The sequence below is a fragment of the Xenopus tropicalis genome, chromosome 2, assembly GCF_000004195.4.
Source record: "Xenopus tropicalis strain Nigerian chromosome 2, UCB_Xtro_10.0, whole genome shotgun sequence".
Lineage (NCBI taxonomy): Eukaryota > Metazoa > Chordata > Amphibia > Anura > Pipidae > Xenopus > Xenopus tropicalis.
In genome coordinates, this window is record NC_030678.2 from 173989885 (window position 1) to 174061973 (window position 72089).

The following is a 72089-nucleotide window of genomic DNA, read 5'->3' on the forward strand; positions in this document are numbered from 1 at the left end:
CCTACTGTCTCCATCTTGTTCTACTGTCTCCATCTTGCCCTACTATCTCCATCTTGCCCTACTGTCTCCATCTTGCCCTACTGTCTCCATCTTGCCCTACTGTCTCCATCTTGCCCTACTGTCTCCATCTTGCCCTACTGTCTCCATCTTGTTCTACTGTCTCCATCTTGCCCTACTATCTCCATCTTGCCCTACTGTCTCCATCTTGCCCTACTGTCTCCATCTTGCCCTACTGTCTCCATCTTGCCCTACTGTCTCCATCTTGTCCTACTGTCTCCATCTTGCTCTACTTTTCCCATGTACAATTGCTGCTTGGCAGGGCCCAGGGCTGTATCAGCTGTCGTATCTCCTTTAGATGAATATCCTGGGTGCAAGTAACTTGCGTTCATAGGGGTAATTGTACCAGTGCCTTTCATTGAATAGTTTATCCATATGATGCTACAAAGGTATTCTGGGAGTTGTAGTTTAACAGCTGGAGGGTAGAACATCCTACATTAATCTAGTCCTCCTTATGTTTCTCCTTAATTCCCCTGACAAGGGCAGTTAGCAGCGCCCACCCAGCATTACTCACTGGGGCTCAGCGGCCTCTCTCCTAAATCCCCCGGCTCCTCTGTCACTGGAACCCGCAGCGTCGCTCCAACCCTCCCATCAACTCCCTGACCCAGAGGCACATCCAACATCCCCACTGAGTAAGGAACCCCTTCCTATACTGATGGGGAGATCCCCTTTCCTCCCCACCCCCAATGAATCACTCATTCCCCCTCTCTTGGTAGGGAACCCCATAACCTGACTGCCCTTACAGTAAGGAAACCCTTCCTATGCTGATGGTGAGATCACCTTTCCTCCCCCCCCCCCCCCCCCCAATGAATCACTCATTCCACCTCTCTTGGTAGGGAATCCCATAACCTGACTGCCCTTACAGTAAGGAACCCCTTCCTATGCTGATGGTGAGATCACCTTTCCTCCCCCCCCCCCCCCCCCCCCCCCCCCCCCCAATGAATCACTCATTCCACCTCTCTTGGTAGGGAATCCCATAACCTGACTGCCCTTACAGTAAGGAACCCCTTCCTATACTGATGGGGAGATCCCCTTTCCTCCCCACCCCCAATGGATCACTCATTCCCCCTCTCTTGGTAGGGAATCCCATAACCTGACTGCCCTTACAGTAAGGAACCCCTTCCTATGCTGATAGTGAGATCCCCTTTCCTCCCCACCCCTAATGTATCACTCATTCCCCCTCTCTTGGTAGGGAATCCCATAACCTGACTGCCCTTACAGTAAGGAACCCCTTCCTATGCTGATGGTGAGATCTCCTTTCCTCCCCGCCCCCAATGTATCACTCATTCCCCTCTCTTGGTAGGGAATCCCATAAATTGACTGCCCTTACAGTAAGGAACCCCTTCCTATGCTGATGGTGAGATCCACTTTCCTCCCCACCCCCAATGAATCACTCAATCCTCCTCTCTTGTTAGGGAACCCCATAACCTGACTGCCCTTACAGTAAGGAACCCCTTCCTATGCTGATGGTGAGATCCCCTTCCCTCCCCACCCCCAATGTATCACTCATTCCCCCTCTCTTGGTAGGGAATCCCATAACCTGACTGCCCTTACAGTAAGGAACCCCTTCCTATGCTGATGGTGAGATCCCCTTCCCTCCCCACCCCCAATGTATCACTCATTCCCCCTCTCTTGGTAGGGAATCCCATAACCTGACTGCCCTTACAGTAAGGAACCCCTTCCTATGCTGATGGTGAGATCCCCTTCCCTCCCCACCCCCAATGTATCACTCATTCCCCCTCTCTTGGTAGGGAATCCCATAACCTGACTGCCCTTACAGTAAGGAACCCCTTCCTATGCTGATGGTGAGATCCCCTTCCCTCCCCACCCCCAATGTATCACTCATTCCCCCTCTCTTGGTAGGGAATCCCATAACCTGACTGCCCTTACAGTAAGGAACCCCTTCCTATGCTGATGGTGAGATCCCCTTCCCTCCCCACCCCCAATGTATCACTCATTCCCCCTCTCTTGGTAGGGAATCCCATAACCTGACTGCCCTTACAGTAAGGAACCCCTTCCTATGCTGATGGTGAGATCCCCTTTCCTCCCCACCCCCAATGAATCACTCATTCCCCTTCTCTGGGTAGGGAATCCCATAACCTGACTGCCCTTACAATAAGGATCCCCTTTCCTCCCCACCCCCAATGAATCACTCATTCCCCCTCTCTTGGTAGGGAATCCCATAACCTGACTGCCCTTACAATAAGGATCCCCTTTCCTCCCCACCCCCAATGTATCACTCATTCCCCCTCTCTTGGTAGGGAATCCCATAACCTGACTGCCCTTACAGTAAGGAACCCCTTCCTATGCTGATGGTGAGATCCCCTTTCCTCCCCACCCCCAATGAATCACTCATTCCCCCTCTCTTGGTAGGGAACCCCATAACCTGACTGCCCTTACAGTAAGGAACCCCTTCCTATGCTGATGGTGAGATCCCCTTTCCTCCCCACCCCCAATGAATCACTCATTCCCCCTCTCTTGGTAGGGAACCCCATAACCTGACTGCCCTTACAGTAAGGAACCCCTTCCTATGCTGATGGTGAGATCTCCTTTCCTCCCCACCCCCAATGAATCACTCATTCCCCCTCTCTTGGTAGGGAATCCCATAACCTGACTGCCCTTACAGTAAGGAACCCCTTCCTATGCTGATGGTGAGATCCCCTTTCCTCCCCACCCCCAATGTATCACTCATTCCCTCTCTCTTGGTAGGGAATCCCATAACCTGACTGCCCTTACAGTAAGGAACCCCTTCCTATGCTGATGGTGAGATCCCCTTCCCTCCCCACTCCCAATGTATCACTCATTCCCCCTCTCTTGGTAGGGAATCCCATAACCTGACTGCCCTTACAGTAAGGAACCCCTTCCTATGCTGATGGTGAGATCCCCTTCCCTCCCCACTCCCAATGTATCACTCATTCCCCCTCTCTTGGTAGGGAATCCCATAACCTGACTGCCCTTACAGTAAAGAAAATAAATGGTACTGGTTAGTGGACCTGGGGGAGACAGTTCTTATCTTATTATAGTTTTCTATATTACACACACCTACACACACCCAGGTTACAAACCTACACACACCCCGGCTGCTGCAAATCTCCTTTCTGGAAAAACCCGTAAGCTCCCGCTGCATTCTGGGATATGTAGGAAGGTCTCTGGACACTGAGCAAATGCGAGCCGTTACACACTACATCTCCCATAATGCACCGGGAGATCCCTAATCCCACCTGTTGCATCCTGGTAGTGTTTAAATGCCCAGGTCCCAGCACAGCAGGGAACACAAGAGGCAGGTGCAGATCCCAGGTAAGGACTGACTCTGGGCTGGGGCCCTCCGGCATCTTCCCCAGGGACTGGGGGGCAATAATTGGGTTAATGATGGGTGGGCGGAGGGTATTGACCCCTTCTGTACCAAGAGGCAGTGAAGAAGCTTGTGTTATATCGCATAGGAGGAGAAATACCCACAATGCAGTGTACAGTTGTGTTTTAGATGCGCGTATAGTGATACATTAAAGGGGAAGTACACCTATAAATTCACTTTTAGGTTATTACTGACCAGGCTGTTGGATTGGCTCTCTCCTGGGCGAGCATTGACATCCCTGATCTGTTCTAGGCAGAAGAAATGTCTCTGTTAGAAACCTAGAGCTTTATTATTTTGTATTTGTTAAGTATTTACTTTTCTACTTTGCCTCCCAACAAGATTTCTTAATGAAATGTACATTCTGTGTTTTTGTGAGTCACTTTATTCTTAGACTCAAACCTTTGTATGGCTGTTATATAACTTCATGTAGTTCTTATTAGTGCCGGGCACTCTCCTCTCACTAACTATATATATATAGTAATAAAATGGACCAGTTACCAACAGTTCAATTACTTTATATGCCTTCTATTATCTGACTCACTGTAATACTTAATCCTGTTATGGAGTTTTATCTTGTAGTTATGTAAACAGTCCAGTGCCTAGAATTACAGCCATTCTGTGACAGGGTGCTCTGTTATACAGATAGCTAGAATCTCAGCCATAAAGCAGGGCAGGACTGCTGCTTACAATGGGGGGGATCAGATAGGATCTGTGCCACTGTGACAGAATGCTCTGTTATACAGATAGCTAGAATCTCAGCCATAAAGCAGGGCAGGACTGCTGCTTACAATGGGGGGGATCAGATAGGATCTGTGCCACTGTGACAGAATGCTCTGTTATACAGATAGCTAGAATCTCAGCCATAAAGCAGGGCAGGACTGCTGCTTACAATGGGGGGATCAGATAGGATCTGTGCCACTGTGCCAGAATGCTCTGTTATACAGATAGCTAGAATCTCAGCCATAAAGCAGGGCAGGACTGCTGCTTACAATGGGGGGATCAGATAGGATCTGTGCCACTGTGACAGAATGCTCAGTTATACAGATAGCTAGAATCTCAGCCATAAAGCAGGGCAGGACTGCTGCTTACAATGGGGGGATCAGATAGGATCTGTGCCACTGTGACAGAATGCTCTGTTATACAGATAGCTAGAATCTCAGCCATAAAGCAGGGCAGGACTGCTGCTTACAATGGGGGGATCAGATAGGATCTGTGCCACTGTGACAGAATGCTCTGTTATACAGATAGCTAGAATCTCAGCCATAAAGCAGGGCAGGACTGCTGCTTACAATGGGGGGGATCAGATAGGATCTGTGCCACTGTGACAGAATGCTCTGTTATACAGATAGCTAGAATCTCAGCCATAAAGCAGGGCAGGACTGCTGCTTACAATGGGGGGGATCAGATAGGATCTGTGCCACTGTGACAGAATGCTCTGTTATACAGATAGCTAGAATCTCAGCCATAAAGCAGGGCAGGACTGCTGCTTACAATGGGGGGATCAGATAGGATCTGTGCCACTCTGACAGAATGCTCTGTTATACAGATAGCTAGAATCTCAGCCATAAAGCAGGGCAGGACTGCTGCTTACACTGAGTATCAGATAAAACTACATACAGTGCTAATAAGGGGAGATGTGCCAGACATATAATATTTAATCTTGGGGTTGGGGGCAGTCTGAGCTCATCGCATATACTGGGCCCCGCTGTACAGGTTAGGGGCGGGGCATACAGCAGTGGGTGATACCATATACAAAGGGTGTGGGGAGGGCAGGGCCGGGCCTTCACTAATTAGAGAAAACAAACAATTTCCCATCACTGCTGCAGTTTATGGTGAGCCCCACGTACAGCCACTGGCCATCTGGGCAACTATACTCACTGGGTAACTGTTCTGTTTCTTTCCAGCAGGGGGAGCTCTCGGTAACATGGCCCTGGTGAAGAGCGGCTGGTTATGGAGGCAAAGTAAGTTCTCTGCTCGCTGGGTTTGCACTAAGAAGGTTGTATCATGGGGCACAGGTTAAAGTGTAAGCTCTTAAGATCTTTACAAATTAGGAATTAATAGAACCACCACCCCCTGCCATGAGAAGCAACAGCTTCTACATCTGAGTTTAGAACTTTTAAGGGCAAGTTCTGCCTAAGTTTCTGCCAAAGCAGTTTCTTCCACCAAAAACTCTGCCCCCAGGTATGTCCCTCTACTAAGTACCATTCAGCGGGAACAGCCTGTACCCCAGGGCACCATACAGCTATTCCAGCATAGGGCTCCCTATTGGCTGAGGCAAAACAACCAAAGTCACAGAATATGCCTGTCCTGAGATATAACTGCACAGCATGGAGTTATACAGGGAACTCTGAGTATCACTCATGTATTATAAGGGATAATGTACCCCCTACTGTAAATGATAAGGATATTAGCAGTCACTGAGGGGTTCTGTGCCCCCCATATAAAGGCACAAGGCTGCAGGCTGAGTTATACAGGGAACTCTGAGTATCACTCATGTATTATAAGGGATAATGTACCCCCTACTGTAAATGATAAGGATATTAGCAGTCACTGAGGGGTTCTGTGCCCATATAAAGGCACAAGGCTGCAGGCTGAGTTATACAGGGAACTCTGAGTATCACTCATGTATTATAAGGGATAATGTACCCCCTACTGTAAATGATAAGGATATTAGCAGTCACTGAGGGGTTCTGTGCCCCCCATATAAAGGCACAAGGCTGCAGGCTGAGTTATACAGGGAACTCTGAGTATCACTCATGTATTATAAGGGATAATGTACCCCCTACTGTAAATGATAAGGATATTAGCAGTCACTGAGGGGTTCTGTGCCCATATAAAGGCACAAGGCTGCAGGCTGAGTTATACAGGGAACTCTGAGTATCACTCATGTATTATAAGGGATAATGTACCCCCTACTGTAAATGATAAGGATATTAGCAGTCACTGAGGGGTTCTGTGCCCCCCATATAAAGGCACAAGGCTACAGGCTGAGTTATACAGGGAACTCTGAGTATCACTCATGTATTATAAGGGATAATGTACCCCCTACTGTAAATGATAAGGATATTAGCAGTCACTGAGGGGTTCTGTGCCCCCCATATAAAGGCACAAGGCTGCAGGCTGAGTTATACAGGGAACTCTGAGTATCACTCATGTATTATAAGGGATAATGTACCCCCTACTGTAAATGATAAGGATATTAGCAGTCACTGAGGGGTTCTGTGCCCATATAAAGACACAAGGCTGCAGGCTGAGTTATACAGGGAACTCTGAGTATCACTCATGTATTATAAGGGATAATGTACCCCCTACTGTAAATGATAAGGATATTAGCAGTCACTGAGGGGTTCTGTGCCCATACAGTTATACAGGTCAGGGATACATCACTCATTACTCCCCGCAGGCTGGGTACTGAAGCGCTGGAAGAAGCACTGGTTTGACCTGTGGTTGGACGGGAACCTTCTCTATTACCCTGATGAAAACCGCCGGACGGTAGAAGATCGAATCCCCATGAAGTCCAACTGTGTGAATGTGAGAGCCGGGCAGGAGTGCGGAGGTGAGGGGCGCGGGGGGGCAAATCCCTGGGGCCCGGGGGGATATTTGGGATCATTACCTAAAGAGCTGGGGTCAGATGGGGGCCCTAGAATATCCGGGTGCTGTATCCTATAGGCAGGTAATCTCCGCTTAACCCTTTCCTCTCCAGATATTCTGCCTCCGGACGGGAGCACCCAGGATTCCCTGGTGACGGTGGAATTAAGAGACCGCTCCAAGTTGCTGCTGTGCGCAGAGAGTGATGACGATGCAGTGTAAGTACAGGCCTGATTATATGTTTAGAGCAAGCAGAATGGCAGCTCCCACAACTATTAATGTAGATCTAAAAGGCTCCGTGTAGCAATAATGGCCACATGACTTATTGCTATTTCTCTGTTTGTAGGGCATGGAAGATGGCGTTAATGGACACACAGTTCTACCCGGTAAGTGATCTGTGCCAGTCTATATGTGACAATTACACCCATCACTCACAGCTGGCGGATTTCCCCATACCAATAATAGAACCCACAGCAGGACAAATACAGCGCCAATTCCATGTATAATACCCCAGAACCCACAGCGGGATAAATACAGTGCCAATTCCATGTATAATACCCCAGAACCCACAGCGGGATAAATACAGTGCCAATTCCATGTATAATACCCCAGAACCCACAGCGGGATAAATACAGTGCCAATTCCATGTATAATACCCCAGAACCCACAGCGGGATAAATACAGTGCCAATTCCATGTATAATACCCCAGAACCCACAGCGGGATAAATACAGTGCCAATTCCATGTATAATACCCCAGAACCCACAGCAGGATAAATACAGCGCCAATTCCATGTATAATACCCCAGAACCCACAGCAGGATAAATACAGTGCCAATTCCATGTATAATACCCCAGAACCCACAGCAGGATAAATACAGTGCCAATTCCATGTATAATACCCCAGAACCCACAGCAGATAAATACAGTGCCAATTCCATGTATAATACCCCAGAACCCACAGCAGATAAATACAGTGCCAATTCCATGTATAATACCCCAGAACCCACAGCGGGATAAATACAGTGCCAATTCCATGTATAATACCCCAGAACCCACAGCAGGATAAATACAGTGCCAATTCCATGTATAATACCCCAGAACCCACAGCAGGATAAATACAGTGCCAATTCCATGTATAATACCCCAGAACCCACAGCGGGATAAATACAGTGCCAATTCCATGTATAATACCCCAGAACCCACAGCGGGATAAATACAGTGCCAATTCCATGTATAATACCCCAGAACCCACAGCGGGATAAATACAGTGCCATTTCCATGTATAATACCCCAGAACCCACAGCGGGATAAATACAGTGCCAATTCCATGTATAATACCCCAGAACCCACAGCGGGATAAATACAGTGCCAATTCCATGTATAATACCCCAGAACCCACAGCAGATAAATACAGTGCCAATTCCATGTATAATACCCCAGAACCCACAGCAGATAAATACAGTGCCAATTCCATGTATAATACCCCAGAACCCACAGCAGATAAATACAGTGCCAATTCCATGTATAATACCCCAGAACCCACAGCGGGATAAATACAGTGCCAATTCCATGTATAATACCCCAGAACCCACAGCAGGATAAATACAGTGCCAATTCCATGTATAATACCCCAGAACCCACAGCAGGATAAATACAGTGCCAATTCCATGTATAATACCCCAGAACCCACAGCAGGATAAATACAGTGCCAATTCCATGTATAATACCCCAGAACCCACAGCGGGATAAATACAGTGCCAATTCCATGTATAATACCCCAGAACCCACAGCGGGATAAATACAGTGCCAATTCCATGTATAATACCCCAGAACCCACAGCGGGATAAATACAGTGCCATTTCCATGTATAATACCCCAGAACCCACAGCGGGATAAATACAGTGCCAATTCCATGTATAATACCCCAGAACCCACAGCGGGATAAATACAGTGCCAATTCCATGTATAATACCCCAGAACCCACAGCGGGATAAATACAGTGCCATTTCCATGTATAATACCCCAGAACCCACAGCGGGATAAATACAGTGCCAATTCCATGTATAATACCCCAGAACCCACAGCGGGATAAATACAGTGCCAATTCCATGTATGATACCCCAGAACCCACAGCGGGATAAATACAGTGCCAATTCCATGTATAATACCCCAGAACCCACAGCGGGATAAATACAGTGCCAATTCCATGTATAATACCCCAGAACCCACAGCAGATAAATACAGTGCCAATTCCATGTATAATACCCCAGAACCCACAGCAGATAAATACAGTGCCAATTCCATGTATAATACCCCAGAACCCACAGCGGGATAAATACAGTGCCAATTCCATGTATAATACCCCAGAACCCACAGCAGATAAATACAGTGCCAATTCCATGTATAATACCCCAGAACCCACAGCGGGATAAATACAGTGCCAATTCCATGTATAATACCCCAGAACCCACAGCGGGATAAATACAGTGCCAATTCCGTGTATAATACCCCAGAACCCACAGCGGGATAAATACAGTGCCAATTCCGTGTATAATACCCCAGAACCCACAGCAGGATAAATACAGCGCCAATTCCATGTATAATACCCCAGAACCCACAGCAGGATAAATACAGCGCCAATTCCATGTATAATACCCCAGAACACACAGCAGGATAAATACAGTGCCAATTCCATGTATAATACCCCAGAACCCACAGCAGGATAAATACAGTGCCAATTCCATGTATAATACCCCAGAACCCACAGCGGGATAAATACAGTGCCAATTCCATGTATAATACCCCAGAACCCACAGCAGGATAAATACAGTGCCAATTCCATGTATAATACCCCAGAACCCACAGCGGGATAAATACAGTGCCAATTCCATGTATAATACCCCAGAACCCACAGCAGGATAAATACAGTGCCAATTCCATGTATAATACCCCAGAACCCACAGCAGATAAATACAGTGCCAATTCCATGTATAATACCCCAGAACCCACAGCAGGATAAATACAGTGCCAATTCCATGTATAATACCCCAGAACCCACAGCGGGATAAATACAGTGCCAATTCCATGTATAATACCCCAGAACCCACAGCAGATAAATACAGTGCCAATTCCATGTATAATACCCCAGAACCCACAGCAGGATAAATACAGTGCCAATTCCATGTATAATACCCCAGAACCCACAGCAGGATAAATACAGTGCCAGTTCCATGTATAATACCCCAGAACCCACAGCAGGATAAATACAGCGCCAATTCCATGTATAATACCCCAGAACCCACAGCGGGATAAATACAGTGCCAATTCCATGTATAATACCCCAGAACCCACAGCAGGATAAATACAGTGCCAATTCCATGTATAATACCCCGGAACCCACAGCAGGATAAATACAGTGCTAGTATTATGTATGTACATATAAAACCCCCATCCTGTGTGTTGTAGGGAAAGTGTTGGTTTGGGGGGGCTCAGCCTGACGAAGCTTTCGTTACATTGAGCCAATGAATGTGGGTCGATTTGATTGATGTTCGGTGCTATTAGCTGGGAAGGACACAGTAAGAAAGCGAAGGAGAGGGGCTGTTCCTGCAGGAATAAATCAATTCAATCTCCTGGGCCAGTTTTTCAGTAGAGAAAGTCCAGAAATAACTTGAATTAAATGACTGCATTAACCCCTTGTGGGGAGGGGCTCAGTGTGTGCTTGGGATTGGGTGTGACTAGAGCCTGACCCCCCCCGACTGGAGAGAATCAGTTGCTTGAAATGACTCCAAGGTTTCTATTAAGAACTTTCCCAGAATCCCCTGTGCCTAAATCTCGTTCTTGCCCCCGCAGGTCTGTGTCTATGACCCGTATGATGATCATTACCAGGCGGTTCCGTTCGATGCCCACAATGCAGCGTATGTCAGTCAGGGTTACTATGGGCGCGGTTACGGTACGTGTAACTGATTAATCATTATTGGTATTGGTTTAATCAATAAAGCCTGTGGGCACTGCTATATATACATAGTAAATATGCCCTCTAGTGGCAGCTCACTGAAGTACATAAAGTCTGTATCTTATTGTGCATCTTGCAGTTAATTGGTTTCCTCCCTGTAACTTGGCTGTTTATTGGTTTCTGGATTATTTTGTGCTTGAGGGGGCGCTCCAGAGCTATAGCCCCCCTACTACCCAACTAGGAACTCATATACCCCCCTGATTCTCTTTCCCCTACAGCTCCCAGACTGGCCCATCTCATTGGCAGAGAGGACTCTTACGGCTATTCCTATGGAGAACAGATGGCGCTGGGAATGCTTGCAGGGGCGGTAACAGGCTCCGCCCTCAGCTCCCTTGTCTGGCTGCCATGTTGGTTCTGAGGGCATAAGAGGAGCGGCCAATGGTTGCCCAGAACCAACACCAGCAGGATCTGCTTGTCTGTGACTAATCCGGCTGGGAAAATAAACCTGTTTAGTAAAATGACTGTAGTGACTTAATATTATTAACCTTGTTAGGATAAAGCACCTGTCGCTAAACTATAGCTCCCAGCAATGCTTGGCGCCCAAGGAGGGGAGGGGCTATTAGGTTGGATATCTATGGGAGGAGCAGCACTAGGGCGGAGCTTCCCGGCCATTACATCTTGTTTATTATCCAATAAATGATATATGTGCTAAGCTGTTCCATAGTATTGTGGATTTATTGCCCCCCTGATATTATATTGCCCCCCCAGACATTATATTGCCCCCCAGACATTATATTGCCCAACAAGTTGAATGGGCTCTGCTTCCAGTGTTTATGAAGCCCTTTCTGGGCGGATTGATGTAAATTTACACAAAGAATATGAAATAAACATTATGGTTCTACCCGACACCGTGAAGGAAATCTCTGTCGGGCGGGTTGGCTAAACGACCAATCCGCATTCGACCCTAACGCACCCACACCCCTAAGGCACTTGTATTTACAGACCCGCCCATCTGTGACATCACAAAGGAGGTGGAGCAGGCACACACCTATAAATATTGGCTGCTGGAGGCAGAATCCAGGCTGATTATGGTTGTGGGCAGAGAAGGCGGAAGGGAGAGATTAACCCAAACCCCCAAGTACTGGGCCAGGTTGGCCCCAATATCACTAGTCTGTGGCACAAGAAACACCATACTAATATATTCTAGAAGCTTGGGAGGGTCTAACTTTATGGATGTGGGTCTTTTTTCAACCTCAGCTACTGGGCACTTGCTTTCTGCCCAGAGAGGGTCACAGGGAGCCTTAGATGCCCCTTTAAATAAGATACAGACCAAGTGAAAGCCCCCATTACTTTGCTAGTTAGAGGCCTATACCCTAAACATAAGAGCCCCACAAGGGTATCAGGGGCCCCACAGGGGTGGGAGGAGCATTGGCTACAAGCAGGTACAGTATCAGCCAATGGGTGAGTGACAGCTTTAATTACACCACGGGATGATTAGACTGAAGGTAAATGGGATGGGGCTGCCTGTCGTTACACTGTAATTAATGGGGCAGGTGAGACCCAGGCTGATGTATGAAACAAGTGGGAAATCAGGTTGGCAGATATCTGCACAATAGGGTGACTGTGCCAGGCACGTGGGGCAAATACCAGCTGCTGCCTGAGCCCCGTCAGGATGGGTTCTTAGGTCACTGGGCCATGTATGCTTGGAATATCTTATTGAGCAAGTACTGCATTGGCCCCCTGATATAGCCATCACCCACTGGCTCTGCATAGTCCCCCCCAACTATGACCCCACTTTTGACCCATAGCTTATATGGAGGCCTATTCATCCACCCTGAACCCCTTGTGAATATTCTGACAAATGTTAAATAGGCTGTTGTAAGTTGTTCTGGGGTATTGTATTATACGTGGAATTGGCGCTGTATTTATCCCGCCGTGGGTTCTGGGGTATTATACGTGGAATTGGCGCTGTATTTATCCCGCCGTGGGTTCTGGGGTATTATACGTGGAATTGGCGCTGTATTTATCCCGCCGTGGGTTCTGGGGTATTATACGTGGAATTGGCGCTGTATTTATCCCGCCGTGGGTTCTGGGGTATTATACGCGGAATTGGCCCTGTATTTATCCCGCCGTGGGTTCTGGGGTATTATACGCGGAATTGGCCCTGTATTTATCCCGCCGTGGGTTCTGGGGTATTATACGCGGATTGGCCCTGTATTATCCCGCCGTGGGTTTCTGGGGTATTATACGCGGGAATTGGCCCTGTATTTATCCCGCCGTGGGTTCTGGGGTATTATACGCGGAATTGGCCCTGTATTTATCCCGCCGTGGTTCTGGGGTATTATACGCGGAATTGGCCCTGTATTTATCCCGCCGTGGGTTCTGGGGTATTATACGCGGAATTGGCCCTGTATTTATCCCGCCGTGGGTTCTGGGGTATTATACGCGGAATTGGCCCTGTATTTATCCCGCCGTGGGTTCTGGGGTATTATACGCGGAATTGGCCCCTGTATTTATCCCGCCGTGGGTTCTGGGGTATTATACGCGGAATTGGCCCTGTATTTATCCCGCCGTGGGTTCTGGGTATATACGCGGAATTGGCCCTGTATTTATCCGCCGTGGGTTCTGGGGTATTATACGCGGAATTGGCCCTGTATTTATCCCGCCGTGGGTTTCTGGGGTATTATACGCGGAATTGGCCCTGTATTTATCCCGCCGTGGGTTCTGGGGTATTATACGCGGAATTGGCCCTGTATTTATCCCCGCCGTGGGTTCTGGGGTATTATACGCGGAATTGGCCCTGTATTTATCCCGCCGTGGGTTCTGGGGTATTATACGCGGAATTGGCCCTGTATTTATTCCCGCCGTGGGTTCTGGGTATTATACGCGGAATTGGCCCTGTATTTATCCCGCCGTGGGTTCTGGGGTATTATACGCGGAATTGGCCCTGTATTTATCCCGCCGTGGGTTCTGGGGTATTATACATGGAATCGGCACTGTATTTATCCTGCTGTGGGTTCTGGGGTATTATACATGGAATCGGCACTGTATTTATCTGCTGTGGGTTCTGGGGTATTATACATGGAATTGGCACTGTATTTATCCTGCTGTGGTTCTGGGGTATCATACATGGAATTGGCACTGTATTTATCCTGCTGTGGGTTCTGGGGTATTATACATGGAATCGGCCACTGTATTTATCCTGCTGTGGGTTCTGGGGTATTATACATGGAATCGGCACTGTATTTATCTGCTGTGGTTCTGGGGTATTATACATGGAAATTGGCACTGTATTTATCCTGCTGTGGGTTCTGGGGTATCATACATGGAATTGGCACTGTATTTATCCTGCTGTGGGTTCTGGGGTATCATACATGGAATTGGCACTGTATTTATCCCGCTGTGGGTTCTGGGGTATTATACATGGAATTGGCACTGTATTTATCCCGCTGTGGGTTCTGGGGTATTATACATGGAATTGGCACTGTATTTATCCCGCTGTGTGTTCTGAGGTATTATACATGGAATTGGCACTGTATTTATCCCGCTGTGGGTTCTGGGGTATTATACATGGAATTGGCACTGTATATATCCTGCTGTGGGTTCTGGGGTATTATACATGGAATTGGCACTGTATTTATCCTGCTGTGGGTTCTGGGGTATTATACATGGAATTAGCACTGTATTTATCCTGCTGTGGGTTCTGGGGTATTATACATGGAATTGGCACTGTATTTATCTGCTGTGGGTTCTGGGGTATTATACATGGAATTGGCACTGTATTTATCCCGCTGTGGGTTCTGGGGTATTATACATGGAATTGGCACTGTATTTATCCCGCTGTGGGTTCTGGGGTATTATACATGGAATTGGCACTGTATTTATCTGCTGTGTGTTCTGGGGTATTATACATGGAATTGGCACTGTATTTATCTGCTGTGTGTTCTGGGGTATTATACATGGAATTGGCACTGTATTTATCTGCTGTGTGTTCTGGGGTATTATACATGGAATTGGCACTGTATTTATCTGCTGTGTGTTCTGGGGTATTATACATGGAATTGGCACTGTATTTATCCCGCTGTGGGTTCTGGGGTATTATACATGGAATTGGCACTGTATTTATCCCGCTGTGGGTTCTGGGGTATTATACATGGAATTGGCACTGTATTTATCCTGCTGTGGGTTCTGGGGTATTATACATGGAATTGGCACTGTATTTATCCTGCTGTGGGTTCTGGGGTATTATACATGGAATTGGCACTGTATTTATCCTGCTGTGGGTTCTGGGGTATTATACGCGGAATCGGCACTGTATTTATCTGCATAAACTCTAGGGGCTCAGTACCTTGGTTGACCAACCCATCCCAACATGTTCTCTTCACTCATTCAGACACCTTGGGGCACAAACTAAATATCCTTCCTGTGCCGACAGTTTATCAGGGATAAATACAGAGTTCTAGATGTTGAACAGGGAACTCATGGACACAACAAGTTCTGCGCTTTATCCATGACACGTTTAAGAATATTTTATTGCTTTCTTTAAACAAGTTTCCTCTACAAACAGCAGAGTTTTATCTCCATATAAAAATACAAACAGGAATTTTGTACATCTTTAATGAGTTGTGGGAAAATCACAACTAGTTCATCTCCTTTAACAATGAAAGAAGAGCCTTCTGGTTCATCTGCACTTACCCTCTGGCCAATCAGAGCTTCCAGTAAAGCGCTACTCACTTTCTCATGGCGTCCACTCTAAATATCCATAAAATACCCAGTAACCCCATGTACGTATATACACGGCTGCACGTATTTTACAAAAATTGAAGAAAAAATAAATCCTAACGTAACTGTCAGCCTGAAACGGTCAACTGAAAGTACTGCAATATCAAGCGGACGAAGGTCACATGTTCAAAACTCATCAATGACCTTTCATTAAGAGAAACATCCTCCATTTCATTAACAAAAAGACACAAAACAAGTAGCTTTGGGTTTCCGACGGCAATTTTTCTATTTTTGTTACTTTCGAAATAACGGAATAGGAAAAGCGACTGATAAATACCCCTTCGATAAATATCAAACCCCTTCCGACATTTCTGAAATGGCCGCCGCTCTGTTTTCCTCGTACATTGTAATGTAAGTGTCGACCATTAAATCTAAATCTTGTTTGGAATCGTAGTTTATGTTCAGCATCGCCAGTTGGCACGACCGGTGCTCTACGGCGGTGTTTCCCAGATACGCCTTCAGGCGCTTCCGCCCCACTTCGAACTTCTCATTGTCCACTTTGATGACAGGGAGGATGCAGAGAACCTTCAGCAGAGCAAACACGTTGGGGAAGAACTTTATGTCGGACAAGTGGAGAGACTCGTAGATGTTCGACGGAAGCTCCACATCTTTCCCTCTGTGTTTCCACTTAACCCTCCAGCAGTGAAGCTCCGCCGAGAGAGTGTCGGGGTTGGGAAGGTCGCACTTGTACATGTCCGTGTTGTGCTCCTCGCTGGTGCTGAATTTCAATTGGCCCATCACAGAGGGGACTAACGATAAGCATTTCAGTGCTTTCAAATGCTGTTCTGAAAATATATCCTTCAGTCCTTGTATGATATGGTGAATAGTTGGGACGCTGAGTGCATCTTTGTAGAAGCTTTCCACCGTTAAATCCGGCTGGAGATTGGTGAGCTGCAACGTATGGAATCTGCTCGGCAGTTTAACTTGGACGCTGAGCTTCTCTGCGAGGTTTGTGGCCTCCTCAAACCAAAACTCATGATACACCTCGATGTTATCTTTCACCTCATTCAACGAGTGAAGCACGGCTGTCAGACTGTTGGCTGCGGAGAATATGTCCGACGTCAGTCCTTGTAAGTTCTTCCCAAACGCCCGCGTGAAGGACAGGGCATTCTTTAATATCACGTTCGTCACAATAAAGTCAAAGTCGCTCAGGGCGCTTGAGAGAATGAACGCGCGGCTGGTTACCTTTGTGTTGCATTTGAAAGAATTATCCGAAGTGATTTTGTCCAAGCAGAGGATAAAGGCCTGAAGAAGGCCGACTATAATCTCGAACGTATCGTGTCTGCTTATCCACTCCGTCTGAATGACGTTCTTATAATCGTCAGCCTTCTCCTCATTACCCTGAAACAGGACCTTGATGGTCCTTTCTAATTCCACTTTCAACTGGGGCAATTTTTGAAAAAAGGAATAAAGATCCTTCATGGCGCCAAGAACGATGGAAACTCCAGCCACGGGAATGGCTTTGGCCAGCCATATATTTAAGGCACACGTAGAACTCAGAGTATGAACCACCTGCGGATACATCTCCAACAGCTGAGAGGCTACAAATTTCATGTTGGCCGAGAGTCCGCTGGAGGTGACGTAAGCCTGCCCGCGGCAGAATTCCATGTTTAGGCCCCACTTTTCCGTCATCGTTGTGTGGAAATTAAGGGCCAAAGCTTTAGCGTCGCCTTCGCAAGGTAAAAATCCGAGAAACTCTTCTCTGAGATTATTCGTCTCGTCTATGAACCTAACAAACACAGGCATGTGTTCCTCCCCACCCAAACTGACCGCGTCCTCCATAACGACGGAAAAGAAATTGGCATCTCGGACCTCTCGCAGAATCTCGTCCCGTATGCAGCTCTCGCATATCTCCAACATGTGTCTCTGCTGCGTTCTAGAGCAGTACTCTAGGTTCACAGCCGTCGTCTCAAATCGTTTCCTCAATAGATCATCCCCGGAATTGATCCGGTACTCCAGCAAAGCCTGGAAGCTGTCGGGGATAAATACCCCAGTGGGTACTTCAGAGTTATGGCCTTCCAAAGGGATGTTCTGCTTGCCCATTAGTATTAAAATTTCAAACAGGGACTTTAGATAGTCTTTGTTTTCCTTTTCTTCGGGCGTTAAAGTCGGCCCTTGACCGATCTGTAATACCTCCACTTGGTGATCTTCAGTGTCATTATTGGATTTGTGATTTTCTTGATCGGGAACTATGGCATCATCTGCAAAAACATTAGCACAGGTCAAGCAGAATAACCATAAAAACCCCCTAAAAAATAAAAGTTTTAGTATTTTATAGTTCTATGGTCTCCAAATGATTAGCCTTCCTATACTGCTGATTTCCAGCCCGCAAGAGAACTTGTTGTTTGACTCTCTGTACAGGCTATGAGCAAACTTAGGGGGCTGTTCCTGCTGAATTGTGCTTAGTACAGGGGAATCCCTATGTGCCATAGTTTTATGGTATCTCTCTGTACAGGCTATGAGCAAACTTAGGGGGCTGTACCTGCTGAATTGTGCTTAGTACAGGGGAATCCCTATGTGCCATAGTTTTATGGTATCTCTCTGTACAGGCTATGAGCAAACTTAGGGGGCTGTTCCTGCTGAATTGTGCTTAGTACAGGGGAATCCCTATGTGCCATAGTTTTATGGTATCTCTCTGTACAGGCTATGGGCAAACTTAGGGGGCTGTTCCTGCTGAATTGTGCTTAGTACAGGGGAATCCCTATGTGCCATAGTTTTATGGTATCTCTCTGTACAGGCTATGGGCAAACTTAGGGGGCTGTTCCTGCTGAATTGTGCTTAGTACAGGGGAATCCCTATGCTGCCATAGTTTTATGGTATGTCTCTGTACAGGCTATGAGCAAACTTAGGGGGCTGTTCCTGCTGAATTGTGCTTAGTACAGGGGAATCCCTATGCTGCCATAGTTTTATGGTATCTCTCTGTACAGGCTATGAGCAAACTTAGGGGGCTGTTCCTGCTGAATTGTGCTTGAACATGCTGCCAGGAGATGATATCTCTCTGTACAAACTATAACCCACACTGCCTGTATTCCCTGAATGTATTTAATAAAATCTCTCCAAAAGAAAACTTACATTTCCGTTCCTTTAGCATGCGAATTTCTTCTTCAGTCTAAAAAAAAAAACATTTAACACTGAATTAACTGAACACATTCACACCATAAAGTTTAGAGAAAAAGGAAATGTTACATTCATGGACGGAACTGGGTCTGTCAGACCATTTCGGCAGCTTATCCCCCTGTGTATGGGGCCCCCCTGACCAATATCCCTATCCCTGTAATCTGTTCCTTCACACAGTAGGAATAAATCCCATGTTTATAGGCTGAAATCCAGCTGCAAAACTGTTCTACTCTTTCTGCATCATTTGTAATCCTGGCAGGGGAGGAGGGACTAAAACACTGATGTTACAGATTGTAACAGCTTCCCCACAGCTTACAGACAGCCTGCAGGAACTACATAACCCACAATGCATTGCACTGGGATGTTCCTTTCCTTATTGACATCGCGTGTGCAGCAGGGAATTGTGGGATTGGGAGGAGGCAGGCTGAAGGCTGAGGGACAGGCGGCTACGGTTATATTTTATTTGAGTCACAAAGTAGTCAGAGCAGAAGGGGAACAGGGGGCGGGGCTTGGGGAACAGGGGGCGGGGTTTAGGGAACTGTTCCAAACCAGATTATTACATTAAACATCAGGAAAAGGCTGCAGTAATTGATGTATATTGCAAAGTTGCGCGTTGTTGGGGCCACAGAGGTGGAAACGCCACGTACCAGCTCCTTTATTCTCTTCCTGCGCCTCCCGGGGTTATTCAGGTGACTCGTAAGGTCAAATATGGTCGGAATGGCATTTTCCCTAAGGACGGTCCTGTACGGACTCTGGGAAAAAAATCAATATAAAAATATGTTTACAGCAAAACCTCCTTGGAGCAGAGAACATTCTGTATATCAGATACTGAGGGGAAAATGAAACAATTAAGAAATAGATCCTTATTAGGACGCCCGACGCGCTTTGGGCGCACCCGTTGCCCATGGGAACAGCAGTAGCCTAGCAACACTTACACTCCTGCAGATCATGGAATCCTCGAAGTGCTGAGCGCACAGCCGGTAATGTTTATTGAGCTGGTCGGGGGTTTTGTCCTCCAAGTCGGCTCTTCTGCAGTTCTCAACCCATCTCTGGCACCTGTTGGGCAAATAGTCATTGGATATTAAACAGACAGGGTGACTATAAAGAGTCGGTGAGAGCAGCAGTTGAACTAGAACAGTAGGGTGGTACAACACAAGCATTTTGACCCCTGCTGTCCCCTGTAGCATTCATCATACTATTTAGCTGCACTAAGCAGCGAGTAATCTGCCGCTGCTCCCCCAGAACCAAACCAATGGGATCTGCCGCTGCTCCCCCAGAACCAAACCAATGGGATCTGCCGCTGCTCCCCCAGAACCAAACCAATGGGATCTGCCGCTGCTCCCCCAGAACCAAACCAACGGGATCTGCCCCTGCTCCCCCAGAACTAAGCCAATGGGATCTGCCCCTGCTCCCCCAGAACTAAGCCAATGGGATCTGCCCCTGCTCCCCCAGAACTAAGCCAATGGGATCTGCCGCTGCTCCCCCAGAACTAAACCAACGGGATCTGCCCCTGCTCCCCCAGAACTAAGCCAATGGGATCTGCAGCTGCTCCCCCAGAACTAAGCCAATGGGATCTGCAGCTGCTCCCCCAGAACTAAGCCAATGGGATCTGCAGCTGCTCCCCCAGAACTAAGCCAATGGGATCTGCAGCTGCTCCCCCAGAACTAAACCAACGGGATCTGCCGTTGCTCCCCCAGAACTAAGCCAATGGGATCTCTCGCTGCTCCCCCAGAACTAAGCCAATGGGATGTGCCGCTGCTTCCCTAGATCTAAGCCAATAGCATCTCCCGCTGCTTCCCCAGAACTAAGCCAATAGCATCTCCCGCTGCTCCCCCAGAACTAAGCCAATGGGATGTGCCGCTGCTCCCCAGAACTAAGGCTACGGGGTCTCCCACTGCTCCCCCAGAACTAAGCCAATGGGATGTGCCGCTCCTCCCCCAGAACTAAGCCTACGGGGTCTCCTACTGCTTCCCCAGAACTAAGCCAATGGCATCTCCCGCTGCTCCCCCAGAACTAAGCCAATGTTCTACTCCAGCCCTTAACAGAGGATTCTGGGAAATGTAACTGAGCAGAGTCCAGAGAGGGCAGGACATAATGATTACAGACCCAAACTCACCCCTAGTACTGGTTCCTTACCTGTCCGGGTCCCGGGGGAAGCGGAAGAAGGCCAGGTCCGACTGGGTGCTTTTCCGCGTACAGTTCGGGGCAGCGCAGAAATTTGGCATTTTCTCCTTATTGTAATAATAACCGGCAGGGGAACCGGGCCCCTCCTCCTCCCCTCACCGAGGGGGTACACTGAGTACCGAGCCCGGGGTACAGAGGGACCCAGTTAGCGCCACACTGCTGTGAGGAATCAGCGCCGGCCGCCAAGCAAACGTCCCAGCATGCCCCGCGCCTCAGCTCTCACCACTTCTTGTGATTCTATGGTACCAGCCATAGGGCTTCCAAACACCATAGAGTAGAGTCTTGTCGGTCAGTAAGTCACATGATCAGCGCATTTCTGTGCAGAACTGTGGGAAAAAGGGACATATTTATGGTTAAAGGGTCATCACATGTTCCAGTTAGAGCGGTGACTGAATATCTGTCTGTATATATATATATATATCTGTCTGTGTGTGTATATATATATGTCTGTCTGTCTGTGTGTGTGTGTAATGGGTTTCAGGCAGTGAATGTGCTGCTCACACTGGGCTGTTACTGTGCCCGGCATGTTCTGCAGGGAGGCCCATATATATTTGGTTCTGTACATCACAATAATGAGCTTTATATGAAACAACTCAGATGCAGTTGAATCCCATAACCCCCAGGCCCCACATACAGCAGCGCTACAGTCAGTGGCTGGAGAAACCACAAGGCACACAGATCCGCACTACTCCCAGCGAGGGACATAATGCTGAATAGCCCGGGGCCACACCAGCCCCCCTGAAATCTTCCCTGTTGCCCAGCACTGCTTTACAGTACCCCCATATTATAACCCTTCATATTGGCACCCCGTGAGTATTACCTGCCCCATCAGCAATCCTTTATATTGTGTCCCATCCCAGAACCGCCATCCCAGTACCAACCAGCTACACTGTCCCCTGCCCCTACTGTACCGACCCCCCTGCCCCTACCATCCCGCCCCTACCGACCCCCCTGCCCCTACCATCCCGCCCCTACCGACCCCCCTGCCCCTACCATCCCGCCCCTACCGACCCCCCTGCCCCTACCATCCCGCCCCTACCGACCCCCCTGCCCCTACCATCCCGCCCCTACCGACCCCCCTGCCTCTACCATCCCGCCCCTACCGGCCCCCCTGCCCCTACCATCCCGCCCCTACCGGCCCCCCTGCCCCTACCATCCCGCCCCTACCGACCCCCCTGCCCCTACCATCCCGCCCCTACCGACCCCCTGCCCCTACCATACAGACCCCCCTGGCCCTACCATACAGACCCCCCTGGCCCTACCATACAGACCCCCCTGGCCCTACCATACAGACCCCCTGGCCCTACCATACAGACCCCCCTGGCCCTACCATACAGACCCCCCTGGCCCTACCATACAGACCCCCCTGGCCCTACCATACAGACCCCCTGGCCCTACCATACAGACCCCCCTGGCCCTACCCTACCGACCCCCTGGCCCTACCCTACCGACCCCCTGGCCCTACCCTACCGACCCCCCTGGCCCTACCATACAGACCCCCCTGGCCCTACCATCCCGCCCCTACCGACCCCCCTGCCCTACCATCCCGCCCCTACCGACCCCCCTGGCCCTACCATACCGACCCCCCTGGCCCTACCATACCGACCCCCCTGGCCCTACCATACAGACCCCCCTGGCCCTACCATACAGACCCCCTGGCCCTACCCTACCGACCCCCTGGCCCTACCCTACCGACCCCCCTGGCCCTACCATACAGACCCCCCTGGCCCTACCATACAGACCCCTGGCCCTACCCTACCGACCCCCCTGGCCCTACCCTACCGACCCCCTGGCCCTACCCTACCGACCCCCCTGGCCCTACCATACAGACCCCCCTGGCCCTACCATCCCGCCCCTACCGACCCCCCTGCCCCTACCATCCCGCCCCTACCGACCCCCCTGGCCCTACCATACCGACCCCCCTGGCCCTACCATACCGACCCCCCTGGCCCTACCATACAGACCCCCTGGCCCTACCATACAGACCCCCCTGGCCCTACCCTACCGACCCCCTGGCCCTACCCTACCGACCCCCCTGGCCCTACCATACAGACCCCCCTGGCCCTACCATACAGACCCCCTGGCCCTACCCTACCGACCCCCCTGGCCCTACCCTACCGACCCCCCTGGCCCTACCCTACCGACCCCCCTGGCCCTACCCTACCGACCCCCTGGCCCTACCCTACAGACCCCCCTGGCCCTACCATACAGACCCCCCTGGCCCTACCATACCGACCCCCCTGCCCCTACCATACAGACCCCCTGCCCCTACCATACAGACCCCCTGGCCCTACCATACCGACCCCCCTGCCCCTACCATACAGACCCCCCTGCCCCTACCATACAGACCCCCTGGCCCTACCATACCGACCCCCCTGCCCCTACCATACAGACCCCCCTGGCCCTACCATACCGACCCCCCTGCCCCTACCATACAGACCCCCCTGGCCCTACCATACAGACCCCCTGGCCCTACCATCCCGCCCCTACCGACCCCCCTGCCCCTACCATCCCGCCCCTACCGACCCCCCTGGCCCTACCATACCGACCCCCCTGGCCCTACCATACCGACCCCCCTGGCCCTACCATACAGACCCCCCTGGCCCTACCATACAGACCCCCCTGGCCCTACCCTACCGACCCCCTGGCCCTACCCTACCGACCCCCCTGGCCCTACCATACAGACCCCCCTGGCCCTACCATACAGACCCCCTGGCCCTACCCTACCGACCCCCCTGGCCCTACCCTACCGACCCCCCTGGCCCTACCCTACCGACCCCCCTGGCCCTACCCTACCGACCCCCCTGGCCCTACCCTACCGACCCCCTGGCCCTACCATACAGACCCCCCTGGCCCTACCATACGACCCCCCTGCCCCTACCATACAGACCCCCCTGCCCCTACCATACAGACCCCCTGGCCCTACCATACCGACCCCCCTGCCCCTACCATACAGACCCCCCTGCCCCTACCATACAGACCCCCTGGCCCTACCATACCGACCCCCCTGCCCCTACCATACAGACCCCCCTGGCCCTACCATACCGACCCCCCTGCCCCTACCATACAGACCCCCCTGGCCCTACCATACAGACCCCCTGGCCCTACCATACAGACCCCCTGGCCCTACCATACCGACCCCCTGGCCCTACCGCACAAAGATAATAGTTATATATATATATATATATATGTCACCCAGCACAGCGCCATACCCCCAGCCCCATGTATATCCCCCCCCCAGTCTCCCACCCCCTGACCCATATAAATACCCCTGACACAAACCCTAATCCCCATAGGCAGTTGTTTGCCCCCCAGCAGCATATAATAAGGCCGGTACCCATCCCGCCCCCAGTTCTCCCGGGGCCCTGCTGCCCGTCTCGGCCCTACACCCCCCAAACTGACTCCCCGGCCCCCAGGCCGTGTCCCTTGCAGCCCCCCGTACTCACCGGGCCGTTCCACTCTGGCTATGCCGTTCCGTAGCGCAGGATGTCCGTGAGTCAGGCTGCACAGTCCGTCTCCTCTCTCCGGGCATTCAGAGATGCGGGGGCGGGGCTACGGCAATGGGGAGGCGGGAAGTGGCCTGTCACTGTGACATCACCTCCGCCATAACCTGGGTGGGCGGTACATTCTCTTCCGTCACTCACTGCCTGGGAGATGGGCGGGGCCGCCTTCCCTCACTCACTGCCTGGGAGATGGGCGGGGCCGCCTTCCCTCACTCACTGCCTGGGAGATGGGCGGGGCTGGCTCTGACCCTATATAGGGCTCTGACTGGGCCGCCTTCCCTCACACAAACTGATACAGAGTGAGAGTGGCCGCACATACAGCACTTACCCTGCAGCTCATACTCACTGGGCTCTGTTCCCCATGCTGCCGCCCCTCACTCACTGAGAGATATGATAGGGGGGTTATACTGGGACTGGCCCTATATGGGATACTGACAGGCCATACAAACTGCAGCTGACCCAATTTACCTCAGTACCTATGGGCTCTACACATACTGGGCCGGATCCCAGCAGAACCAGGGCCTGTCTCTATTGCAACTGATCCAACAGGATCTGTTTGTACAATGGTGTATATGTTCTGCACTTGTTCCCACAGGGCCTATTTTCTGTAAACCTACAGCCCCCCCCCCCAATCCTTCTGTACCAATACCAGCAGCACCCATATTCTGTATACACACCAATCACAGCACCCTTGTTCTCTGTATGTATTGGGACTGGTCCCAACTGGCCCATGGTCTGTATATGTTCTGGAAGTGAATCCAGTAGCACCCATGGTCTGTTACATTCTGATACTTATCCCGGCAGCACCCGCGGCCTGTATAGATACAGGGACTGATCCCGGCAGCACCCGCGGCCTGTATAGGTACAGGGACCGATCCCGGCGGCGCCCGCGGCCTGTATAGGTACAGGGACCGATCCCGGCAGCGCCCGCGGCCTGTATAGGTACAGGGACCGATCCCGGCAGCGCCCGCGGCCTGTATAGCTACAGGGGCCGATCCCGGCAGCGCCCGCGGCCTGTATAGGTACAGGGACCGATCCCGGCGGCGCCCGCGGCCTGTATAGGTACAGGGACCGATCCCGGCGGCGCCCGCGGCCTGTATAGGTACAGGGACCGATCCCGGCGGCGCCCGCGGCCTGTATAGGTACAGGGACCGATCCCGGCAGCGCCCGCGGCCTGTATAGCTACAGGGACCGATCCCTGCGGCGCCCGCGGCCTGTATAGGTACAGGGACCGATCCCGGCGGCGCCCGCGGCCTGTATAGGTACAGGGACCGATCCCGGCAGCGCCCGCGGCCTGTATAGCTACAGGGACCGATCCCTGCGGCGCCCGCGGCCTGTATAGGTACAGGGACCGATCCCGGCGGCGCCCGCGGCCTGTATAGGTACAGGGACCGATCCCGGCAGCGCCCGCGGCCTGTATAGCTACAGGGACCGATCCCTGCGGCGCCCGTGGCCTGTATAGGTACAGGGACCGATCCCGGCGGCGCCCGCGGCCTGTATAGGTACAGGGACCGATCCCTGCTGCGCCCGCGGCCTGTATAGGTACAGGGACCGATCCCTGCTGTGCCCGCGGCCTGTATAGGTACAGGGACCGATCCCGGCAGCACCCGCGGCCTGTATAGGTACAGGGACCGATCCCTGCTGCGCCCGCGGCCTGTATAGGTACAGGGACCGATCCCTGCTGCGCCCGCGGCCTGTATAGGTACAGGGACCGATCCCGGCGGCGCCCGCGGCCTGTATAGGTACAGGGACCGATCCCGGCGGCGCCCGCGGCCTGTATAGGTACAGGGACCGATCCCGGCAGCGCCCGCGGCCTGTATAGGTACAGGGACCGATCCCGGCAGCGCCCGCGGCCTGTATAGATACAGGGACCGATCCCGGCGGCGCCCGCGGCCTGTATAGGTACAGGGACCGATCCCGGCGGCGCCCGCGGCCTGTATAGGTACAGGGACCGATCCCTGCTGTGCCCGCGGCCTGTATAGGTACAGGGACCGATCCCTGCTGCGCCCGCGGCCTGTATAGGTACAGGGACCGATCCCTGCTGCGCCCGCGGCCTGTATAGGTACAGGGACCGATCCCTGCTGCGCCCGCGGCCTGTATAGGTACAGGGACCGATCCCTGCTGTGCCCGCGGCCTGTATAGGTACAGGGACCGATCCCGGCAGCACCCGCGGCCTGTATAGGTACAGGGACCGATCCCGGCAGCGCCCGCGGCCTGTATAGGTACAGGGACCGATCCCGGCAGCACCCGCGGCCTGGAAAGATACAGGGACCGATCCCGGCAGCACCCGCGGCCTGTATAGCTACAGGGTCTTTTACTCTAAATCTGTTCGGCAGACTTCCAACAAAATTATAGAGAAATCTACTCCTATTTGAGAGGAAGGTGGACCTTACAAAGAGCTCTAGCCATGAAGGCATTCTGGGTCCAAGTCCCCAAGGCAAATAGTGCAGTTAAAGCATCTTCTTATCACTTTTATGTTCTGGACCCCAACCTAGTTTGGTTGCCGTACTGTGATATTGTTTTGGACAGACCATCATTATCAAGGCTTATTAAACTGAGATAGATTGTGGTGGGACAACCTCTGTTTTTGGGGTGGGTTTAGAGCTAATTCTGCATTTTGGGGCTCTACTGGGAATAAGGCATCTCTTATAGACATATATCCAGAGTCAGTGGGCCCCTGACACCCCGTGGAGTCTCTATAGTTTTACCTGATGGCCATTGGTCAATCTGTTTTTACATTTTGGCAGGTGAGATCCAAACAGAACCCACTGCCCAAACCACTTACTAAAGGGGACATGCAGGGATCATGTCTGGCCAACTGAATCCAAAACCTTAGATCATGTGACATTAAATATGAATCACTATATGACAATATAAAGGGGAGGTACTACCTGCGGTGATGGTGCCAGCGTACAAACTATTAATATTTAGCTGATGAGGAGAATTCTCTCCCCCCCCCCCGGGGCCCCTGGGTCGTTCCTATGTAAGTACCTAAACGAGGCTGTTATTATATACCCTGAGTATCACTATAATAACTGGGATTTCCTTTCATCCTGCGCTCTGGCTAATTCCCTGATTGGCCAACTGCCCCTCTGGCCCAGCTCCCACCCTGATTGGCCAGTCACTCAGCTGCTGGGCGTGTCTCTAGCGCAGCCCCTCCCGGCACTGCCCGACTGTACAGCAAATGCCTCTAATTATCAGAATCCAATTTAATGACATTTTAGAAGAGCCCTTAATGCCCCTTGTCCTGCCCCGGATTATACTGAGTGGGACACGGGGGGGGGGGGGTAATTGTCTCTGCTTCCTGGAAAGTAACTTCCAACTGCACTGTTACCCTTCTGTATATATATATATATATATATATATATATATAGTATGAAAAAGACCAGCAACTCCGGGATTTCTTATGAAAAATCAAAACATGTATTCAAAGTAGCATAAACAGCCGACGTAACGTTTCGGTCCCCATTGGGACCTTTCTCAGTATATATACCATTAACATATTCCCCAGCACCATACCGACATCATTCCCATCAGCCCCTGCCCCAGTGAGCTTACAATCTAAGGTCCCTATCCCATTCCCATCAGCCCCTGCCCCAGTGAGCTTACAATCTAAGGTCCCTATCCCATTCCCATCAGCCCCTGCCCCAGTGAGCTTACAATCTAAGGTCCCTATCCCATTCCCATCAGCCCCTGCCCCAGTGAGCTTACAATCTAAGGTCCCTATCACATTCCCATCAGCCCCTGCCCCAGTGAGCTTACAATCTAAGGTCCCTATCCCATTCCCATCAGTCCCTGCCCCAGTGAGCTTACAATCTAAGGTCCCTATCCCATTCCCATCAGTCCCTGCCCCAGTGAGCTTACAATCTAAGGTCCCTATCCCATTCCCATCAGTCCCTGCCCCAGTGAGCTTACAATCTAAGGTCCCTATCCCATTCCCATCAGTCCCTGCCCCAGTGGAGCTTACAATCTAAGGCCCTATCACATTCCCATCAGTCCCTGCCCCAGTGAGCTTACAATCTAAGGTCCCTATCACATTCCCATCAGTCCCTGACCCAGTGAGCTTACAATCTAAGGTCCCTATCCCATTCCCATCAGTCCCTGCCCCAGTGAGCTTACAATCTAAGGTCCTTATCCCATTCCCATCAGTCCCTGCCCCAGTGAGCTTACAATCTAAGGTCCCTATCCCATTCCCATCAGTCCCTGCCCCAGTGGAGCTTACAATCTAAGGTCCTTATCCCATTCCCATCAGTCCCTGCCCCAGTGAGCTTACAATCTAAGGTCCCTATCCCATTCCCATCAGTCCCTGCCCCAGTGAGCTTACAATCTAAGGTCCCTATCCCATTCCCATCAGTCCCTGCCCCAGTGGAGCTTACAATCTAAGGTCACACAACACTAGGGTCAGTTAGGAGCCAATAAACCTGCCTGTATGAGGATGGGGGGGTGGAAGAAAACCGGGACACACAGAGGATATCTCTAATATGAATAGAGAATAGCGCCCCTAAGTGACCGGTGTGTATCAGCTCTGGGCAGCTGTAACATAAACATGGATTCCATAAGCTCCTCCCACTGCCCGGTATTAACTCCCTGCCCCCCCCCCCGGCACATAATCTCTGATGATCCACAGGCTTCTATATATAGGCTGCCAGTAATACTGCCCGTCACTCCCAGCACCGATACCCCCCCACTGGGCACCGATACCCCCCCACTGGGCACCCATACCCCCCCACTGGGCACCCATACCCCCGCACAGGGTACCCATACCCCCGCACAGGGCACCCATACCCCCGCACTGGGCACCCATACCCCCGCACTGGGCACCCATACCCCCGCACTGGGCACCCATACCCCCGCACAGGGCACCCGTGCCCCTCTCCCTACCCTGCAGCCTGTACAGATGCAGTTTCTCCTGCAATCAGTTGGCCAGCTGGGCTAATTCCGGGTACAACAGTCTGGGGCACTGCAAGCCCAAGCAGCATGGGGGGAGGGCAACCTTTAATACTAGGGGATCTGTACCTAGGAGCTTACACTCTATAAGGAAACTGCACTTGTATTGGAAACTTGTCTGGTCTTAAGAGCTTACAATTTATTTGGAGGCGCAGGCTTCTTGCTCCACTGCCTTACCCAGTACACAAGGGGTGCCTTACACATCCCAGCATCCCATTAGGGGTCCCAGATGCTCATAGTTCCTTCCATCTGCCGCAGACTACAACTCCCATAATCCTGTGTTGGGGGATCAACAGTTCCTTATAGGAAATAATTAATGAGTTATTATGTTTCTCCTTAATTCCCCTGACAAGGGCAGTTACCAGCGCCCCACCCAGCATTACTCACTGGGGCTCAGCGGCCTCTCTCCTAAATCCCCCGGCTCCTCTGTCACTGGAACCCGCAGCGTCGCTCCAACCCTCCCATCAACTCCCTGACCCAGAGGCACATCCAACATCCCCACTGAGTAAGGAACCCCTTCCTATACTGATGGGGAGATCCCCTTTCCTCCCCACCCCCAATGAATCACTCATTCCCCCTCTCTTGGTAGGGAATCCCATAACCTGACTGCCCTTACAGTAAGGAACCCCTTCCTATGCTGGTGGGGAGATCCCCTTTCCTCCCCACCCCCAATGAATCACTCATTCCCCCTCTCTTGGTAGGGAATCCCATAACCTGACTGCCCTTACAGTAAGGAACCCCTTCCTATGCTGATGGTGAGATCCCCTTTCCTCCCCACCCCCAATGAATCACTCATTCCCCCTCTCTTGGTAGGGAACCCCATAACCTGACTGCCCTTACAGTAAGGAACCCCTTCCTATGCTGATGGGGAGATCCCCTTTCCTCCCCACCCCCAATGAATCACTCATTCCCCCTCTCTTGGTAGGGAACCCCATAACCTGACTGCCCTTACAGTAAGGAACCCCTTCCTATGCTGATGGTGAGATCCCCTTTCCTCCCCACCCCCAATGAATCACTCATTCCCCCTCTCTTGGTAGGGAATCCCATAACCTGACTGCCCTTACAGTACAGAACCCCTTCCTATGCTGATGGGGAGATCACCTTTCCTCCCCACCCCCAATGAATCACTCATTCCCCCTCTCTGGGTAGGGAACCCCATAACCTGACTGCCCTTACAGTACAGAACCCCTTCCTATGCTGATGGGGAGATCACCTTTCCTCCCCACCCCCAATGAATCACTCATTCCCCTCTCTGGGTAGGGAACCCCATAACCTGACTGCCCTTACAGTAAGGAACCCCTTCCTATGCTGATGGTGAGATCTCCTTTCCTCCCCACCCCCAATGAATCACTCATTCCCCCTCTCTTGGTAGGGAATCCCATAACCTGACTGCCCTTACAGTAAGGAACCCCTTCCTATGCTGGTGGGGAGATCCCCTTTCCTCCCCACCCCCAATGAATCACTCATTCCCCCTCTCTTGGTAGGGAATCCCATAACCTGACTGCCCTTACAGTAAGGAACCCCTTCCTATGCTGATGGTGAGATCTCCTTTCCTCCCCACCCCCAATGTATCACTCATTCCCTCTTCTCTTGGTAGGGAATCCCATAACCTGACTGTCCTTACAGTAAGGAACCCCTTCCTATGCTGAAGGTGAGATCCCCTTTCCTCCCCACCCCCAATGAATCACTCATTCCCTCTTCTCTTGGTAGGGAATCCCATAACCTGACTGTCCTTACAGTAAGGAACCCCTTCCTATGCTGATGGTGAGATCCCCTTTCCTCCCCACCCCCAATGAATCACTCATTCCCTCTTCTCTTGGTAGGGAATCCCATAACCTGACTGCCCTTACAGTAAGGAACCCCTTCCTATGCTGATGGTGAGATCCCCTTTCCTCCCCACCCCCAATGAATCACTCATTCCCCCTCTCTTGGTAGGGAACCCCATAACCTGACTGCCCTTACAGTAAAGAAAAATAAATGGTACTGGTTAGTGGATCTGGGGGAGACAGTCTTATCATATTATAGTTTTCTATATTACACACACCTACACACACCCAGGTTACACACCTACACACACCCCGGCTGCTGCAAATCTCCTTTCTAGAAAACCCCAGCAGCACCTGCTGCATTCTGGGATATGTAGGAAGGTGGCTGGACACTGAGCAAATGAGAGCCGTTACACACTACATCTCCCATAAAGCACCGGGAGATCCCTAATCCCACCTGTTGCATCCTGGTAGTGTTTAAATGCCCAGGTCCCAGCACAGCAGGGAACACAAGAGGCAGGTGCAGATCCCAGGTAAGGACTGACTCTGGGCTGGGGCCCTCCGGCATCTTCCCCAGGGACTGGGGGGCAATAATTGGGTTAATGATGGGTGGGGGGAGGGCATCATATTGGCCCCTTCTGTACCAAAAGGCAGTTAAGTAGATTGGCTGTTATTTCGCAAAGGAGGAGAAATACCCACAATGCAGTGTATGGTTGTGTTTTAGATGCGCGTATAGTGCTACAATAAAGGGAAAGTAATAAAATGGACCATTTACCAACAGTTCAGTTACTGTATATGCCTTCTATTATCTGACTCACTGTAATAGTTAATCCTGTTATGGAGTTTTATCTTGTAGTTATGTAAACAGTCCAGTGCCTAGAATTACAGCCATTCTGTGACAGAATGCTCTGTTATACAGATAGCTAGAATCTCAGCCATAAAGCAGGGCAGGACTGCTGCTTACAATGGGGGGATCAGATAGGATCTGTGCCACTGTGACAGAATGCTCTGTTATACAGATAGCTAGAATCTCAGCCATAAAGCAGGGCAGGACTGCTGCTTACAATGGGGGGATCAGATAGGATCTGTGCCACTGTGACAGAATGCTCTGTTATACAGATAGCTAGAATCTCAGCCATAAAGCAGGGCAGGACTGCTGCTTACAATGGGGGGATCAGATAGGATCTGTGCCACTGTGACAGAATGCTCTGTTATACAGATAGCTAGAATCTCAGCCATAAAGCAGGGCAGGACTGCTGCTTACAATGGGGGGGGATCAGATAGGATCTGTGCCACTGTGACAGAATGCTCTGTTATACAGATAGCTAGAATCTCAGCCATAAAGCAGGGCAGGACTGCTGCTCACAATGAGTATCAGATAGGATCTGTGCCACTGTGACAGAATGCTCTGTTATACAGATAGCTAGAATCTCAGCCATAAAGCAGGGCAGGACTGCTGCTTACAATGGGGGGGGATCAGATAGGATCTGTGCCACTGTGACAGAATGCTCTGTTATACAGATAGCTAGAATCTCAGCCATAAAGCAGGGCAGGACTGCTGCTCACAATGAGTATCAGATAGGATCTGTGCCACTGTGACAGAATGCTCTGTTATACAGATAGCTAGAATCTCAGCCATAAAGCAGGACAGGACTGCTGCTTACAATGGGGGGATCAGATAGGATCTGTGCCACTGTGACAGAATGCTCTGTTATACAGATAGCTAGAATCTCAGCCATAAAGCAGGGCAGGACTGCTGCTTACAATGGGGGATCAGATAGGATCTGTGCCACTGTGACAGAATGCTCTGTTATACAGATAGCTAGAATCTCAGCCATAAAGCAGGGCAGGACTGCTGCTTACAATGGGGGGGATCAGATAGGATCTGTGCCACTGTGACAGAATGCTCTGTTATACAGATAGCTAGAATCTCTGCCATAAAGCAGGGCAGGACTGCTGCTTACAATGGGGGGGATCAGATAGGATCTGTGCCACTGTGACAGAATGCTCTGTTATACAGATAGCTAGAATCTCAGCCATAAAGCAGGGCAGGACTGCTGCTTACAATGGGGGGATCAGATAGGATCTGTGCCACTGTGACAGAATGCTCTGTTATACAGATAGCTAGAATCTCAGCCATAAAGCAGGGCAGGACTGCTGCTTACAATGGGGGGATCAGATAGGATCTGTGCCACTGTGACAGAATGCTCTGTTATACAGATAGCTTGAATCTCAGCCATAAAGCAGGGCAGGACTGCTGCTTACAATGGGTTTCGGATAGGAGTACATATTATTTACAGATCAGATTCTCAGTTTGGGGATTATACTGGCATTGAGTTCCTCCCTGTGTCACAGTTGCGCTTCTGTTTATGAGGCCATGATGGGGCAGATATTATTGGGGGGGGGGGGACATACAGTGCTAATAAGGGGAGATGTGCCAGACATATAATATCTAATCTTGGGGTTGGGGGGGCAGTCTGAGCTCATTGCATATACTGGGCCCCGCTGTACAGGTAAGGGGCGGGGCATACAGCAGTGGGTGATACCATATACAAAGGGTGTGGGGAGGGCAGGGCCTTCACTAATTAGAGATAACAAACAATTTCCCATCACTGCTGCAGTTTATACTCACTGGGTAACTGTTCTGTTTCTTTCCAGCAGGGGGAGCTCTCGGTAACATGGCCCTGGTGAAGAGCGGCTGGTTATGGAGGCAAAGTAAGTTCTCTGCTCGCTGGGTTTGCACTACCCCCTACTGTAAATGATAAGGATATTAGCAGTCACTGAGGGGTTCTGTGCCCATATAAAGGCACAAGGCTGCAGGCTGAGTTATACAGGGAACTCTGAGTATCACTCATGTATTATAAGGGATAATGTACCCCCTACTGTAAATGATAAGGATATTAGCAGTCACTGAGGGGTTCTGTGCCCATATAAAGGCACAAGGCTGCAGGCTGAGTTATACAGGGAACTCTGAGTATCACTCATGTATTATAAGGGATAATGTACCCCCTACTGTAAATGATAAGGATATTAGCAGTCACTGAGGGGTTCTGTGCCCATATAAAGGCACAAGGCTGCAGGCTGAGTTATACAGGGAACCCTGAGTATCACTCATGTATTATAAGGGATACTGTACCCCCTACTGTAAATGATAAGGATATTAGCAGTCACTGAGGGGTTCTGTGCCCCCCATATAAAGGCACAAGGCTGCAGGCTGAGTTATACAGGGAACTCTGAGTATCACTCATGTATTATAAGGGATAATGTACCCCCTACTGTAAATTATAAGGATATTAGCAGTCACTGAGGGGTTCTGTGCCCCCCATATAAAGGCACAAGGCTGCAGGCTGAGTTATACAGGGAACTCTGAGTATCACTCATGTATTATAAGGGATAATGTACCCCCTACTGTAAATGATAAGGATATTAGCAGTCACTGAGGGGTTCTGTGCCCATATAAAGGCACAAGGCTGCAGGCTGAGTTATACAGGGAACTCTGAGTATCACTCATGTATTATAAGGGATAATGTACCCCCTACTGTAAATGATAAGGATATTAGCAGTCACTGAGGGGTTCTGTGCCCATATAAAGGCACAAGGCTGCAGGCTGAGTTATACAGGGAACTCTGAGTATCACTCATGTATTATAAGGGATAATGTACCCCCTACTGTAAATGATAAGGATATTAGCAGTCACTGAGGGGTTCTGTGCCCCCCATATAAAGGCACAAGGCTGCAGGCTGAGTTATACAGGGAACTCTGAGTATCACTCATGTATTATAAGGGATAATGTACCCCCTACTGTAAATGATAAGGATATTAGCAGTCACTGAGGGGTTCTGTGCCCATATAAAGGCACAAGGCTGCAGGCTGAGTTATACAGGGAACTCTGAGTATCACTCATGTATTATAAGGGATAATGTACCCCCTACTGTAAATGATAAGGATATTAGCAGTCACTGAGGGGTTCTGTGCCCCCCATAAAAAGGCACAAGGCTGCAGGCTGAGTTATACAGGGAACTCTGAGTATCACTCATGTATTATAAGGGATAATGTACCCCCTACTGTAAATGATAAGGATATTAGCAGTCACTGAGGGGTTCTGTGCCCCCCATATAAAGGCACAAGGCTGCAGGCTGAGTTATACAGGGAACTCTGAGTATCACTCATGTATTATAAGGGATAATGTACCCCTACTGTAAATGATAAGGATATTATCAGTCACTGAGGGGTTCTGTGCCCCCCATATAAAGGCACAAGGCTGCAGGCTGAGTTATACAGGGAACTCTGAGTATCACTCATGTATTATAAGGGATAATGTACCCCCTACTGTAAATGATAAGGATATTAGCAGTCACTGAGGGGTTCTGTGCCCCCCATATAAAGGCACAAGGCTGCAGGCTGAGTTATACAGGGAACTCTGAGTATCACTCATGTATTATAAGGGATAATGTACCCCCTACTGTAAATGATAAGGATATTAGCAGTCACTGAGGGGTTCTGTGCCCCCCATATAAAGGCACAAGGCTGCAGGCTGAGTTATACAGGGAACTCTGAGTATCACTCATGTATTATAAGGGATAATGTACCCCCTACTGTAAATGATAAGGATATTAGCAGTCACTGAGGGGTTCTGTGCCCCCCATATAAAGGCACAAGGCTGCAGGCTGAGTTATACAGGGAACTCTGAGTATCACTCATGTATTATAAGGGATAATGTACCCCCTACTGTAAATGATAAGGATATTAGCAGTCACTGAGGGGTTCTGTGCCCCCCATAAAAAGGCACAAGGCTGCAGGCTGAGTTATACAGGGAACTCTGAGTATCACTCATGTATTATAAGGGATAATGTACCCCCTACTGTAAATGATAAGGATATTAGCAGTCACTGAGGGGTTCTGTGCCCCCCATATAAAGGCACAAGGCTGCAGGCTGAGTTATACAGGGAACTCTGAGTATCACTCGTGTATTATAAGGGATAATGTACCCCCTACTGTAAATGATAAGGATATTAGCAGTCACTGAGGGGTTCTGTGCCCATATAAAGGCACAAGGCTGCAGGCTGAGTTATACAGGGAACTCTGAGTATCACTCATGTATTATAAGGGATAATGTACCCCCTACTGTAAATGATAAGGATATTAGCAGTCACTGAGGGGTTCTGTGCCCATACAGTTATACAGGTCAGGGATACATCACTCATTACTCCCCGCAGGCTGGGTACTGAAGCGCTGGAAGAAGCACTGGTTTGACCTGTGGTTGGACGGGAACTTTCTCTATTACCCTGATGAAAACCGCCGGACGGTAGAAGATCGAATCCCCATGAAGTCCAACTGTGTGAATGTGAGAGCCGGGCAGGAGTGCGGAGGTGAGGGGCGCGGGGGGGCAAATCCCTGGGGCCCGGGGGTCATTACCTAAAGAGCTGGGGTCAGATGGGGGCCCTAGAATATCCGGGTGCTGTATCCTATAGGCAGGTAATCTCCGCTTAACCCTTTCCTCTCCAGATATTCTGCCTCCGGACGGGAGCACCCAGGATTCCCTGGTGACGGTGGAATTAAGAGACCGCTCCAAGTTGCTGCTGTGCGCAGAGAGTGATGACGATGCAGTGTAAGTACAGGCCTGATTATATGTTTACAGCAAGCAGAATGGCAGCACCCACAACTATTAATGTAGATCTAAAAGGCTCCATGTAGCAATAATGGCCACTGTTATTAAACACTGAGTCACATGACTTATTGCTATTTCTCTGTTTGTAGGGCATGGAAGATGGCGTTAATGGACACACAGTTCTACCCGGTAAGTGATCTGTGCCAGTCTATATGTGACAATTACACCCATCACTCACAGCTGGCAGATTTCCCCATACCAATAATAGAACCCACAGCAGGATAAATACAGCGCCAATTCCACGTATAATACCCCAGAACCCACAGCAGGATAAATACAGTGCCAATTCCATGTATAATACCCCAGAACCCACAGCAGATAAATACAGTGCCAATTCCATGTATAATACCCCAGAACCCACAGCAGGATAAATACAGTGCCAATTCCATGTATAATACCCCAGAACCCACAGCAGATAAATACAGTGCCAATTCCATGTATAATACCCCAGAACCCACAGCGGGATAAATACAGTGCCAATTCCATGTATAATACCCCAGAACCCACAGCAGGATAAATACAGTGCCAATTCCATGTATAATACCCCAGAACCCACAGCGGGATAAATACAGTGCCAATTCCACGTATAATACCCCAGAACCCACAGCGGGATAAATACAGGGCCAATTCCATGTATAATACCCCAGAACCCACAGCGGGATAAATACAGTGCCAATTCCATGTATAATACCCCAGAACCCACAGCAGGATAAATACAGTGCCAATTCCATGTATAATACCCCAGAACCCACAGCGGGATAAATACAGTGCCAATTCCACGTATAATACCCCAGAACCCACAGCGGGATAAATACAGTGCCAATTCCATGTATAATACCCCAGAACCCACAGCGGGATAAATACAGTGCCAATTCCGTGTATAATACCCCAGAACCCACAGCAGGATAAATACAGTGCCAATTCCATGTATAATACCCCAGAACCCACAGCAGGATAAATACAGGGCCAATTCCATGTATAATACCCCAGAACCCACAGCAGGATAAATACAGTGCCAATTCCGTGTATAATACCCCAGAACCCACAGCAGGATAAATACAGTGCCAATTCCATGTATAATACCCCAGAACCCACAGCGGGATAAATACAGTGCCAATTCCATGTATAATACCCCAGAACCCACAGCAGATAAATACAGTGCCAATTCCATGTATAATACCCCAGAACCCACAGCAGATAAATACAGTGCCAATTCCATGTATAATACCCAGAACCCACAGCGGGATAAATACAGTGCCAATTCCATGTATAATACCCCAGAACCCACAGCGGGATAAATACAGTGCCAATTCCGTGTATAATACCCCAGAACCCACAGCGGGATAAATACAGTGCCAATTCCATGTATAATACCCCAGAACCCACAGCAGGATAAATACAGTGCCAATTCCATGTATAATACCCCAGAACCCACAGCAGGATAAATACAGTGCCAATTCCATGTATAATACCCCAGAACCCACAGCGGGATAAATACAGTGCCAATTCCGTGTATAATACCCCAGAACCCACAGCGGGATAAATACAGTGCCAATTCCATGTATAATACCCCAGAACCCACAGCAGGATAAATACAGTGCCAATTCCATGTATAATACCCCAGAACCCACAGCAGGATAAATACAGTGCCAATTCCATGTATAATACCCCAGAACCCACAGCAGGATAAATACAGTGCCAATTCCATGTATAATACCCCAGAACCCACAGCAGATAAATACAGTGCCAATTCCATGTATAATACCCCAGAACCCACAGCAGGATAAATACAGTGCTAGTATGCTTGGGTTTGATTCTGACTAGAGCCTGACCCCCCCTTCAATTGACTTCAAGGTTTCTATTAAGAACTTTCCCAGAATCCCCTGTGCCTAAATCTCGTTCTTGCCCCCGCAGGTCTGTGTCTATGACCCGTATGATGATCATTACCAGGCGGTTCCGTTCGATGCCCACAATGCAGCGTATGTCAGTCAGGGTTACTATGGGCGCGGTTACGGTACGTGTAACTGATTAATCATTATTGCTATTGGTTTAATCAATAAAGACTGTGGGCACTTTTATATATATATATATATATATATATATATATATATACTAAATATGCCCTCTAGTGGCAGCTCACTGAAGTACATAAAGTCTGTATCTTAATGTGCATCTTGCAGTTCATTGGTTTCCTCCCTGTAACTTGGCTGTTTATTGGTTTCTGGATTATTTTGTGCTTGAGGGGGCGCTCCAGAGCTATAGCCCCCCTACTACCCAACTAGGAACTCATATACCCCCCTGATTCTCTTTCCCCTACAGCTCCCAGACTGGCCCATCTCATTGGCAGAGAGGACCCTTATGGCTATTCCTATGGAGAACAGATGGCGCTGGGAATGCTTGCAGGGGCGGTAACAGGCTCCGCCCTCAGCTCCCTTGTCTGGCTGCCATGTTGGTTCTGATGACACAAGAGGAGCGGCCAATGGTTGCCCAGAACCAACACCAGCAGGATCTGCTTGTCTGTGACTAATCCGGCTGGGAAAATAAACCTGTTTAGTAAAATGACTGTAGTGACTTAATATTATTAACCTTGTTAGGATAAAGCACCTGTCGCTAAACTATAGCTCCCAGCAATGCTTGGCGCCCCAGGAGGGGAGGGGCTATTAGGTTGGATATCTATGGGAGGAGCAGCACTAGGGCGGAGCTTCCCGGCCATTACATTTTGTTTATTATCCAATAAATGATATATGTGCTGAGCTGTTCCATAGTATTGTGGATTTATTGCCCCCCCAGACATTATATTGCCCCCCTGATATTATATTGCCCAACAATTTGAATGGGCTCTGCTTCCAGTGTTTATGAAGCCTTTTCTGATTCATGTATATTTGCACAAAGAATATGAAATAAATGTAATGGTTCTACCCGACACCGTGAATTGTGATGTCACAATGCTATTATGACGCTACAATCCCATGCCAATGTGACAGGTCAGGTGGGTTCTGGTTCCGGTTCTGATGCCTGGTTGTGCCACACTAGCACTTTACAGACTGGCACTGTATTTATCCTGCTGTGGGTTCTGGGGTATTATACATGGAATTGGCACTGTATTTATCCTGCTGTGGGTTCTGGGGTATTATACATGGAATTGGCACTGTATTTATCCTGCTGTGGGTTCTGGGGTATTATACATGGAATTGGCACTGTATTTATCCCGCTGTGGGTTCTGGGGTATTATACATGGAATTGGCACTGTATTTATCCCGCTGTGGGTTCTGGGGTATTATACATGGAATTGGCACTGTATTTATCTGCTGTGGGTTCTGGGGTATTATACATGGAATTGGCACTGTATTTATCTGCTGTGGGTTCTGGGGTATTATACATGGAATTGGCACTGTATTTATCCTGCTGTGGGTTCTGGGGTATTATACATGGAATTGGCACTGTATTTATCCTGCTGTGGGTTCTGGGGTATTATACATGGAATTGGCACTGTATTTATCCTGCTGTGGGTTCTGGGGTATTATACATGGAATTGGCACTGTATTTATCTGCTGTGGGTTCTGGGTATTATACATGGAATTGGCACTGTATTTATCTGCTGTGGGTTCTGGGGTATTATACATGGAATTGGCACTGTATTTATCCTGCTGTGGGTTCTGGGGTATTATACATGGAATTGGCACTGTATTTATCCTGCTGTGGGTTCTGGGGTATTATACATGGAATTGGCACTGTATTTATCCTGCTGTGGGTTCTGGGGTATTATACATGGAATTGGCACTGTATTTATCCTGCTGTGGGTTCTGGGGTATTATACATGGAATTGGCACTGTATTTATCCTGCTGTGGGTTCTGGGGTATTATACATGGAATTGGCACTGTATTTATCCTGCTGTGGGTTCTGGGGTATTATACATGGAATTGGCACTGTATTTATCCCGCTGTGGGTTCTGGGGTATTATACATGGAATTGGCACTGTATTTATCCCGCTGTGGGTTCTGGGGTATTATACATGGAATTGGCACTGTATTTTATCCCGCTGTGGGTTCTGGGGTATTATACATGGAATTGGCACTGTATTTATCCTGCTGTGGGTTCTGGGGTATTATACATGGAATTGGCACTGTATTTATCCCGCTGTGGGTTCTGGGGTATTATACATGGAATTGGCACTGTATTTATCCCGCTGTGGGTTCTGGGGTATTATACATGGAATTGGCACTGTATTTATCCCGCTGTGGGTTCTGGGGTATTATACATGGAATTGGCACTGTATTTATCCCGCTGTGGGTTCTGGGGTATTATACATGGAATTGGCACTGTATTTATCCCGCTGTGGGTTCTGGGGTATTATACATGGAATTGGCACTGTATTTATCCCGCTGTGGGTTCTGGGGTATTATACATGAATTGGCACTGTATTTATCCCGCTGTGTGTTCTGGGGTATTATACATGGAATTGGCGCTGTATTTATCTGCTGTGGGTTCTGGGGTATTATATATGGAATTGGCACTGTATTTATCCTGCTGTGGGTTCTGGGGTATTATATATGGAATTGGCACTGTATTTATCCTGCTGTGGGTTCTGGGGTATTATACATGGAATTGGCACTGTATTTATCCTGCTGTGGGTTCTGGGGTATTATACATGGAATTGGCACTGTATTTATCCCGCCGTGGGTTCTGGGGTATTATACATGGAATTGGCACTGTATTTATCCCGCTGTGGGTTCTGGGGTATTATACATGGAATTGGCACTGTATTTATCCTGCTGTGGGTTCTGGGGTATTATACATGGAATTGGCACTGTATTTATCCTGCTGTGGGTTCTGGGGTATTATACATGGAATTGGCACTGTATTTATCCCGCTGTGGGTTCTGGGGTATTATACATGGAATTGGCACTGTATTTATCCCGCTGTGGGTTCTGGGGTATTATACATGGAATTGGCACTGTATTTATCCCGCTGTGGGTTCTGGGGTATTATACATGGAATTGGCCCTCAAGGAACTTGTGTAAAATGTCTTTAATTAGCCTCCCCAAACACACATACACATATCTAAAGGCCATGGCAAAGCCTTACGGCCCCAGTTTCTGACTGGCTTTCATTATACAAGTCTGACACAAAGAGCAGCCCACCCCTCAGCGTATGATTTCCCAGCAGCCCCCCCTTCTCTCCATCTCACAGACATACTGGGGTGCATGGGGCACTTACAGGCTTCGGAGGCTCCTAATCAAGTCCCTAAGTGCCGACTGGAGAGTGGAAATGACAGGAGGATACGACTCTCTCTCCGTATAGTGCTCTGTAATTCTGGCCTCTAATGCACTTAACTCACAAGATTTCCTCTGAGTGTCTGTGCCTGCGATGTTGCTGAACTACAGCCCTTCTGCATCTCTGATATCAGGGAGGGACAGAGAGAGAAAGCTTAAAGGGGTACTCCATACTTAAAGCTAGCTCAAAGGTGATACACAGAGTAATATTCTGAGACAATTTGCAATTGGTCTTCATTTTGTATTATTTGTAGTTTGTTAGTTATTTAATTTTTTGTTCAGCACCTTTCTTGTTTATAGTTTCAACAGCTATTTGGTTGCTAGGAACCAAGTTACCCTAGCAACCAGGGAGTGGTTTGAATGAGAGACTGGTATATGAATAGAAAAATAAGCTATAAAATTAAACAATAAAACTGGAGCCGCACAGAGCAATAGGGTTTGGCTGCCGGGGTCAGTGACCCCCATTTGAAAGCTGCAAAGAGTTAAAGACGGTGGCAAATAATTTAAACTATACAAAATAATGAGGACCATTTGAAAAGTTGCTTAGAATTAATCATTCTATAACATATATATAATATATAAATATTTGCCCAGGGGCCATTCCCTGTATACCCCCTGGCACAGCTCTGTATGAGACAATAACACTGTGGCACATAGATCTGTATCTATATATCAGCCCTTAATGGGATGGTCTGGGTGCCATTGGGCCTATCAGTTTGGCCACCTTTCTATTGGTCGGGACATTTGGGCACTTTTAGAGCAGCAGATGATAAAGAGAAGCCGACTGACAGGGGCAGTTTAGGCTTTTCAACATAGCCGACTCCTGAGCTGATCCATAATACACAGATATTAGGCCCAATCAGCAGGCCAATCATACTGGCATTGCTACAGTGTGATTGGTGCGTGTATGGGCAGCGTTAAGGTGCCTTGGGGCCAAACAATCGAATTACCCTGGATTCTCCCGGTATCGTCCACCCGTAGGTGGGGATATCGGGAGAAGATCCGCTCGCTTGGCGATCTGAACATGTACGGGCACCTTTAGGAATTTTTTATTCTCTTATATATTATATATGTCTGTTCTACTTCTTAGGTACCTACCTCCTCACCCCTTTCTCCTCTTCCAGATTTCAGGCAGGACCAGTCCATATCTGCTCGGGGGGGTGTTACAAGCGCCAGCACACTGGGCAGGTAGGCAAGAGGATTATATTAGTAGAGTATTATTCTATACTTATAATAGCTCAAACATATTCTGCAGTGCTGAGATTGTACAAAATTCCTCTTGGACCCTGTCCCAGTGAGCTTACAATCTAATGTCCATCACAGTCACACACTACAGTCAGTTTAATCAGCAGCCAATTAACTTGCTGTATTTGGCACAAGGGGAGAACGTACATACTACATGCACACAGTGCCCTGGCTGGAATTGAACCAAGGACCCCAGCAAGGGAGCAATGATAACCACATGGGGTTTTAGAAAAGTATCCTTTTCTCTGTAATAATAAAACAGTACCTGTACTTGATCCCAACTAAGATATAATTACCCCTTATTGGGGGCAGAACAGCCCTATTGGGTTTATTTCATGGTTAAATGATTCCCTTTTCTCTGTAATAATAAAACAGTACCTGTACTTGATCCCAACTAAGATATAATTACCCCTTATTGGGGCAGAACAGCCCTATTGGGTTTATTTAATGGTTAAATGATTCCCTTTTCTCTGTAATAATAAAACAGTACATGTACTTGATCCCAACTAAGATATAATTACCCCTTATTGGGGCAGAACAGCCCTATTGGGTTTATTTCATGGTTAAATGATTCCCTTTTCTCTGTAATAATAAAACAGTACCTGTACTTGATCCCAACTAAGATATAATTACCCCTTATTGGGGCAGACAGCCCTATTGGGTTTATTTCATGGTTAAATGATTCCCTTTTCTCTGTAATAATAAAACAGTACCTGTACTTGATCCCAACTAAGATATAATTACCCCTTATTGGGGCAGACAGCCCTATTGGGTTTATTTCATGGTTAAATGATTCCCTTTTCTCTGTAATAATAAAACAGTACCTGTACTTGATCCCAACTAAGATATAATTACCCCTTATTGGGGGCAGAACAGCCCTATTGGGTTTATTTCATGGTTAAATGATTCCTTTTTCTCTGTAATAATAAAACAGTACCTGTACTTGATCCCAACTAAGATATAATTACCCCTTATTGGGGCAGAACAGCCCTATTGGGTTTATTTCATGGTTAAATGATTCCCTTTTCTCTGTAATAATAAAACAGTACCTGTACTTGATCCCAACTAAGATATAATTACCCCTTATTGGGGCAGAACAGCCCTATTGGGTTTATTTAATGGTTAAATGATTCCCTTTTCTCTGTAATAATAAAACAGTACCTGTACTTGATCCCAACTAAGATATAATTACCCCTTATTGGGGCAGAACAGCCCTATTGGGTTTATTTCATGGTTAAATGATTCCCTTTTCTCTGTAATAATAAAACAGTACCTGTAAATTCCGAATCCACACAAATTAGACCCATTGTGGATGCACCTAACGGCCTGTAGGTGGCGCCCAATTCCCTGCCAATAAGGGCAGCCCTATACCGGTACATTCCCAATGGCACCGTAAGGGATTCTCAGGGAATATAATGACGGAAGGTGAGAAGGTATAGGTCCCTGCAGAAAGCGCCAGAGGCGGAGCCTAATACAGACGCAGCCTCCGTGTTTTGCTACAACAGAACCTTTAGGGCTTATTTATCAATTTTTGAGATTGTTTTTCCAAATTGAATAAACTCAAAGATGGAATGGTCACTAATTTATTAATAAGCAAAACCGTATAAATAAAAAAAACTTGAATATCTCGAATTTTTCAAACGCGCAAGCTCTTACATGGGGAATTTTTACTCTCAAGTTTGCGGTTTTTGCACTTAATATATAGGTCCAGATGTTCGGGTTTTTGAACCATAACTTAAATTTTTGTTTTTAAACACAAAAAAACCTTTATTTAATTTAAAACAAATAAAAATATTTTAAAGCAACAGCGCAGCTTTTTCTCCTGGACACAGGCAGCCACTAAATGCGTTCCTCCCCTGCGTCAGGCACACAGGGGGGAGCTGCCATACTGTATGAAGCTACAGAGCAGCGAGTGATACTCAGGTTCCTACACTTACAGAGAGAACAGGGCAGATTAGAGTAAATAACACGGCCCCCTGGAAGCAAGATGGCGGCTCCCACCCATACGTATATACAAACATACAGAGAGTGAGTGCCCACTCACACATAAGGCCTATGGCACACAGAGTATTCAGTCCCCGCTGTGCTGAGGGCACTCCTGGCAGGGTACAAACTGCCCAATTATCCTTCTCAGTGCCAGGGCTTTAATCTAAGTCTTCCAGGAATAAACTGCAACTTTAACCCTAACAAGGCCCTGTGACCACTAAGGGGCGCCCCAAACAGGGAGCAGCACAGATTTACTGTTCATTTACTGTTCCCTCTTACTCAGAGACCTCCCCCATTTACTCAGAGCTCCCCCATTTACTCAGAGCTCCCCCATTTACTCAGAGCTCCCCCATTTACTCAGAGCTCCCCCATTTACTCAGAGCTCCCCCATTTACTCAGAGCTCCCCCATTTACTCAGAGACCTCCCCCATTTACTCAGAGACCTCCCCCATTTACTCAGAGCTCCCCCATTTACTCAGAGACCCCCTCCCTTACTAAAAGACCTCCCGATTTACTCAGAGACCCCCACCCTTTTCTCAGAGAGCTCCCCCATTTACTCAGAGACCCCCTCCCTTACTAAGAGACCTCCCCATTTACTCAGAGACCCCCTTCCCTTACTCAGAGACCTCCCCCATTTACTCAGAGACCCCCTCCCTTACTAAAAGACATCCCCCATTTACTCAGAGACCCCCTCCCTTACTAAGAGACGTCCCCCATTTACTCAGAAACGTCCCCCATTTACTCAGAGACCCCCTTCCCTTACTCAGAGACCTCCCCCATTTACTCAGAGACCCCCTCCCTTACTAAGGGACCTCCCCATTTACTCAGAGACCCCCTTCCCTTACTCAGAGACCTCCCCTATTTACTAAAAGACATCCCCCATTTACTCAGAGACCCCCTTCCCTTACTCAGAGACCTCCCCTATTTACTAAAAGACATCCCCCATTTACTCAGAGACGTCCCCTTCCCTTACTAAGAGACCTCTCCCATTTACTCAGAGACCACCCCATTTACTAAAAGACATCCCCCATTTACTCAGAGACGTCCCCTTCCCTTACTCAGAGACCTCCCCCATTTACTCAGAGACCCCCTTCCCTTACTCAGAGACCTCCCCCATTTACTCAAAGACCCCCCTCCCTTACTAAGAGACCACCCTCCCCTTTAGTCAGGGAGCCCCTCCCTTACTCACAGACCCCCTTCATCATTAAAAACCTCCCCCCTTTACTCAGAGACCCCATCACTTACTTAGTGACTTCCCCCTTTTACTCAGAGACCCCCTCCCCTTTACCCAGAGACCCCCTCCCTTACTAAGGGACCTCCCCCATTTACTCAGAGACCCCCTCCCTTACTCAGAGACCCCCTCCCTTACTAAGGGACCTCCCCCATTTACTCAGAGACCCCATCACTTACTTAGTGACTTCCCCCTTTTACTCAGAGACCCCCTCCCCTTTACCCAGAGACCCCCTCCCTTACTAAGGGACCTCCCCCATTTACTCAGAGACCCCATCACTTACTTAGTGACTTCCCCCCTTTACTCAGAGACCCCCTCCCCTTTACCCAGAGACCCCCTCCCTTACTAAGGGACCTCCCCCATTTACTCAGAGACCCCCTCCCTCTCACTCAGAGGACCCCCCCCCCACAAGGCATTATTAGTGATTCTCCTCTGCAATATTACAAAGTGCATTATTTATACTTTATTTAAAATAAAAAAAAAAAAAAAGGAAACGTTAATAAAAAGATAACTATGTCAAGCAGCAGTTCACACCCCATATACAATGAAATGCTGCAATATAAAACAGTACAGAGTATGACCACATCATAATGCTTTTCTGTCGGTGACTACATATCCTACACTAATCTCCGCAGGCCGGTGGGTGGGTGAAGCCGCAGTGGGCGGGGCTGTAGGAGGGGGGGTAGTAGATCTATTTAAGCACATTAAAAACCTCGCACCGCGCTAAAGTGATCAATGCCCGTAGTGCCATGAATTATTCCCGAGGGGGGGAGAGCTTGGCGCATAGAAAGCATGCAGAGATACTCGGTATCATCCTATGTTGCAGAGGTTCCCGCAGTTTGTTCTGGAGATGATTAACAACAAAGCATACCGTTTCCGTGTCGCTTAAATAATGGAGACACTGCGTATATATTAACAAGCCCGTGAAGCTGATCGTTCATAGGTCCACAAGACAGTCGGGGGCGGAGCCAAGGGGCTGGGGGGGACGGGGGGGGAGGCCGATATTTACACTGCTTTTGTTTTTATAAAGTAGTAAGGTTTGGGGGGGGGGGGGCACGACAGGAGCAGTGATGTCCCGGAGGGAGGATCATGGTGGGAGTCCGGCGGAGGGATGGGGCATTAACAGGAGCAGCCCCCTTCCGACACTGGCTGTTCTGGAGGCTTTTCCAGTTTGATATCAATCACTGTGAAGGAAAGGGTTAAGGAAGACACGGGGAGTTGCATTAGGGAGTCATTACTTGCCCTTTAATATCAGACATTTTTACCCTGCTGTGTAGCCCCGGGGGCAGCCATTCCTGCACTGGTACAGCTGGGGTGTTTGCTACAGAAACCCTACTATAGTTTATATAAATACCCCGCTGTGTAGCCCCGGGGGCAGCCATTCCTGCACCGGTACAGCTGGGGTGTTTGCTACAGAAACCCTACTATAGTTTATATAAATACCCCGCTGTGTAGCCCCGGGGGCAGCCATTCCTGCACCGGTACAGCTGGGGTGTTTGCTACAGAAACCCTACTATAGTTTATATAAATACCCCGCTGTGTAGCCCCGGGGCCAGCCATTCCTGCACTGGTACAGCTGGGGTGTTTGCTACAGAAACCCTACTATAGTTTATATAAATACCCCGCTGTGTAGCCCCGGGGGCAGCCATTCCTGCACTGGTACAGCTGGGGTGTTTGCTACAGAAACCCTACTATAGTTTATATAAATACCCCGCTGTGTAGCCCCGGGGGCAGCCATTTCTGCACCGGTACAGCTGGGGTGTTTGATACAGAAACCCTACTATAGTTTATATAAATACCCCGCTGTGTAGCCCCGGGGGCAGCCGTTCCTGCACTGGTACAGCTGGGGTGTTTGCTACAGAAACCCTACTATAGTTTATATAAATACCCTGCTGTATAGCCCCGGGGGCAGCCGTTCCTGCACTGGTACAGCTGGGGTGTTTGCTACAGAAACCCTACTATAGTTTATATAAATACCCCGCTGTGTAGCCCCGGGGGCAGCCATTCCTGCACTGGTACAGCTGGGGTGTTTGCTACAGAAACCCTACTATAGTTTATATAAATACCCCGCTGTGTAGCCCCGGGGGCAGCCATTCCTGCACTGGTACAGCTGGGGTGTTTGCTACAGAAACCCTACTATAGTTTATATAAATACCCCGCTGTGTAGCCCCCGGGGGCAGCCATTCCTGCCACCGGTACAGCTGGGGTGTTTGCTACAGAAACCCTACTATAGTTTATATAAATACCCCCGCTGTGTAGCCCCGGGGGCAGCCATTCCTGCACTGGTACAGCTGGGGTGTTTGCTACAGAAACCCTACTATAGTTTATAAAATACCCCGCTGTGTAGCCCCGGGGGCAGCCATTGCTGCAGGGTATTTATATAAACTATAGTAGGGTTTCTGTAGCAACACCCCAGCTGTACCGGTGCAGGAATGGCTGCCCCCGGGGCTACACAGCGGGGTATTTATATAAACTATAGTAGGGTTTCTGTAGCAAACACCCCAGCTGTACCAGTGCAGGAATGGCTGCCCCCGGGGCTACACAGCGGGGTATTTATATAAACTATAGTAGGGGTTTCTGTAGCAAACACCCCAGCTGTACCAGTGCAGGAATGGCTGCCCCCGGGCTACACAGCGGGGTATTTATATAAACTATAGTAGGGTTTCTGTAGCAAACACCCCAGCTGTACCAGTGCAGGAATGGCTGCCCCCGGGGCTACACAGCGGGGTATTTATATAAACTATAGTAGGGTTTCTGTAGCAAACACCCCAGCTGTACCGGTGCAGGAATGGCTGCCCCCGGGGCTACACAGCGGGGTATTTATATAAACTATAGTAGGGTTTCTGTAGCAAACACCCCAGCTGTACCAGTGCAGGAATGGCTGCCCCCGGGGCTACACAGCGGGGTATTTATATAAACTATAGTAGGGTTTCTGTAGCAAACACCCCAGCTGTACCGGTGCAGGAATGGCTGCCCCCGGGGCTACACAGCGGGGTATTTATATAAACTATAGTAGGGTTTCTGTAGCAAACACCCCAGCTGTACCAGTGCAGGAATGGCTGCCCCCGGGGCTACACAGCGGGGTATTTATATAAACTATAGTAGGGTTTCTGTAGCAAACACCCCAGCTGTACCAGTGCAGGAATGGCTGCCCCCGGGGCTACACAGCGGGGTATTTATATAAACTATAGTAGGGTTTCTGTAGCAAACACCCCCAGCTGTACCGGTGCAGGAATGGCTGCCCCGGGGCTACACAGCGGGGTATTTATATAAACTATAGTAGGGTTTCTGTAGCAAACACCCCAGCTGTACCAGTGCAGGAATGGCTGCCCCCGGGGCTACACAGCAGGGTATTTATATAAACTATAGTAGGGTTTCTGTAGCAAACACCCCAGCTGTACCAGTGCAGGAATGGCTGCCCCCGGGGCTACACAGCGGGGTATTAATATAAACTATAGTAGGGTTTCTGTAGCAAACACCCCAGCTGTACCAGTACAGGGCAACACTTTCATTTTTTTGGTGTTACTGTTCCTTTAAGCATTGCAACTCCATGGCAGTGCTGGGAGTTTTAGAGAAGGAGTTTAATAAGCAGCAGGAGCGGCACTGACTCCTATTTACCTGGCAAAGTGCTGCTAGACAGGAGACTTTTCAACCTCTGATGAATCTGCCCCCAGCACATTAAATAATCAACTTATTAACCCATGAAGCACGGGTTCTGATGAAGGATACTGTCTTCTCTGCTCTTGTCCTGTGAGCTTTCCATCCCAGGCAGGGCAGCGGCCACGCGTCGGAAGAGCTGGAAGAGACACACGGGGCAGATCAGCACGGAGCAGGAAGATTATAGACATTTTACTAAACTGATACAATGATTAAAGGGGAAGGAAAGGCTAAGTCACTGGGGGGGGGAGGGTTTCAAATGTTAGGCTCCTCCCAGTGACTTTAATCGTGTACCCGATACCCCCAGTCCTGTGCTCCTGTTAGGATAAAACTGCCCCGGCCGGGGGTATGTGTGAGCACGTGTTCCTCTTACTCCTGTCAATCATGTGGCCGAAGCAACGAAGGAAGAGGAACGCTCGCCCGCATATACCCCCGGCCGGGGCAGTTTTCACCTTACAGGAGCACCGGCCGGGGGTTTCAGGTACATGATTAAAGTCACTGGGGGAAGCGTAACATTTTGACCCCCCCCCCAGTCATGTAGCCTTTCCTTCCCCTTTAAAGGGCAGATAGCTACAGTGTTTTTTGTCTATTTCCTAAGCAGGCTTTACTGCCCCTTTAATAATTATAAAATGCAGGATGCCCAATCTAACAAGCCACACGCCTGCCCTAACGAGAGGACTCTAATTAGCGACTCATGTGCAATAGTATTTGTTCCAGTTGTATTGCCCCCTCCCAGCAGCCTCGTGTGGCCTGTAGAACAGACTGTAATGTGTTTAGCCTGGGGGTACAAATGGCTGGGATTCTTCCTCAGCTGCTCAGTTTCATAAAAAGGCTTCTGTCCTGGGGCTGGAGATAGAGAGATAATACTCCCAACTGATCAACCTGCAACTCCCAGCAACTCCCAGCAGCCAAAGGCACTTACCCTTTATAAAAATGTCATCTTTCATCAAAAGATTCATAGCAAAGTCTTAAATTAAACGCAAATGTTTTGTACGTGGCACTGACTGAGTAGCACCCAGGGACAAATGCAGCAATATAATGTATATATGGAGTAGCACAAACTGTATCATGGCTAGTATTGGGTATCTCTCTGTACAGGCTATGAGCAAACTTAGGGGGCTGTTCCTGCTGAATTGTGCTTAGTACAGGGGAATCCCTATGTGCCATAGTTTTATGGTATCTCTCTGTACAGGCTATGGGCAAACTTAGGGGGCTGTTCCTGCTGAATTGTGCTTAGTACAGGGGAATCCCTATGTGCCATAGTTTTATGGTATCTCTCTGTACAGGCTATGAGCAAACTTAGGGGGCTGTTCCTGCTGAATTGTGCTTAGTACAGGGGAATCCCTATGTGCCATAGTTTTATGGTATCTCTCTGTACAGGCTATGAGCAAACTTAGGGGGCTGTTCCTGCTGAATTGTGCTTAGTACAGGGGAATCCCTATGTGCCATAGTTTTATGGTATCTCTCTGTACAGGCTATGAGCAAACTTAGGGGGCTGTTCCTGCTGAATTGTGCTTAGTACAGGGGAATCCCTATGTGCCATAGTTTTATGGTATCTCTCTGTACAGGCTATGAGCAAACTTAGGGGGCTGTTCCTGCTGAATTGTGCTTAGTACAGGGGAATCCCTATGTGCCATAGTTTTATGGTATCTCTCTGTACAGGCTATGGGCAAACTTAGGGGGCTGTTCCTGCTGAATTGTGCTTAGTACAGGGGAATCCCTATGTGCCATAGTTTTATGGTATCTCTCTGTACAGGCTATAAGCAAACTTAGGGGGCTGTTCCTGCTGAATTGTGCTTAGTACAGGGGAATCCCTATGTGCCATAGTTTTATGGGATCTCTCTGTACAGGCTATGAGCAAACTTAGGGGGCTGTTCCTGCTGAATTGTGCTTAGTACAGGGGAATCCCTATGTGCCATAGTTTTATGGGATCTCTCTGTACAGGCTATGAGCAAACTTAGGGGGCTGTTCCTGCTGAATTGTGCTTAGTACAGGGGAATCCCTATGTGCCATAGTTTTATGGGATCTCTCTGTACAGGCTATGAGCAAACTTAGGGGGCTGTTCCTGCTGAATTGTGCTTAGTACAGGGGAATCCCTATGTGCCATAGTTTTATGGTATCTCTCTGTACAGGCTATGAGCAAACTTAGGGGGCTGTTCCTGCTGAATTGTGCTTAGTACAGGGGAATCCCTATGTGCCATAGTTTTATGGTATCTCTCTGTACAGGCTATAAGCAAACTTAGGGGGCTGTTCCTGCTGAATTGTGCTTAGTACAGGGGAATCCCTATACTCAGCTCTCAAGGCTGGGCAATCTGGACCATATCTACAGAACCACTATGTCTATGTAAATACAGCCATAAGCACTCACAGTAATGCTGCACTGAGTCCTCTGTCTTTTGTGTCACATGTTTGTAGGGTATCAGACTTCCTCTATCAGAAATATCCTTCAGGGCACAGGCATGAGTCTGCTCAGTTTTCTTCTCTCCCCCTCCCATCCGAACTAGAACTCGCTCCTCCTCCCAACTCTGTTTAATTGGAGCTACCAGCAGCCAGAGCTGCAGCACAGAAGCTACAGAGACCAAGCTAAAATGGCAGCCGCTATCTTAAACAAACAGAGGGAGCTTCCAGGGCTGTAACTCAGGTATGGTAAAGCTTTCTGCAGAATAAATATAGGGTTCTAGGTGGCACTAATGTTGACAGTAAACTACCCAAATGCCTTTCCTTCTCCTTTAATGTGGGCTTTACGGTATCCGGCCCAGTTTGAATTTTTTATTCCCCAGCGCTCAGATGCCTTTATTTCAGAGCCCCATGGCCGGTGTGCAGGGTTGGCACTCACCTGCTTTACATTGTAGCCGGCCTTTGCACTCGTTTCAATAAACATTACGTTCAGCTCCTTGGCTTTCCGCTCTCCTTCCTCAATGGACACTTGTCTGCGAGATGGAAAACAACATGTAATATTATTATCAGCCACTCATACATCTAATGGGGCATTAATGATTAATGGGCTAAACACACTAATGCTGCAGGGGATGCGCCCTGGCACAGATATGATTGGCATCCACTGACTCCCCTAAAAGGAACAGTAACATTAAAAAATCAAAATGTATCAAAGTAATTAAAATATAATGTACTGTTGCCCTGCACTGGTACAGCTGGGGTGTTTGCTACAGATACCCTACTATAGTTTATATAAATACCCCGCTGTGTAGCCCCAGGGGCAGCCATTCCTGCACTGGTACAGCTGGGGTGTTTGCTACAGAAACCCTACTATAGTTTATATAAATACCCCGCTGTGTAGCCCCAGGGGCAGCCATTCCTGCACTGGTACAGCTGGGGTGTTTGCTACAGAAACCCTACTATAGTTTATATAAATACCCCGCTGTGTAGCCCCGGGGGCAGCCGTTCCTGCACCGGTACAGCTGGGGTGTTTGCTACAGAAACCCTACTATAGTTTATATAAATACCCCGCTGTGTAGCCCCGGGGGCAGCCATTCCTGCACTGGTACAGCTGGGGTGTTTGCTACAGAAACCCTACTATAGTTTATATAAATACCCCGCTGTGTAGCCCCGGGGGCAGCCATTCCTGCACTGGTACAGCTGGGGTGTTTGCTACAGAAACCCTACTATAGTTTATATAAATACCCCGCTGTGTAGCCCCGGGGGCAGCCGTTCCTGCACTGGTACAGCTGGGGTGTTTGCTACAGAAACCCTACTATAGTTTATATAAATACCCCGCTGTGTAGCCCCGGGGGCAGCCATTCCTGCACTGGTACAGCTGGGGTGTTTGCTACAGAAACCCTACTATAGTTTATATAAATACCCGCTGTGTAGCCCCGGGGGCAGCCATTCCTGCACTGGTACAGCTGGGGTGTTTGCTACAGAAACCCTACTATAGTTTATATAAATACCCCGATGTATAGCCCCGGGGGCAGCCATTCCTGCACCGGTACAGCTGGGGTGTTTGCTACAGAAACCCTACTATAGTTTATATAAATACCCTGCAGCAATGGCTGCCCCCGGGGCTACACAGCGGGGTATTTATATAAACTATAGTAGGGTTTCTGTAGCAAACACCCCAGCTGTACCAGTGCAGGAATGGCTGCCCCGGGGCTACACAGCGGACTATTTATATAAACTATAGTAGGGTTTCTGTAGCAAACACCCCAGATGTACCGGTGCAGGAATGGCTGCCCCCGGGGCTACACAGCGGGGTATTTATATAAACTATAGTAGGGTTTCTGTAGCAAACACCCCAGCTGTACCAGTGCAGGAATGGCTGCCCCCGGGGCTACACAGCGGGGTATTTATATAAACTATAGTAGGGTTTCTGTAGCAAACACCCCAGATGTACCGGTGTAGGAATGGCTGCCCCCGGGGCTACACAGCGGGGTATTTATATAAACTATAGTAGGGTTTCTGTAGCAAACACCCCAGCTGTACCAGTGTAGGAATGGCTGCCCCCGGGGCTACACAGCGGGGTATTAATATAAACTATAGTAGGGTTTCTGTAGCAAACACCCCAGCTGTACCAGTGTAGGAATGGCTGCCCCCGGGGCTACACAGCGGGGTATTAATATAAACTATAGTAGGGTTTCTGTAGCAAACACCCCAGCTGTACCAGTGTAGGAATGGCTGCCCCCGGGGCTACACAGCGGGGTATTAATATAAACTATAGTAGGGTTTCTGTAGCAAACACCCCAGCTGTACCAGTGCAGGAATGGCTGCCCCCGGGGCTACACAGCGGGGTATTAATATAAACTATAGTAGGGTTTCTGTAGCAAACACCCCAGCTGTACCAGTGTAGGAATGGCTGCCCCCGGGGCTACACAGCGGGGTATTAATATAAACTATAGTAGGGTTTCTGTAGCAAACACCCCAGCTGTACCAGTGTAGGAATGGCTGCCCCCGGGGCTACACAGCGGGGTATTAATATAAACTATAGTAGGGTTTCTGTAGCAAACACCCCAGCTGTACCGGTGCAGGTGTTACTGTTCCTTTAAGTAACTTGCTAGCAATGTGCCAGGCCCAATAGACTGACACTTAATATTTTAGGGGCCTGTTCTCTAAAGAGACATAGGAAACCAATAAATGAAAGTAAATCTATCCAATAAAGGGTAAATGCTTACTGAGAACTAAGATGATTAATGATTGCAGCCAATAAAAAGCTGACATAAGCAAAGGGGTTTCTGGGAATGTAGGAAAGGGAAGGGAAAGGGGGGGCTCGTTACCTTTTATCTGCCAGGTCGGTTTTATTTCCCACTAACATAATGATCACGTCGCTCCCCCGCTCTGTTCGCACGTCATCGATCCATTTCGTGGTTTGCTGGAATGAGTTTACATCTGACACAGAACAGCAGAGAATAAAGGTCAATGTGCGTCTGGAGGGGGCGGAGACTGCACAGGCGAGAGTGGAATTCTGGGACTGGTCCCAGCCAATAGAGGGCTGCGTTTCACATCCCTCCTGTATCCGACACGAGGGGTGAACACATAAAACTTTAATATTTTGGGATCCATATCTGAATGAGCGACACAGCGAAGGTCTGTAATCATATTCAGGGTGAGAAATGTCTGAAAACCATTGCTTTACCCATATCCTTATAATGCAATGAAACTCTTAGGGGGAAGACACACAGAGCTACTTAGTAGCATCTCTCAATCTTTATATCATCTGGTAACTTGACCCTGCCCTAAATGATAAGGATATTAGCAGTCACTGAGGGGTTCTGTGCCCATATAAAGGCACAAGGCTGCAGGCTGAGTTATACAGGGAACCCTGAGTATCACTCATGTATTATAAGGGATAATGTACCCCCTACTGTAAATGATAAGGATATTAGCAGTCACTGAGGGGTTCTGTGCCCATATAAAGGCACAAGGCTGCAGGCTGAGTTATACAGGGAACTCTGAGTATCACTCATGTATTATAAGGGGTAATGTACCCCCTACTGTAAATGATAAGGATATTAGCAGTCACTGAGGGGTTCTGTGCCCCCCATATAAAGGCACAAGGCTGCAGGCTGAGTTATACAGGGAACTCTGAGTATCACTCATGTATTATAAGGGATAATGTACCCCCTACTGTAAATGATAAGGATATTAGCAGTCACTGAGGGGTTCTGTGCCCCCCATATAAAGGCACAAGGCTGCAGGCTGAGTTATACAGGGAACTCTGAGTATCACTCATGTATTATAAGGGATAATGTACCCCCTACTGTAAATGATAAGGATATTAGCAGTCACTGAGGGGTTCTGTGCCCATATAAAGGCACAAGGCTGCAGGCTGAGTTATACAGGGAACCCTGAGTATCACTCATGTATTATAAGGGATAATGTACCCCCTACTGTAAATGATAAGGATATTAGCAGTCACTGAGGGGTTCTGTGCCCCCCATATAAAGGCACAAGGCTGCAGGCTGAGTTATACAGGGAACTCTGAGTATCACTCATGTATTATAAGGGATAGTGTACCCCCTACTGTAAATGATAAGGATATTAGCAGTCACTGAGGGGTTCTGTGCCCCCCATATAAAGGCACAAGGCTGCAGGCTGAGTTATACAGGGAACCCTGAGTATCACTCATGTATTATAAGGGATAGTGTACCCCCTACTGTAAATGATAAGGATATTAGCAGTCACTGAGGATTCTGGGACCATATAAAGAGGTGACATACCTGTATATATGACATTACGGATGCATTCTTATATTATGCACAATTCATGGGACACAAGTGACAGTACTAAGGGCCATATAAAGAGTAATGACATCACTGGGCCCCATATACACCTGCCTGACTATATACTGTAATTAGTAGCTGTGGATAATATTACTACCCAGTAAAAGGCACAATACACCAGTATACGGTAAGTGACACAGTGACAGCAGGGGACACCCAGAGCAAAATGCTTACATTTAACCCTTACTGTGCCGCTGCAGAGCAACAGTGCGGAACAGTCGGAGAGACAGTGCATGCGTGACAGCAAGACATGCAACAGCTACACGTACAGGACAATGCGCTAGCACCACAAACATGCGTACACTGCGCAGTGCTCACCATTTATAACGGACCATTGCTTGGCACTCACGCTGGTTAGGGGGGGCACTGTCTGCATGCCGAGTTAGAATGGGGTCAGCTACTCGGTCCGAGGTTAAAAATGCCTCATACATGGAAGGCCGACTTGCCATTACTAAGCCAGACTCAATTAGTATGTTGCACTCAAGAGTTAAAGGGGAAGTTAAACCATTTAGTATGCTGCACATGGAAGCAATTCTACAATTTGCCTTCGGACAATGTTAGATTTTATTATTACTCATTTACAGGTATGGGACCTGTTATCCAGAATGCTCGGGACTTGGGGTTTTCCGGATAAGGGGTCTCTCCGTAATTTAGACATACCATAAGTCTACTAACAAAAACATTAAAACATTAAATAAACCCAATAGGGCTGTTCTGCCCCAATAAGGGGTAATTATATCTTAGTTGGGATCAAGTACAGGTACTGTTTTATTATTACAGAGAAAAGGGAATCATTTAACCATTAAATAAACCCAATAGGGCTGTTCTGCCCCAATAAGGGGTAATTATATCTTAGTTGGGATCAAGTACAGGTACTGTTTTATTATTACAGAGAAAAGGGAATCATTTAACCATTAAATAAACCCAATAGGGCTGTTCTGCCCCCAGTAAGGGGTAATTATATCTTAGTTGGGATCAAGTACAGGTACTGTTTTATTATTACAGAGAAAAGGGAATCATTTAACCATGAAATAAACCCAATAGGGCTGTTCTGCCCCAATAAGGGGTAATTATATCTTAGTTGGGATCAAGTACAGGTACTGTTTTATTATTACAGAGAAAAGGGAATCATTTAACCATTAAATAAACCCAATAGGGCTGTTCTACCCCAATAAGGGGTAATTATATCTTAGTTGGGATCAAGTACAGGTACTGTTTTATTATTACAGAGAAAAGGGAATCATTTAACCATTAAATAAACCCAATAGGGCTGTTCTGCCCCAATAAGGGGTAATTATATCTTAGTTGGGATCAAGTACAGGTACTGTTTTATTATTACAGAGAAAAGGGAATCATTTAAACATGCTTTTAATGGAGTCTATGGGAGATGGCCTTTCCGTAATTTGGTACTTTCTGGATGACAGATCCCATACCTGTACTTCAGTTCAGGCACTTCTGTTGGTTGCTTATTCTCACATTCAACCAAATACCTAGGTGATAATTTGGTGAGCAAATTGGATAGTCATACAAAAAGTTCTTGAGAATACTAGGGGGTCATAAAAATATTTGAGAGAGCCCCGTGCCAGCTACTGGCGTTCAGTTGGTCTACATCACACTAAAAAGTAAGGTGATGTTCCCCTTTAAATGGGTCCGGTTAGGCCACACCCACAGCCAGTCTGCCGCAGCCCCACATTGGGTAAGTGACACAGAGTAATATAATATGATATTAGCACTAAAATAGCTTTATATGAGCACATAAATGAGCTGGGACGGAGACTGCATTATACAACCAAATAAAATGCAGAGGAAAATGCTGAATTTGTCATTTTTGAGAGGCGGCTCCACCTTTACAAGCGGAAGAGATAACCCTGTACCTGGGACCCCCGGTGCCGCTGGCGTGTTCCTGCTCTGGTACCAGGGAATACTATTTGAAGAGGGGGGTGTAAGTAATGGCTAAATCTAATACACTGCAAAAAGAGCAGCCTAATGCATTTCGTGCCTTTTGGTGCCCATACACAATCGGATTTGCCAGATGTTGTTGGTGCCCATACACGGGCAGATAAGCTGCCCAATCGGTCTACAAGACCAATATCAGCAGCTAGAATCGGCCCATGTATGGGCACCTTTACGTGTTTAATGGCCATACACAGGGCAATTGAAGCTGCTGATATGGCAGCTTATTGGCCCGTGTATGGGCACAAAGGACGGGCCTGCCCAACCAATATCTTGCCTGAAATCAGGTAGATATGGGTTTAAAAATTAGTTGGATCGGGGACTGCATCAACAAGCCAATGCGGTCCCCAATCAGACTAATTTTTAAACCTGCGCCTATTCCAGGGGTTCTATTTCGATCATTTGGCCCCAGGGCCAAACGTCCGAATTAGCCTAAATTCACCCTATAACGCCCACCCGGTGGGGATATTGGGAGAAGATCTGCTCGCGTGGCGACCTCACCAAGCGAGCAGATCTTATTGTGTATGGCCACCTTTAATCATAGTCTAATGGTCACATCTCTGTACAAATTTATAGCGATAATGACCAATCAAAATGCAAAGGACCAATAGAAAGCATGTATACAATTTACCTATGAGTAAGTGCCCCATAAGGCACCAAATGCGTTAGGCTGCACATTTTGTCCTAATAAACGATATTCTGATTTTTATTTTTCCACTACTGTTTCAGTTATTGCTGGGCGTGATAGAACCCCCAGAGTGGGGTAATTTCTGTGAACAGAACCATTTATTACAAATACTATGATTACAGTTGAAATTCCCCTTCAACGTACACCGCTCGCATCCCATTGGGCGCAAGTAATAGTCCGTTATAAAGAGATCGGCACTGTGTTGTTGGCCACCCAACGATAGTACAGGAAAGTCATAAAAAGCCCCCAAAACTCACTTGTGATATCAAAAACAACAACTGCCACAGTGGAGTCGCGAATGTAGCTAGGGATCAAACTCCTGAACCGCTCCTGACCTGCTGTGTCCCACAATTGCAACCGGACCTAACAAGGAGGGGGGGCGATTCGTCGGCACAGCAGAAGAGGGGGAAGGGGTGGGAAAGAAAAAAAAGAAGGTCAACAGAGCGAGTCCGGAGATACCTACTTGTTATATCGTAAACTACTACGGCGGCTGCGGAATCGCGGATGTAACTGGGGATCAGGCTGCGGAAGCGTTCCTGCCCCGCGGTATCCCAGAGCTGCAGTCTGATCTGTGAAATGGGAGACGGTCAGATGGAGAAGCAATGCGAGACAGTCAGCGACGGGGAACAGGGGCTCATTCCCTGGGCTATTGCAGTTTTCGTGATCAGATATCAGCAGATTTATACTGCTTTATTGTTGTTTGCCCAAGGGTTACTTGTATCTCCAGTGAGACAGCGTTCTGCCCATTGCTCTCTCTGTGCCCCTAGTGTTCAAAGGACAAGTCAACCCAAAATATATGTTTTTGCCTAATAAAAGAAAACACAATTCTTGGGGTCTAGGGGTTGTCCACCTTTAAATTAACTTTTGGTGCGATGGAGAGAGTGATATTCTGACACAATTGCTCTTCATTTGTTATTATTTGTGGTTATTTAGGCCAGGGCCTAAATTACCCTAGTAACCATGCACTGATTTGAATGAAAGACTGGAATACAAAGAGATGAAAGTCTGAATAGGAATATTAGTAATAAAAAGTAGCAACAATAAATGTGGAGCCTTACAGAGCAATAGATGGTCAGCGGCCCCCCATTTGAAATCTATTTGCAGTGTAAATGTAGGAGGGTTAACCTGACGCAGCACATTGTATCTGGGATAACATGAGGGGGAGAATGCAGCAAAAAAATAATCACCCCCCCTCTTTGGCATTTGCAGGATGTGGGCAGATGAAAGAGGAATTAGCCGAGTGCTGTTTGGCAGATCTGCAGCAAATGTGGGGGCTCCCTGGCATTTATATCTCTCTGAATCTCAGCTGCCGCTGTAGCAACTACACTCACTGGGGCAAACGCAGGAGCTTACTAGTAAAGTTGCCCCTACACAGTAAGATTCACTCCAACTTGCAGCGCAGCAGTAAAGTGTGCCTGAGTCTGAGCTTTCAGCCAGCGCTACACATTAGAACTGCTTTCAGCTAACCTATTGTTTCTCCTACTCCCATGTAACTGGAGGAGTCCCAAGCCGGACTTGGATTTCTTACTATTGAGTGCTATTCTGATACCTACTGGGAGCTGCTATCTTGCTCCCTTCCCATGGTTCTGCTGATCGGCTGCTGGGGGTGAGGGGGGGTATCACTCCAACTTGCAGCGCAGCAGTAAACTGAGTGAAGTTGAATGATATGAAATAAATGAGGCCCTTTATTCCCCTCTCTATTCTGGAGACGGCTGGGGCACCATCGTTATAGGATAGTAACACTTTAGAAATGTAGGAGGAGCCAGTAGGGCACTTTAGGAATGTAGGAGGAGCCAGTAGGGCACTTTAGGAATGTAGGAGGAGCCAGTAGGGCACTTTAGGAATGTAGGAGGAGCCAGTAGGGCACTTTAGGAATGTAGGAGGAGCCAGTAGGGCACAGAGAGGGGTGGGGTGTTGGTTGTTTTGATTGTAAAATTGATGGCAGGCAGATGTGCAACCCATAATGCCCTGTGCCCATACGTGGCATCTACCAAATGAGGAGTAATGGTGGGCAGTGTGTACGGCAAGCAGGAAGGCTCATTCAATTATCCCTATTCACTGCCAACAATGTCACCCATGAAAGGATGGACGGCAGCTCCACCCAACCAGTAACCAGGGGGCTGAAGGGTAGGAAGGGTTTGGTTATAGGAGGGGCAGTAATGCCGACACCTTCCCGTAACTACAGGAGAACGTCAGCACCCACAGCTGCTATTAAAGGGGAGGTTCACCTTTAGGTCATCTTTAAGTTATAGAATGGCCAATTCTTAGTCACTTTTCAATCGGTCTTCATTTTTTTTTATATAGTTTTTCAATTATTTGCCTTCCTTTTCCAGCTTTCAAATGGGGGTCACTGACCCCGGCAGCCAAACCCTATTGCTCTGTGAGGCTCCAGTTTTATTGTTATTGTTACTTTTTATTAATTATCTTTCTATATAGGCCCTTCTTCTTTCATATTTCTGTCTCTCCTATAAACCACTGGCTGGTTGCTAGGTTAAACTGGACCCTAGCAACCAGATAGCTGCTGAAAACCCAAGCTGGAGAGCTGCTGAACAAAAAGCTAAATAATTTAAAAATCTGCAAATAAAAAATGAAGACCAATTGCAAACTGAATACATTATACTAAACCTTAATTTAAAGGTGAACTACCCCTTTAATTCTCCTTTCAATGTTTCCGGACCGACCGAGCATCTCTGGGGCAACAAGGCAACTTCCTTTCCTGTAAAGCACTTCCAGCATGACTGTATTGCCCTACAGACTTACTGCCCTCTGCTATGGGGGCAAATCTAATCTGATAAAAGCCCAGACACCGAGCATCGACGCTGCAGGTTCCATCGGGAGAGGCACAAAGCCAAACTGGCCCATACAGTACTCACTGTTCGATCCTCTAGGTACATTGTTTTGGATAAGAAGTCAATTCCAATTGTTGCCTAAAACCAAAGAAGAGAAAAACATGTCAACTGTGTGTATTTTAGGAGGTTAAAAACATTTTAATAGGCTTTCAACTTAACTATATAAAACTATGGCACATAGGGATTCCCCTGTACTAAGCACAATTCAGCAGGAACAGCCCCCTAAGTTTGCTCATAGCCTGTACAGAGAGATACCATAAAACTATGGCACATAGGGATTCCCCTGTACTAAGCACAATTCAGCAGGAACAGCCCCCTAAGTTTGCTCATAGCCTGTACAGAGAGATACCATAAAACTATGGCACATAGGGATTCCCCTGTACTAAGCACAATTCAGCAGGAACAGCCCCCTAAGTTTGCTCATAGCTTGTACAGAGAGATACCATAAAACTATGGCACATAGGGATTCCCCTGTACTAAGCACAATTCAGCAGGAACAGCCCCCTAAGTTTGCTCATAGCCTGTACAGAGAGATACCATAAAACTATGGCACATAGGGATTCCCCTGTACTAAGCACAATTCAGCAGGAACAGCCCCCTAAGTTTGCTCATAGCCTGTACAGAGAGATACCATAAAACTATGGCACATAGGGATTCCCCTGTACTAAGCACAATTCAGCAGGAACAGCCCCCTAAGTTTGCTCATAGCCTGTACAGAGAGATACCATAAAACTATGGCACATAGGGATTCCCCTGTACTAAGCACAATTCAGCAGGAACAGCCCCCTAAGTTTGCTCATAGCCTGTACAGAGAGATACCATAAAACTATGGCACATAGGGATTCCCCTGTACTAAGCACAATTCAGCAGGAACAGCCCCCTAAGTTTGCTCATAGCCTGTACAGAGAGATACCATAAAAATATGGCACATAGGGATTCCCCTGTACTAAGTACAATTCAGCAGGAACAGCCCCATCAGTTTGCTCATAGCCTGTACAGAGAGATACCATAAAACTATGGCACATAGGGATTCCCCTGTACTAAGCACAATTCAGCAGGAACAGCCCCATCAGTTTGCTCATAGCCTGTACAGAGAGATACCATAACAATATGGCACATAGGGATTCCCCTGTACTAAGCACAATTCAGCAGGAACAGCCCCCTAAGTTTGCTCATAGCCTGTACAGAGAGATACCATAAAACTATGGCACATAGGGATTCCCCTGTACTAAGCACAATTCAGCAGGAACAGCCCCCTAAGTTTGCTCATAGCCTGTACAGAGAGATACCATAAAACTATGGCACATAGGGATTCCCCTGTACTAAGCACAATTCAGCAGGAACAGCCCCCTAAGTTTGCTCATAGCCTGTACAGAGAGATACCATAAAAATATGGCACATAGGGATTCCCCTGTACTAAGTACAATTCAGCAGGAACAGCCCCCTAAGTTTGCTCATAGCCTGTACAGAGAGATACCATAAAACTATGGCACATAGGGATTCCCCTGTACTAAGCACAATTCAGCAGGAACAGCCCCCTAAGTTTGCTCATAGCCTGTACAGAGAGATACCATAAAAATATGGCACATAGGGATTCCCCTGTACTAAGTACAATTAAGCAGGAACAGCCCCCTAAGTTTGCTCATAGCCTGTACAGAGAGATACCATAAAACTATGGCACATAGGGATTCCCCTGTACTAAGCACAATTCAGCAGGAACAGCCCCCTAAGTTTGCCCATAGCCTGTACAGAGAGAGACCATAAAACTATGGCACATAGGGATTCCCCTGTACTAAGCACAATTCAGCAGGAACAGCCCCCTAAGTTAGCCCATAGCCTGTACAGAGAGATACCATAAAACTATGGCACATAGGGATTCCCCTGTACTAAGCACAATTCAGCAGGAACAGCCCCCTAAGTTAGCCCATAGCCTGTACAGAGAGATACCATAAAACTATGGCACATAGGGATTCCCCTGTACTAAGCACAATTCAGCAGGAACAGCCCCCTAAGTTTGCCCATAGCCTGTACAGAGAGAGACCATAAAACTATGGCACATAGGGATTCCCCTGTACTAAGCACAATTCAGCAGGAACAGCCCCCTAAGTTTGCCCATAGCCTGTACAGAGAGAGACCATAAAACTATGGCACATAGGGATTCCCCTGTACTAAGCACAATTCAGCAGGAACAGCCCCCTAAGTTTGCTCATAGCCTGTACAGAGAGAGACCATAAAACTATGGCACATAGGGATTCCCCTGTACTACATGACATTAGACTACACGCTTACCTGGTATGTGTTGTCAAAGCTGTCATACATGAACCTGGTTATTAAAGAAGTCTTCCCAACTAGAGAGAGAGAGAGAGAGAGAGAGAGAGAGAGATAATTAGGCTCTATAGAACACACAGGCACATACTTCTAAGCAATTAAAGGCGTTGTTGGCCTTTAACTTCTAGTTCGATGTAGAGACTTCTATTCTGAGACAATTTGCAATTGGCCTTCATTTTTTAATGTGAGTGGGTTTTTAAATTATTTAGCTTTTTAGAAGCTCTCCAGTTTGGTATTTCAGCAGCTATCTGGTTGCTAGGACCCAAATTACCCTAGCAACCTGGCTATGATTTGCGTTCGGGACTGGAATATGAATAGGAGATGGGCAGAATAGAAAAGATTAACAGTAACAATAAAACTGGAGCCTCACAGAGCAATAGGGTTTGGCTGCCGGGGTCAGTGACCCCCATTTGAAAACTGGAAAGAGGCAAATAATTCAAAAACTATTAAAAAAAAAATGAAGACCAATTGAAAAGTTGCTAAGATTTAGCCATTCTTAAATTTATGGATGGGGCAAACAAGTGGGTAGGGAGTTGGTTACTAACTATTAACAAACCCCACCTCACCTGAATGAATGATACAATATACACTGTGTAAACGGAAACATTGCTACAATGCCCCCCCCAGTAGTAAGGACACTTGGCACAAAGCAGGGAATGTAGGGGGAGGGGGGACTAAAATACACACAAACCGGAGGAGAGCAAATTTACTCAGCCACGTGTCTGTATTGACATTGCACAATGTGCCTGGCAGGAGCCGGCTACTCGCGAGGGGAAATGGCTGCGCTATGGTCACTCGCCCGTGTCCCACTGTGCTCTGATGAACTTCAGTCTCACTTTACTGCTGCGCTGCAAGTTGGAGTGATATCCCCCCTCACCCCCAGCAGCCGATCAGCAGAACAATGGGAAGGGAGCAAGATAGCAGCTCCCAGTAGGTATCAGAATAGCACTCAATAGTAAGAAATCCAAGTCCGGCTTGGGACTCCTCCAGTTACATAGGAGTAGGAGAAACAATAGGTTAGCTGAAAGCAGTTCTAATGTGTAGCGCTGGCTGAAAGCTCAGACTCAGGCACACTTTACTGCTGCGCTGCAAGTTGGAGTGATATCCCCCCCCCTCACCCCCAGCAGCCGATCAGCAGAACAATGGGAAGGGAGCAAGATAGCAGCTCCCAGTAGGTATCAGAATAGCACTCAATAGTAAGAAATCCAAGTCCGGCTTGGGACTCCTCCAGTTACATAGGAGTAGGAGAAACAATAGGTTAGCTGAAAGCAGTTCTAATGTGTAGCGCTGGCTGAAAGCTCAGACTCAGGCACAAGGCACTGAGATGGCGCCTACACACCAATATTACAGCTACAAATACATTTGTTGGTACAAGAATAAAAGGTTAAATGGCAGAGGGAATTATTTGCTGTGTAACAATGTCATTTAGAAATAAAAAGTGCCCCATAAACATGACAGTGTCCCTTTAAATCCACTGCATTGTTATAAAAATTTTATTACACATAAAAACTAAATTGCAGTACAGTCACCTGTTGCCATTGCCAAATACAAGCTATAAATACAAGAGCCCCGCAGGCTAAGCTATATGGAACATTCCGTGGTGCAATAGAATTTATATAGTACTTCCATACGTCCCCTATAAGCAGCCAAAATATCCCCCTAGGAAGGTTTATAACACCAGCACCTTAATAATCAGATGTATAGCAGGAAGCGGCAGCCACGGGCAAGATTAACCGTAAGGAGTAGTTCTACCGACTCTGGGGACCGGCACAAACGTAGCGCAAGTGTGGGAGGGACAAGGGAGCGTCGTAAAATGAACACTCAGAGCTGCACCCTAAGGATTCGTTACTGGATAGGGGCACCCAGCAGGGAGAGATGGGTAAATCTCAAGGGCCACTTATTTTCCCATTGAAAAACCCCTGGATTTCCAGGAGTGAGCAGACTGGATTGGGTTCAGCAGGAAAGGAGGAGAATGGAGGCACAATAGGAATGATTATATCACATACATGGAACAGGGATATATCCCTCAGCCCTAGAATGCAAAGAAACTATACAAAGGCTACTATAAAGGCAAAGTTCTCCTTAGAAAATAGCTTTTAGTCATCTATATATCTCAATGCAACTGGTTTTCCACTTTCTGTTCTATAAACACTAATACTGCGTTCTGCCACCAGGTGGAGCAGGGCATGGGGCACCAACAAGTGGGGAAACTCTCTGCTAACGTCTTTGGAATGGGACACTGCTGCAAAGGCTGCAGAAATCAGTGGCGCCATTTTTGTCAGTGGTGCCTCTCAGTACCTTGGGGCACGTTACTCACATAGAGTGGGTTCAGGTATTTAACCCTTAGCAGCCTAGTCTCTTGTGTATACAGCTAGTGAAGCCCATCTCTTTATTAAGAAATACAGACATGTCAGCTTATATGGAAGTAGCCGCGTGTCACCCTTATTTGCACACCCTGTCACCTGAAGTAACAGGCCAGGACCCTCCGGGCCGTACACTGTTAGTACCCCAAATCAGAAAGAGGAGGCAGAAGAGCAATAGGGGTGCAGCAGGGAAGGAAAGGTATGACCCATACGCTCTCCCATCATGCTCTATGTTACAGCACTACAGTCCTTTTTGGGCCAAAAGCACCGGTATTAATGGATCCAGGGGCTTCTCAGCCTGGCCAAGCCTTCCCTACAATTCCTTAGATAGAAAAGAAAGGGAAAGTTATGCATGTAATGGATGGAGTAGATGGGTAATGTGGCCCTAGGGCCCCCCTGCTTTATATAAGATGAGACAGTACTGGGTTTCACTGGTTTTGTACAGACTGTGAATACGTCTCTCTCCTGCGCTGCGGGGTTCCACTCTCACACTGGGGCCCAGTCTGGCCCCCCACTTGCACTCACAGCCCCCCCCAGAGCCCATGAATAATGCATACAGTCAGGCCTAGATGAAGGCCAGCCAAGCGAAGGCAGAAGCTCTCCCGCTGCCGCCATGAATAATTCAGCGAGCAAGGCCCTATCCGCTTACGCCTAAATGAGGATTTCTGGCAAACTCCGTAGGGATGAGGCGGCTGATGGACTCGGGAACTGTGTGTCCATTACATGATCGATGTAGCCAAGCTCTGGGCCTGGGAAATGGCCTAGCCGCCGGCTAATGTGAGCCGGCCCACTCTCTAATGGCCAATAACCCCCTACTCAAACATATATCAACCTACTTAGCTTCAGTGTATTAACCCCTAAACGGCTCTGAGCCAGCGTCGGGCAGTAACTCTGCTCCATAAGCGCTGTACAAAAATATCATTATTTACCTGCCGCCCCACCCCTCCCAGCCCTCTCCGACAAACTGCCACATTTATTATATGGTGAATAAAGTACCCCCTGTTGTAAAATATAAGGATATTATAAGTCATAGAAGAGTTCCATGATCATAACAAGGCACAAGGCTGAAGGCAGTGATTTTATACAGGCCATGGAACTGTATAGAGGGGACTACTAAAATCCTTATATTTTACACATAACTATAAACCCAGTGAGAATGAGGAATGAATGGATATTGGGGAGTTGTATCAGGAGTCAGAACCAGCAGAGCAGGGAAGGGAAAGGGACAGACACAGTGACAGTTACACATAACTATAAACCCAGTGAGAATGAGGGATGAATGGGTATTGGGGAGTTGTATCAGGAGTCAGAACCAGCAGTGCAGGGAAGGGAAAGGGACAGACACAGTGACAGTTACACATAACTATAAACCCAGTGAGAATGAGGGATGAATGGGTATTGGGGAGTTGTATCAGGAGTCAGAACCAGCAGTGCAGAGAAGGGAAAGGGACAGACACAGTGACAGTTACACATAACTATAAACCCAGTGAGAATGAGGAATGAATGGGTATTGGGGAGTTGTATCAGGAGTCAGAACCAGCAGTGCAGGGAAGGGAAAGGGACAGACACAGTGACAGTTACACATAACTATAAACCCAGTGAGAATGAGGAATGAATGGGTATTGGGGAGTTGTATCAGGAGTCAGAACCAGCAGTGCAGGGAAGGGACAGACACAGTGACAGTTACACATAACTATAAACCCAGTGAGAATGAGGAATGAATGGATATTGGGGAGTTGTATCAGGAGTCAGAACCAGCAGTGCAGGGAAGGGAAAGACACAGTGACAGTTACACATAACTATAAACCCAGTGAGAATGAGGAATGAATGGATATTGGGGAGTTGTATCAGGAGTCAGAACCAGCAGTGCAGGGAAGGGAAAGGGACAGACACAGTGACAGTTACACATAACTATAAACCCAGTGAGAATGAGGAATGAATGGGTATTGGGGAGTTGTATCAGGAGTCAGAACCAGCAGTGCAGGGAAGGGACAGACACAGTGACAGTTACACATAACTATAAACCCAGTGAGAATGAGGAATGAATGGATATTGGGGAGTTGTATCAGGAGTCAGAACCAGCAGTGCAGGGAAGGGGAAGGGAAAGGGACAGACACAGTGACAGTTACACATAACTATAAACCCAGTGAGAATGAGGAATGAATGGATATTGGGGAGTTGTATCAGGAGTCAGAACCGGCAGTGCAGGGAAGGGAAAGGGACAGACACAGTGACAGTTACACATAACTATAAACCCAGTGAGAATGAGGAATGAATGGGTATTGGGGAGTTGTATCAGGAGTCAGAACCAGCAGTGCAGGGAAGGGAAAGGGACAGACACAGTGACAGTTACACATAACTATAAACCCAGTGAGAATGAGGAATGAATGGGTATTGGGGAGTTGTATCAGGAGTCAGAACCAGCAGTGCAGGGAAGGGAAAGGGACAGACACAGTGACAGTTACACATAACTATAAACCCAGTGAGAATGAGGAATGAATGGGTATTGGGGAGTTGTATCAGGAGTCAGAACCAGCAGTGCAGGGAAGGGAAAGGGACAGACACAGTGATACAACTATAAACCCAGCCCCGTGTGGGCCAATTGCATCTCCAGCCTTGTTCCTTTGGTAACAGCCATGTGGCACAGTCGGACTCTTGCAGGGTACACTGGGCCAGTGCAAAACCTGTATATAGGCATTTCTATGTAGAGTCAGGGGTGGGTCCAATATCTAAAACCCAGCTTAGAAGTGACTTCAGAACACAGGGGGTGGGAGAGTAGAAAACAAAAACAAACAGTAGAAATTCACATAATCGTGATCTTCCTCAGGGGGAAACCAACAAACATTAGTTTGATAGAAATGTTGGAATTTCTTTTGTTTGTTTATTAAAATCTGCTACTCCAACTGAGCCACGGATACTGTGTTTTTGTTTGGCTACTCCATGCTAGATAGACAGACAGCTATATAGATAGAGATAGACAGAGAGATGGACATATAGATAGACAGACAGAGAGAGAGAGAGACAGACAGATAGAGAGAGACAGATAGATAGCGAGATAGATAGATACTGTAGATAGATACTGTAGATAGATATATATAGATAGAGAGATATACAGATATATAGATAGCGAGAGACAGAGAAATAGATATATAGACAGACAGATAGAGACAGATAGAGAGATAGATAGATAGACGGATAGATAGATAGACGGATAGATAGATATCGGTATGATAGGACACAGAGACTGGGAGTTGTCCCTATATAACAATGGGAGCTTCCCCTGTAAGTTGATATATTTCCCCATCAGGCAGCAGTGCGTCACTAACACAGGGGCCACTTTGGTTACAGTGAGTGGAATAAATTTGCCCTTTAAGAAATTCTATTCAGCGCCGGGGCTGTGTGGGAGGTGCCATAGTGCCGCTGCCTGTAATTGGATTGAAGCGCCACATGGAGCAGGAAGGGCAGGACTCTGAACTACAATAAGTGCCGCTTATTCCCATCATCCACTCTGGCACTGCGGGATCCAGGGAAAGATCTGTCCATACGGCCGATATCAACCCCTCCTCTTGCGTCTGTTCCCTGTATGTAACGTCAAGCGCAACATCCGTCACTCTCACTCCTTTATTATATGTTAGGGGGAACGGAACGTAGCTCTGTCCGGCTGTCTCTGCTCCTTAACGGAACAGTAACACCAAAAAAATTGAAGTTTTTTTTAAAGTACAGTTAATCCAGAATGCTCAGGGCCTGGGGTTTTCCGGATAAGGGATCTTTCCATAATTTGGATCCTCATAACTTAAGTCTAAAAGGCTATAAATCATTTAACCATTAAATAAACCCAATAGGGCTGTTCTGCCCCCAATAAGGGGTAATTATATCTTAGTTGGGATCAAGTACAGGTACTGTTTTATTATTACAGAGAAAAGGGAATCATTTAACCATTAAATAAACCCAATAGGGCTGTTCTGCCCCAATAAGGGGTAATTATATCTTAGTTGGGATCAAGTACAGGTACTGTTTTATTATTACAGAGAAAAGGGAATCATTTAACCATGAAATAAACCCAATAGGGCTGTTCTGCCCCCAATAAGGGGTAATTATATCTTAGTTGGGATCAAGTACAGGTACTGTTTTATTATTACAGAGAAAAGGGAATCATTTAACCATTAAATAAACCCAATAGGGCTGTTCTGCCCCCAATAAGGGGTAATTATATCTTAGTTGGGATCAAGTACAGGTACTGTTTTATTATTACAGAGAAAAGGGAATCATTTAACCATTAAATAAACCCAATAGGGCTGTTCTGCCCCCAATAAGGGGTAATTATATCTTAGTTGGGATCAAGTACAGGTACTGTTTTATTATTACAGAGAAAAGGGAATCATTTAACCATTAAATAAACCCAATAGGGCTGTTCTGCCCCAATAAGGGGTAATTATATCTTAGTTGGGATCAAGTACAGGTACTGTTTTATTATTACAGAGAAAAGGGAATCATTTAACCATTAAATAAACCCAATAGGGCTGTTCTGCCCCAATAAGGGGTAATTATATCTTAGTTGGGATCAAGTACAGGTACTGTTTTATTATTACAGAGAAAAGGGAATCATTTAACCATGAAATAAACCCAATAGGGCTGTTCTGCCCCCAATAAGGGGTAATTATATCTTAGTTGGGGGGCATAAAACCACATTATACAGAATAAAACTGAACTGAAATGCTATCAGCTACTCCCATGCATGGGTCCCATTACTTTTACTGATCAGTAACAAATAATAGTCAGCCCCCTAATAAATATGGCACAACCTGTGTGTATCGAGCCCACGAGGGGAGCAGGTTGCTCCGTACCCAGATAAGATGGCAGTGC

At 48.0% G+C, this 72089-nt stretch overlaps 4 protein-coding genes across 5 annotated transcripts in view; 2 read left to right on the forward strand and 2 right to left on the reverse strand.

Moving 5' to 3' along the window:
• Window positions 1–3287: 3287 nt before the first annotated feature.
• Window positions 3288–11667, forward strand: LOC116408918 (pleckstrin homology domain-containing family B member 1-like). The gene is made up of 7 exons (XM_031897377.1): window positions 3288–3354; window positions 5314–5370; window positions 6813–6965; window positions 7113–7215; window positions 7344–7383; window positions 10849–10948; window positions 11230–11667. Exons 1-7 carry the CDS (start codon window positions 3303–3305, stop codon window positions 11367–11369), a joined length of 645 nt encoding a protein of 214 aa, XP_031753237.1. The 5' UTR covers window positions 3288–3302; the 3' UTR covers window positions 11370–11667.
• Window positions 11668–15465: 3798 nt separating this feature from the next.
• On the reverse strand, window positions 15466–24542 carry thap12 (THAP domain containing 12). The gene is given in 6 exon segments (NM_203722.1): window positions 15466–17934; window positions 18806–18842; window positions 19498–19602; window positions 19786–19906; window positions 20987–21360; window positions 24481–24542. Coding segments are annotated over 5 exon segments (2262 nt in total). The 5' UTR covers window positions 21076–21360; window positions 24481–24542; the 3' UTR covers window positions 15466–16024.
• Window positions 24543–31730: 7188 nt separating this feature from the next.
• On the forward strand, window positions 31731–39841 carry LOC116408919 (pleckstrin homology domain-containing family B member 1-like). The gene is made up of 7 exons (XM_031897378.1): window positions 31731–31783; window positions 33909–33965; window positions 36467–36619; window positions 36756–36858; window positions 37008–37047; window positions 38833–38932; window positions 39238–39841. The coding sequence occupies exons 1-7, from the start codon at window positions 31732–31734 to the stop codon at window positions 39375–39377; spliced, it is 645 nt and encodes a 214-aa protein (XP_031753238.1). The 5' UTR covers window position 31731; the 3' UTR covers window positions 39378–39841.
• A 7256-nt stretch (window positions 39842–47097) lies between these two features.
• Window positions 47098–72089, reverse strand: part of rab6a (RAB6A, member RAS oncogene family) — a 32381-nt gene continuing 7389 nt past the window's right edge. Inside the window, exons 2-8 of one of the 2 annotated variants that reach the window (XM_031895814.1) lie at window positions 64825–64883; window positions 62560–62613; window positions 60150–60255; window positions 55540–55651; window positions 53148–53241; window positions 50384–50450; window positions 47098–47838 (exon numbers count right to left, since the gene is read on the reverse strand). In XM_031895814.1, the coding sequence (XP_031751674.1) occupies window positions 47774–47838; window positions 50384–50450; window positions 53148–53241; window positions 55540–55651; window positions 60150–60255; window positions 62560–62613; window positions 64825–64883 (557 nt within the window). In that variant the 3' untranslated portion in view covers window positions 47098–47773. 2 annotated transcript variants of the gene reach the window in all.

Excerpts from the sequence above, each read along its gene's own strand:
- LOC116408919 (XM_031897378.1), top strand. The coding sequence starts at position 31,732 with ATGCCCAGGTCCCAGCACAGCAGGGAACACAAGAGGCAGGTGCAGATC. Across the intron at positions 31,784-33,908 it reads GAGGCAGGTGCAGATCCCAG|CAGGGGGAGCTCTCGGTAAC; the intron begins GTAAGGACTGAC and ends GTTTCTTTCCAG. Across the intron at positions 36,620-36,755 it reads AGCCGGGCAGGAGTGCGGAG|ATATTCTGCCTCCGGACGGG; the intron begins GTGAGGGGCGCG and ends TTTCCTCTCCAG.
- LOC116408918 (XM_031897377.1), top strand. The coding sequence starts at position 3,303 with ATGCCCAGGTCCCAGCACAGCAGGGAACACAAGAGGCAGGTGCAGATC. Across the intron at positions 5,371-6,812 it reads CGGCTGGTTATGGAGGCAAA|GCTGGGTACTGAAGCGCTGG; the intron begins GTAAGTTCTCTG and ends TACTCCCCGCAG. Across the intron at positions 6,966-7,112 it reads AGCCGGGCAGGAGTGCGGAG|ATATTCTGCCTCCGGACGGG; the intron begins GTGAGGGGCGCG and ends TTTCCTCTCCAG.